Source organism: Manis javanica, chromosome 17, assembly GCF_040802235.1.
Source record: "Manis javanica isolate MJ-LG chromosome 17, MJ_LKY, whole genome shotgun sequence".
Lineage (NCBI taxonomy): Eukaryota > Metazoa > Chordata > Mammalia > Pholidota > Manidae > Manis > Manis javanica.
Window position 1 is genome coordinate 5,218,106 of NC_133172.1, and position 58,845 is coordinate 5,276,950.

The 58,845-nt window shown below is 57.0% G+C and overlaps 7 protein-coding genes and 1 long non-coding RNA gene across 12 annotated transcripts; 7 read left to right on the forward strand and 1 right to left on the reverse strand.

Annotated features, from left to right (window-relative positions):
* The first annotated feature begins 1,070 nt into the window (after positions 1 to 1,070).
* On the forward strand, positions 1,071 to 2,055 carry LOC118973817 (uncharacterized). The gene is made up of 2 exons (XR_005063327.2): positions 1,071 to 1,213; positions 1,298 to 2,055. It is a non-coding gene; the product is annotated as an uncharacterized lncRNA (long non-coding RNA).
* A 990-nt stretch (positions 2,056 to 3,045) lies between these two features.
* On the forward strand, positions 3,046 to 5,637 carry C17H19orf84 (chromosome 17 C19orf84 homolog). The gene is made up of 2 exons (XM_017680743.3): positions 3,046 to 4,146; positions 4,733 to 5,637. The coding sequence occupies exons 1-2, from the start codon at positions 4,112 to 4,114 to the stop codon at positions 5,256 to 5,258; spliced, it is 561 nt and encodes a 186-aa protein (XP_017536232.3). The 5' UTR covers positions 3,046 to 4,111; the 3' UTR covers positions 5,259 to 5,637.
* A 405-nt stretch (positions 5,638 to 6,042) lies between these two features.
* Positions 6,043 to 10,852, forward strand: LIM2 (lens intrinsic membrane protein 2). The gene is made up of 5 exons (XM_037025671.2): positions 6,043 to 6,166; positions 6,840 to 7,020; positions 8,964 to 9,113; positions 10,185 to 10,319; positions 10,515 to 10,852. Exons 2-5 carry the CDS (start codon positions 6,846 to 6,848, stop codon positions 10,574 to 10,576), a joined length of 522 nt encoding a protein of 173 aa, XP_036881566.1. The 5' UTR covers positions 6,043 to 6,166; positions 6,840 to 6,845; the 3' UTR covers positions 10,577 to 10,852.
* Positions 10,853 to 14,594: 3,742 nt separating this feature from the next.
* Positions 14,595 to 15,785, forward strand: NKG7 (natural killer cell granule protein 7). Its single transcript, XM_017642145.3, has 4 exons — positions 14,595 to 14,983; positions 15,087 to 15,233; positions 15,316 to 15,450; positions 15,529 to 15,785. Exons 1-4 carry the CDS (start codon positions 14,827 to 14,829, stop codon positions 15,585 to 15,587), a joined length of 498 nt encoding a protein of 165 aa, XP_017497634.1. The 5' UTR covers positions 14,595 to 14,826; the 3' UTR covers positions 15,588 to 15,785.
* Positions 15,786 to 17,304: 1,519 nt separating this feature from the next.
* CLDND2 (claudin domain containing 2) lies at positions 17,305 to 18,818 on the forward strand (the record flags this gene model as incomplete). The annotated part of the gene is given in 5 exon segments (XM_073225868.1): positions 17,305 to 17,473; positions 17,712 to 17,791; positions 17,922 to 18,102; positions 18,356 to 18,377; positions 18,379 to 18,818. Coding segments are annotated over 5 exon segments (654 nt in total), but the record flags the coding sequence as incomplete, so codon positions are not given.
* Positions 18,819 to 19,116: 298 nt separating this feature from the next.
* ETFB (electron transfer flavoprotein subunit beta) lies at positions 19,117 to 31,888 on the forward strand. Of its 2 annotated transcripts, XM_037025650.2 has the most exons (7): positions 19,161 to 19,272; positions 20,343 to 20,446; positions 26,722 to 26,880; positions 27,039 to 27,197; positions 28,790 to 28,852; positions 30,667 to 30,825; positions 31,676 to 31,888. In XM_037025650.2, the coding sequence occupies exons 2-7, from the start codon at positions 20,441 to 20,443 to the stop codon at positions 31,844 to 31,846; spliced, it is 717 nt and encodes a 238-aa protein (XP_036881545.2). In that variant the 5' UTR covers positions 19,161 to 19,272; positions 20,343 to 20,440; the 3' UTR covers positions 31,847 to 31,888. The 2 variants fall into 2 exon arrangements, with proteins under 2 accessions (XP_017497636.3, XP_036881545.2); XM_017642147.3 differs by lacking the exon at positions 20,343 to 20,446 and having other exon boundaries at positions 19,117 to 19,272.
* A 2,248-nt stretch (positions 31,889 to 34,136) lies between these two features.
* On the forward strand, positions 34,137 to 41,740 carry VSIG10L (V-set and immunoglobulin domain containing 10 like). Of its 4 annotated transcripts, XM_037025643.2 has the most exons (11): positions 34,139 to 34,352; positions 34,482 to 34,615; positions 34,695 to 35,498; positions 35,913 to 36,206; positions 36,338 to 36,622; positions 37,370 to 37,624; positions 38,081 to 38,359; positions 38,683 to 39,024; positions 39,580 to 39,693; positions 39,928 to 40,079; positions 40,560 to 41,740. In XM_037025643.2, exons 3-11 carry the CDS (start codon positions 35,069 to 35,071, stop codon positions 40,629 to 40,631), a joined length of 2,223 nt encoding a protein of 740 aa, XP_036881538.2. In that variant the 5' UTR covers positions 34,139 to 34,352; positions 34,482 to 34,615; positions 34,695 to 35,068; the 3' UTR covers positions 40,632 to 41,740. The 4 variants fall into 4 exon arrangements, with proteins under 4 accessions (XP_036881542.2, XP_073082415.1, XP_036881543.2 ...); XM_037025647.2 differs by lacking the exon at positions 39,928 to 40,079 and having other exon boundaries at positions 34,137 to 34,352; XM_037025648.2 differs by lacking the exon at positions 38,683 to 39,024 and having other exon boundaries at positions 34,138 to 34,352.
* Positions 41,741 to 44,464: 2,724 nt separating this feature from the next.
* Positions 44,465 to 57,475, reverse strand: IGLON5 (IgLON family member 5). The gene is made up of 8 exons (XM_037025649.2): positions 57,340 to 57,475; positions 49,843 to 49,921; positions 49,298 to 49,530; positions 47,929 to 48,048; positions 46,782 to 46,916; positions 46,493 to 46,613; positions 45,843 to 45,997; positions 44,465 to 44,606 (listed from the first exon to the last, which is right to left on the reverse strand). Exons 1-8 carry the CDS (start codon positions 57,416 to 57,418, stop codon positions 44,518 to 44,520), a joined length of 1,011 nt encoding a protein of 336 aa, XP_036881544.2. The 5' UTR covers positions 57,419 to 57,475; the 3' UTR covers positions 44,465 to 44,517.
* Between the last annotated feature and the right edge of the window lie 1,370 nt (positions 57,476 to 58,845).

Consider the following 58,845-nt stretch of genomic DNA (forward strand, 5'->3'; position numbering starts at 1 on the left):
GGAGCGGACAGGACATAAGTAACAGGAAGTGTGGAAATCCTGATCATGCGCGCTGGGGACCACCCCTGAGAGTCTGCAGGATTCCTGGGCTCCACCGAAGGGACTGGAGTCTAGAAATAAGGGGTGGTTAGGAAGGAGGCGTAACTCCTGAATCAGGGTCTAAAGGTGACCCTGAGCCTGGAAGGGGCTGGAAGGGAGCAGTGAGATGAGCGCCTCTAGAGGTCGGGGGGTTCTCCAAGGGAGAGAGCAAGGATGCCCTAGACCTGGGGGATGGGGGAGGATTACGGGTCGGGTGGCAGCGAGAGAGGAGTCCTCCAGGCCAGGAGGTCCTGACGCCCACCCTGCACTTGGAAGGGCTCTCAAGTTGGAGAGGTTGAAGGAGTGGGTAAGGCTCAAGGAACCACAGGGACACCAGAGTATCCGACGGTCTCCTGGATGGGGTCGGAAGCGGGGTCCGAGGCAGGTGGGGCGCAGTGAGGGAAGTGGCTGGTCCTACGGCGGGATGGGGCGACGGCGCTCCCTGGTGGGCCAAGGAGACCCCTGCACGGGATTCCCCCTCAGTCCGGGGTTCCCTCTCCCCTCCAAGTTTCTCTTGGCATCTCCAGACCTGGGCTGGGTCTTCCCCGACTCGGAGGTTGCCACCTTGCCCGAGTGCAGCGACTACCACCAAGAGAAGCGGCATTATCAGGCACAGTTCAACTGTCAGTTACAGCGAAGGCAGACAAGAACAGCCAATCAGAAGGCGAGAGTAAGGCTCGAGCTCAGAAACGTAGCCAATCAAAGAGTGAGTGTGCTTGCCCGCGGATCAACGGCCGCAGGGAGGGGCTTCGGAAGAAAGCTAGCTCACCCGCCAATCAGAGCCGAAGACGTCTCGCGCAGCACAGCGAACAGCTGTGGGCGGGCTAAACCAATTGCCGACAGACATCCCCCGCGAATCGGAAGCTTCGCTTCCCCAGACGCAGAAGTTGATTGGTCACGTTTCAGAAGTCGCCTGTCAATTTCGGTGGGTAAACAGTAGTTCCGAGACACAAAATTCCGCCTCCCTCCGCCCTTGAAAGAGCCAGGTATTTGGCAAGTGGTTGTCGGACACTGATAGAAGAAGTAGGAGAAACAGTAACAGAACAAAGCCAGAAGCAATCCCGTTGCGCTGGAATTGAGCATTAGGCTCTGTCTCGCGAAGAAACGGAGACTCAAAAAGCTTAAGCAGCTTGCTGTAGGTCACAGCGCTTGTAAGTAGCGGGTGGGCACTCGAACCCTCATTTCCGCGCCCCATCTCGTCGTAAACTTGTCTTTTCAGGGTGCGACGCAACCGGATGGATGAGATCGGATGCTAATCATAGTCCCCAGGAAGGGAAAGCTCCACGCGTTCCTCCCGATGCAAATCATTCGATTACAGCTACCGGGCCTTTGCTCACGCCGTTTCCCCCACATCAAATACCCACTCACCCTAGACCAAGCCAAAGACCACCTCCAGAAAACCTCCCCGACTTCACCCTCCACCCATTTGCCCCCCAGGCAGCGTTTTTCCCGCTTGGGGCTCTCACTGTGTCCCCTTGTGTCCCCGCTCTGATCATCCTGTATCATTCCTGTTCAAGTGTCCATTTCTGTTTCTGTCCCCCACCCTTCAAGACTGACAGCCCTTTGAGGGACGGTGCGTCGTCCCGCAGAGGGCCTGGATTCGAGAGATCTCAGAAAGGGAAAGCTCCTATCTGGGAATTCTCATTCTTAAAGTGGGATGATGTGAACTTCTGTAGAAAATTCATATTCAGAGTAGCTGCTAAGGCTGAAAACTTTGTATAATCCTGGGTTCCCTGTTCCCAATCCTAGCAGGCCTGCATCAGGTCCTGATGGTTCTTCCTCCAACACACGCCGTAAACCCCCATCCACATGTTCTCATCCCCACTACCCCACCCTCTTGGAAGATAGCAGCCTCCTCCCTGGGCTTTCTGCTTCCACTCTCGGTTTTCACTGCAATCCATTCTCCATACTGCAGATACAGTGCTCACCTTATATTTTTTTCTTTGCTTAAAACAACAATAAACACTTATTATCTGAGAGTTTCTGTAGTTCATGAATTTGGGAGTGGCTTAATTGTATAGTTTTGGCTCAGGGTCTCGTGATCCTGTACAAGATGTGGGCTGGGGCTGCAGCACTTACTGAAGGCTTGACTGAGGCTGAGAACCCGCCTCCAGGATGGCTCACTCAGAGGTTGGCAAGCGGGTGCTTGTTGTTGGGAGCCTTAGTTACTTTCCACGTGAACTCGCCATAGGACCTCTTCATGACATGGTAGGTGGCAATTTTTTCATTTCCTTCTGGACTTTCCCCTTTGTTTCCTTCAACTCATGTGCCACTTTTTCAACCAGGACCATAACGATCTTCTGTGCATTAGGATTCAGCTGAAACACTCCACATTTCTGTGTTGACCAGGAACTATGCAAAGGTGTGCGTTACCATGGGCGCGGCCACCTGCCGCCGTCGGACATGGTGCTTTTCTTAAAAATCAAGTGATGTCACATCTCTGCTTACAAGTATTCAAAGTCATCTCAATGTTCTAAAACTAAAAAACAGCGACAAAAAAATCCAAAGTCTTCACTGACCTACAAGGTACTATGCAATCTGGCTGCAACTACCTGGGTCTCCATGAAAAGCACAGACTCAGGAGCCAGGCTGCCACAGTTCGAATCCCAGCTGTTCACTCACTAGCTCCCTGATCTTGAGTAACTTACTTAGCCTCTCCTATCAGCTGTGAAATGAGGATTAAGTAAGTTAGAATTATTAATTAAAATAGACCTCTGTTGTATCAAATAACTGACTAGTATTTCTCAAAACCATCAAGAGTGGGAAAAGCAGAGAGCCTGAGAAGCTGCCACAGACCAGAGGTGACTTATGGAGATGTGCTGGCTGAGAGGTATCCTGCATTGGGTTCTGGAACAAGAAAAAGAAGACATTTGTGTAAAAAGTAGCAAAATCCAAAGATAATCTGGAGTTTCCTTAATGGTCACGTTGGCTTCTTAGTTGATAAATGTCCCTAGACCATGTAAGAAGATTAGGGAAAGTTAGGTACAAAGTTTATGGGACTTTCTGTAAATATAAAAGTATCCCAAAACTAAAAATAATATTTTAAAAAACAGACCTCTCTCCCTCCTCCTAGCTAATTCCTTCCCAGTCCCTCCAACACTGCTTGTTCCGTGCAGAGACCTTTGCATCTGCTTTTCCCTCTGCCAGGAAGACACACCTCGCTGTCTTCTGGCATCTTCCCACGGCAGTCTTCCCTACCCATCTCATGTAAAATAATTCCCTGCCCCTTGTTCACATCTTCTCAGAACTTGGAAATGTACTGTTTGTGTCTTGTTTGTGTATGGCAGCATGTGAGTTTTGTAAGAGAAGGGGCTGCATGGATTTTGTCCCGGGCTATACCCTCAGTGCCCAGCCTGGGGCCTGGCATACAGTAGGCACTGAATATATAGTTCTTAAACGAATGGATGGGAGATGACTTTGGTTCTCAATAAAATACCGCCATGGCTACCAGCAATGGTAAGTACCTCTTTTGCTGAGCGTACGTGCAGCCCAGATTCTGTTTAACTCCTTGACACAGGTGATATCTTCTACACCTCACAGGAACCTGGAAGGGGATATTCACTCTATTTCTCAGATGGAGAAGCAAGCATGGAGACTAGAAGGACTTAAGGTCACAAAACAAGTCAGACGCAGAGCCCAGGGTGGAATCCAGCGCCTAAGACTTCTACTTTCCTCTGCTCTGGGGAGTGTCCAGATGTCCAGATTTCCCTGTCTAAATGTCCCTTTAGTCCTAAAGAACACCATCAGGCTCCCCAAGGACAAAGGCCAGGGACACCGATGGAGAGGGAGGAGGGGGCTGGGGTCCTGAACTCCCAGGTCTGGGGAGGAGGGGCCTGTGCCCTAGGAAACGTGGGCCGAGGCATTAGACCCCCTACGCCGGCCCAGCGCTCTTTCCTGCGCCCCCGCGCGTCCCGCTCGCCCCGCAGGCCACGCTCCGCTCCTGACCAAGCCCCGCCCACTTTCTACACCGTCGGCTTGGGACCCAGAGAAATAGAGGCGAAGGTGCTAGAAGAGACTAGAGACCTCTGCGGAGATGGAGCAGCAAAAGAAAGAGACTGGGCCCCAAGGGTGAGAGACGCAAGGCCCCCTGGAGGGGCCCGAGGCCCAGAGAGGGGAGGGGACCCCGAGAGAGTGTCAGAAAGCATCGCCACATCGTGGAGGATCTTGCTGACAGAGTTGCGTCAGATACTTAGAAATCGGGTCAGAGCTAGAAACAGGTACTCATGGGACACAGAAATTTCCAGAATCAACCAGGAGAATCGAAAGTATTTTATTGAGGATGTATTATTTCTCCATAGGGTTGGAGAAATAAGTATAAACCAGACTCAGACCTCTAATACACACCTTTGGTACCACCAAAATTTTTCATACCATCTTTTGGTATGAAAAATTAAGGTTCAGAATGGGAGTGATTGGCCCGAGACGCACGGTGATGAGGCAGCCTGGAGTCAGGGCTGCCTTCTGTGGGGAGAGGAGGAGAAGCAGAGGGCAGGGGGTGGCGGCGAGGGGGATAAGCAGCCGGGGATGAGGAGAGGCAGGAATGAGGATGGAGAGAAGTGACCCCCGAGCCGTGCAGAAGCAGCCGGACTGCAATGGGAAGGAGGCGGAGATGGTGAGGCCTTCCGACCTCTGACCTGTCCTCTTGTCATTTTAGAAACAACCCGTCCCTGCCACCACCTGGGACAGAGCCGTGTCCCCCTGCACCTTTCTCAGCGCTGCCGCCTTTTCCCCTGGGCACCCCAGATCCCGCCCACCTGGGGCTTCCGGAAAGCGTGGCCTCTATCACGGTTCCCATCCGTCTGGACGCCCTCTCCTACCTCCTGCACAGCGCCCTGATGGGGGCCTACAGCTTTCAGCAGTCCATGCCCTCCTGCCCCTGCACCTCCCAGGCATGCGGCACCCAGCCAGGCATGGCCAAGAGACCATCCAGGGGACGCGGGGGCTGGGATGTCCCACGCCGGCCAGGCCGAGGCCAGGGCCAGTGGCGATGGGGACCCGGGAGGGCTGAGCAGCCAGAGAGGGGATGGGTGGGGGGCTCTGGGGCTGGCCCCAAGACCCCACCAACGACGCCGCCGTCGACTCCAGCACTGCATGCCCAGGATGGGAAAAAGGAACCCAGAGGTCAAGAGCCACCCCGGGATGTGCCACCTGCTGGGGAGGACTGGGAGGCAGAGTACTAGGGCCCAGGGTGACCGCAGCACTTCAAGAGATACCCCAAGAACCATCCTGCGCCCACCCCTCTTCCCCCAAACCAGGGCCTCAGAACAAGCCCCGCACCTCATACCCCAGCCCAAACCCATTCCCAACACCATCCCAGTCCCAAAGACAGCAACAGCCCAGCCCCGCCTCCAGCCCCACTCCTAACCCCAGAGCCATGGCCACCTGCCTCTGCAACCCCAGTCCCGTCCCCACTCCTGATGCCGGATTCCCAGTCTTCATCCTTGGCCTGCCCCCCACCCCACCCTCTTTCCCAGCTTCCTCATTCCCCTCTGCCTGCCTCGGGCCAACCCAATCCTCACCCTTACCTTCCTCCCAGACACACCCCCACCTTCAGCCCCAACCCCACCTCATCCTCAGCCTCCTTCCTGTCCCAGCCCCGGCTGTGGCCCCACCACCCAGAGCCTCACTGGACCAGCATATCCAGACACCCGCAGCCTGCCAGCTTGCGTCCTGCCCTTGGGGATGGGGAGGCCTGGCTGAGCAATAAATGGATGACTGTCACTTTGTGTGTGCTTGTCCCTGTGACTCTGCATGTGTGCAAACGCAGCTCAGGCTCACGGTGGGCGCTGTGAGCAGGGCCTGTGAGGGGTGCAGGCATTGTCGGGAGGCTCGCAGACCAGACGGGGGCTGGTGGGGCCGGCGGCAGCGCGCAGGGAACGCTTGGATCTCTGCTCAGCGAATTCCATTTGGGGCCTCTGCTACCACTGCATTTCTGCCTGCTGGAAGCTGCTGGGCCGCAGAGCCATTGTGCGGGGAGGCTTAAGGGATTTGGAGGACCCGAGGAGCAGAGACCAGCGACCTGGCTCTGCTCAGTCTGCATAGAGGGACCGAGGCAGACGGAGGGCGCAGGACAGGCTCTGCCACTCAGGTAGGACCAGCATCAGTCGCCCCCCTCCCCACGACCTTGGGATCCAGCCCTCCAGCTCCTTCTTCCAGGGACCTCGTGGGGCCCCAGCTCCATTCCCCTCTCACGTAGGACCCAAGGGTCCAGGCCCCAAGGCCTCTGCTTCCCCAACGACTTGGTCTCCCTCTTCCTGGCTTAGGATCTGAAGTCCAGGCCCCCAGCTTCCTTCTCCCCTAGGACCCAGGAATGCATAGCCCCAGGCCCTCCTCTCTCATCCTAGGAGTCCAGACCCCTAGTTCCTCTTCCTCTATGACCAGGGAGTCTGGGCCCCCAGCCCCTGCCTTTCCCAGGACCCAGGAATCCAGGCCCCCAGCCTCTTCCTCTGCCAGGACCCAGGAGTCCAGGCCCCAGCCCCTTCCTCTGCCAGGACCCAGGAGTCCAGGCTCCCAGCCCCTTCCTTTCTCAGGACCCAGGAGTCCAGGCCCCAAGCCCCTTCCTTTCCCAGGACCCAGGAGTCCAGGCTCCCAGCCCCTTCCTTTCCCAGGCCCCAGGAGTCCAGGCCCCCAGCCCCTTCCTCTGCCAGGACCCAGGAGTCCAGGCCCCAGCCCCTTCCTTTCCCAGGACCCAGGAGTCCAGGTCCCAGCCCCTTCCTCTGCCTGGATCCAGCTCCTGACCCCATCTCTTCCCTTCCCCACAGATCGCCATGTACAGCTTCCTGGGTGGTGGCCTCTTCTGTGCCTGGGTGGGGACCATCCTCCTGGTAGTGGCCACAGCGACAGACCACTGGATGCAATACCGGCTGTCGGGGACCTTCGCCCACCAGGGCCTCTGGCGGTATTGCCTGGGCAGCAAGTGCTACCTGCAGACAGAGAGCATTGGTGAGGCTCCGAGGCGGGGTCTGGGCTGTGCCTGGGGTCAGAGCCCCCCACAGGGCAGTACTTCACAGACCAAAGGCACCTGTTTTGCAGATGTGTCTCAGAGAGGGAAGGGGACCACCAAAAGTCACTCTGTGGAAGGAGCAGATTTGAGATTTCAGTATTTTTTTCTAGTACAATTGCAAGACATACTGACTTAGAGGTTGAATAGAGAGGTGATGTCTCTCAGCACCAAACAGATGTTAGTTATAGCAGCTGGGGCTGAGATTGTCAAAGTAGCAGTTTCTAGAATATCTACTACATATTAAGAGCTATGCTAGGTACCCAGGGATATAGAAGCAGCACAAACTCTAAATTTCACAAATACTGCCTGAGGTATTTTTTAATACAAAGTGTCAGGCCGTGTAATATACATGTATATATATGTATAGATTACAATATATGTTGTAAAAATGGGGATAAAAATAATGCAGCATAGGACTCTTGCAACCTATATTGTAATATATATGTGTGTATAATATATTAAATATGTCATAAATCTCTCTGTATCTCTCTGTGTATACATACATATGGAGAGATACATAGAGATATATAATATATTACATAATGTATATTCTACAGTATGCGTTATGTAATATATTATTAAATTAATAATAAATGATACATTACAGATTGTATATGTACCCAATCATAGCAGCAGGAATGGTAACCAGGGTAACAACAACTGGCGTTTATTGCGTGCCTTACGTGGATTAGCTCCCTTCAGCCTCCCAACAGCAGTCAGAGGGTGGCTCCAGGTGCCTGTGACTCAGAACATGAAGTTCCACCTCAAAGAGTCAAACATTCCTTTGAAGGGGGTCTGGGAAGAGAAGCCAACTCTCATGGGAGATGCCACCTGCCCCAACTCACTGGGCCTATCCTGAGACAGAGGCTGCAGGATACCCCTTTACAGAAAGGGTAAACAAAGGCAGGCAGAAGTGGAAAGGGGCTCTGGGCCACTAGCTGCAGGGCCCAGTCCGCCTGACTCCGCACATCCCTTTCATTTCCGGCCACGTCATGCATCACGCTTCTACCACTTCTGCTTCAGGCTGGACACCCCCAAGGGACAGTTCTGAGTCCCCTTTGCATCTTGTTTTTGCTGAGGATGGAGAAGAGAGGGGTGTGTGAACAAAGTTTGCAAGTTCTTATGACATCCAAACCTCAGTCCTCAGGGGCACCCTGCACCCTCTTAGGCATCTGTCCAAACAGCTGGCTTGAGCTCAGCAGTTGCAATTCGCTCACCAAAATGAGAAATTAGAGCAGGAATCCTGACTTGCTTCCCAAGGACAAACCCAGCTGTGGACTGCATAGTGTTTTTAAAGTTCTTGCCAGTATCAAAAAGTTTGATTTGATGTAAAAACCTGGACTTGCAGCTCCTTGCAGCAAAATCCAGTTTTGCTCATCCCTCTGCCCACCAGGTCCATGGGTGTGAGCGGCAGCTGTCCCCTTCAAACAGGGTGCAGCGGTCAGGGTCCTTTCAGGAGCCAGAAACCACACAGTTAGTGGGGAATCAGCATTCTTTCATTCATTCGTTCATCCAGCAAGCATTTTTTCAGGCCTGTGTGCAAACCAAACCTATGCTGGGCCTTTGGTGATGTGGCACCAGGCCAGGCCTGTCCTCAGGAAGCAATCAGGCTGCAGGGGGAGACAGAGTCACAACCCAGAGCAGGGGCTGGGGATGATGCCTGAGGTGGGAAGGGCTGTTTCCTAGAGGAGGAGAATTGGAAGCTGGGCTTTGGAGGATAAATAGGAGTTTGCCAGGTGCAAAGGGAGGGGTTTGCCAAGAGGTGAAGGAGGAGCTGTGTCAGGAATTTGGAGGGAGGCAAGGCTATCCTGCCCCCAGAGGTGGAAGCATTCACCACTGAGGGCAGGGGAGGCCCGGGAGTGACCGCGGGGTGCCACCACAGCCTACTGGAACGCCACCCGGGCCTTCATGATCCTGTCCTCCTTGTGCGCCACCTCGGGCATCATTGTGGGCATCCTGGCCTTCGCTCAGCAGCCCACCTTCTCCAGACTCTCCCGGCCCTTCTCTGCGGGAATCATGTTTTTCACCTCCAGTGAGTGGACTCCCAATCCTTTCCCCACTCCCACCCCAATTCCCTGTCCAGCTCCAACCCCAACCCATCCCTACCCTAACACCAACCCCAAGACCACGTCTAATTCCAGCCTATTCTGACAGCAGGGTGTGCGGCCATTCAACTCATATCAGCAGTCAGAGTTGGCTCAGAACCCCCCACACCCATGTAGGGGCACGGCTTCCAGCAAGACTGCCCCTAGTTCCCTTGCTCGTGGGGTCCTGGGACCACCTGCACTTTTGACCCACTGACTACAGACTCAGGGGTTCCCAGGACCCACTCAGATTGAAAAATGAGCTAGAACAACTCATGGACCTTAGGCCAGCAGGACATTTACAATTATTATAATTGTATATTATATACAATTTCTATAAAAGACACAACCCAGCATGAGCCAGATGGGGAGGTGCATAGGGTGAGCCTGAGATGGTCCTGAGTGCAGAGCTTCTGCACCCCTTCCCGGTGGCATGTCCCCCGCCCAGCACAGCCCTGTGCTCACTGACCAGGAAGCTCTAGCGCGTTTCCACAGCCAAAGCTTCTATCGGGGTTCCATCACAAGGCATGACTGAGCGCATCATTGGCCGCATGCTAGAACTCCATCTCCAGCCCCCATCCCTCCTGCACCCCAGAGGCTGGGCTCAGTGCCCCAGTTCGTCCCTTCCCTCCCTTCCCACGGTTGGTCTTGCTGGGGACCAGCCCCCATCCCAGTCATTGCAGCTCATCAGTATAAATTCAGGTGTGACCGAAAAGGTTCTAGAAGAAAAAGCCTCGCCTCTTACTCAGAAAATTCCAAGAATTTATCTCCGTCTGGGAACCAGAGACAAAGACCAGTCCAGTCAAATTCTTTATTGCACAGTGCAACCCTGCCCACGCCCACCCCTACCTCCTGCCCACGCCCACCTCCACCCCCTACTCAATCATTTCTCCCTGAACTCCACCCCACCTCACCCCTCCCCTCCCCCATCTCACTCCTGCAACCATCTCCAAGCCCACCCCCATCCTGTCCCCACCCCCACCCCCACCCCCACTCCCACCCCCTGCTTCTCTCCCCAGCCTTTTTCGTCCTGTTGGCCTTGGCCATTTACACCGGAGTCACCGTCAGCTTCCTGGGCCGCCGCTTCGGGGACTGGCGCTTTTCCTGGTCCTACATCCTGGGCTGGGTGGCCCTGCTTATGACCTTCTTTGCAGGTACGGGGAGGGGGGGCTTGGGGGCGGGAAGGTCAGTGTCTGTGCTGGAGTGGCCTCAGAGGGCATCCGCCCCAGGCCTCCAGCCCGGGGCCAGGAGCCAGGCTCCAGGCCTGGTGGACCCCAGGGGTGGGCGTCTCGGGGTGGGGACGGGGACTGGGGCTTGGGGTCTCAGTTGCGATCTTTTTCCTGGAACAGGCATTTTCTACATGTGTGCCTACCGGATGCACGAGTGTCGGCGCTTGTCTGCTCCCCGCTGAGCCCAAATGTGCAGCAGCTGCATCTGGAAGTTAAAATGGGGCCACAAAGAGGAGGGGAGGGTCTGGGAGCCTGAAATCCTGCTTCCTGGGGGGTGGGAGGGGGCTCAGTCCTGGACTCTCCGTGGGGACCCCTCACTCCTGTGTCCCGAAGGGAAGGAGGAAGACAGGCTGGTGGGAAGCCACTGAGGAGACCCAAGGCCCATGCACAGGGTGTTAGAGAAATGCTGTCTCCACTAGAGCAACGGTGTGGAGTCTAATAAACCTGACGTGAAAGTACTGACTGTGTCCCTGGAGGGCTGGGGCCCAGCGCGTCCCAGTGCTAGGGGTGGGGTGGCCCTGTGTGCCCACAGCCCAACCCTCTCAGTTTCTGTAGGGATGGGACAGAGCTAAGTCCCAGTCCCCACCCAGGGGCTGACCACCGTTCAGCTCCTGGGAAACGAATGTGTGGGTGCTGTTCTGATATTTGTTTTTTTTCTCGACACCACCAAGTAATGAACACAACTGTGACACCATCCCCTGGAGGTGGCATCATATCCCACAGGTGAAGGGCTCAGTCCTATAGGACTGTCCCACCCGCCTCAGACACCAACCACAAGCCCAGCTTCTCACCTGAGCTATAGATGGTTTCATGACCCCCACCCCAGGTCTGACTACTTTGCTAGAGCAACTCGCAGAGCTCAGAGGCGTTTTACTTACCAGATCCCTGGTTTATTATACCAGGGCATAGCTCAGGAACAGCTGGACCAGGGACGGGGAGAGGGCACGGGCCTCCAGGCCCTCTGAGTTGGCCACTTGACGAGTCTCCATCAGTTCACCACCACCCTGAAAGCTCTCCAAACTGTCATCTGGGTGTTTATGGAGGCTTCATTATAATTGATGAAGTTATTGGCCATTGGAAATTGAATCCACCTCCAGCCCCTCTTTCTTCCCCAGAGGCCAGGGGAATGGGTTGAAAATTCCAGCCCGCTGCTCACCCAGTGGGCTTCCCCGACAACAAGCCCCCACCTTCAGGTGCTGTCCGAGAGCCACCTCATTAACATAACAAATACACCTTTGCTTCCGTCATTACTTAGGAAATTCCAAGAGTTTTAGGACCCCTGCCTGCCAGGAACCTGATCAAAGGTCAAATATATATTTATTATAAATCCCAGTTTTGTGGTAAGGTAGTAGAATAAATGAACAGGTCTGAGAAAACACCACCTCCCTGAACACTCACCCCACCTCCAGTGGGGGCTGGGCCCCACCAGCTAGAAACTCCAGGACTTTGACCAGCACCTTCTTCCTGCGCTTGCCTTTTGACCACAACTCGTGATCTTGACCTTCTCTTCATTCACTAAGTCAATAAACATGCCAACTGCCATGAGGTTTTCTGATGCCAGCTTAAGATAATACTGTTCAGCAAGGCAGAGTCTAACAATAAGAATATTTACTATAGCTTATGCTAATAACTGTTATTTTAATAGAGGCTTACTCATCAGAAGTAATGCATATTGGGGCAGCCTCAAATAACATAACGTCGTATTTATAGCAGCTTCCTCTAATGTGACAGTTGAGGCCTATTTAAGTAGAAATATTTACTGAGGCTTATTCTTCTACGATGGTAATCATCTTCCAGAGTCCTTCTTTAGCAATAATAATGAAATTGTACTCACAGCTTCAGACTCATGTCTCCAATGACTTAACATTTCCACCTGCCAGGAAGGAATCTCTAAACTCACATAGCTAACAATGAGTTCCTGCTCCACACCTGCTCCTCCCACTGTCTCCCCATCTTACTGAACGATAGCACCATTTTTATTCAGCTGCTCAGCCAAAAATGTTAGGATTATCCTTGGCTGCTTTCTTTGGTTCCATCCCACATCTGATTCATCAGCGAGTTGTGCCGGCTCTTGCCTTTCGAATGTGTCCAGAATTTGATTCCCTCTTGCTCTCCCACAGTCACCACCCTGGTCCCAGCCAACATCGTGTCCCCTGACCAGCTCTGTCTCTGCCCATATACCTCCCTGCCCCCTGCAGTCCTTCCTCTGCACTGGGGGTGGTTCAGATCACTCCACCCTAAGCCCTCTGCTCCAGGCCCCCCAGTGGCTCCCATCTCAGACAGAAAGCATAAGTCTATCAAGGTTGAACAAGGTGCCATGTGTTCAGGATCCCACTAACTCTCTGATTTATTCCTCCCTCCCTCACTTGAGTTCAGGGGTCCCCAAGGCCACCTCGGGTTCAGTGTTTGCTGGAAGGACTCAAAAAACTCAGGAAGCTGGTGTACTCGTGGCTACAGCCTATTACAGGGAAATTTTTTTATACAGATTAAGATCAGCAAAGAGAAGGAGCTCAGGGACCCAGGAAAGACCAGAAGCAGCATCCACTGCCCTTCCCCCAGCCACAGTGTGTGACCATATGCACAGAGTATTGCTGGCCAGGGAAGCTCACCTAAGCCTGGTGTCGAGGTGTTTTATGGTGCAGGGTCCAGGTTGGTTGCGCAGGCATGGAGAAATCACGTGGCTGACCTAAGCCGTTCACTCTCTAGCCCCCCAGGGGTCGTGCTGATACCACATGGCCCCCACCACAAACCATGCTGATGCTCTAAACTGTTTTGCATGGCTCAAGGCCCCCAGACAAAGGAGACACTCTTGTCAGGCAAGGCATGCCGAGGACTTTGAGGTTTGGTCCCAAGAGTCAGGTGACGTCAACCCATCTATGGTGGGGGTTGATGCTCCGCTTCTCATCCACCCTGCTCCGGCCCCATGGGCCCCTGGGCTGGTCCGGGCATGAGCTCACCTCCGCCTGGACCTCGCTTCCCAAGTAGGTCTTTGCTTCAGAGTGACCTTTTCAGTGAGATGTCCCTGGACTCCTATGTAAAATCACAACACACTCCCTCTCTCCCTGCTCTGTTGTTACCTCTCCATGGCATGTTTCACAAACGTTATTACCCATTTTTCTTCAATAGCACGTTGTCTGTCTCCCCATCTGGAATGTGGGTGCCCCTGAGGCAGAAATGTGTGCATGTTTTTGCTCACTTCTAGATCTTCAGTGCTTATAAAACAGCATCTGGCGCATGATAAGAACTCAAAATATTTTTAAAAAAATAAAATATATTTATTCAGGCCGATTGATGATGGTACTTATCGACTTCCTTAGGAGATTGTGTACTGGGGTGTCTTCTGATAGTTATTGAGATTCAGGTCCTCTTCCTGACAGAGGCCCTCTTCTGGCCATTCCCAGACTCACAGAGGTCAGGTGTGCCAGGGCCGTCTACCTGGGCTGCAGCGCCTTCACTTGGTACCTGCTCACAGGTGAGACATTGCCCAGGACCTGATGCTGGTGTGGGAGGAGGTGGCTCATGCCTGGAGGGCTGGGGGCTTCTGTGCCGCCATCCTGTGCCCACCCTGGGCACCCTGTTCCTGGGGAGGAAGCTCGCCGCACTGGAGGCCCCGCTCAAAGCAGAACTGTCTGTGTCCTGGTCTCATCTCGGAGCAGGCTACATCCACTTGACACAGAGGAGGATGTGGGCATGACTCCCCCGCCACAAACTCTCAGAACTGTGACTCTTCACTGTTTGCCTGCTCCGGGCATAGGGTCCAAGCAGGGATCCAGGAGTCTGAGCCTCCCACTCGCCCCTTCCTCCCTCAGGCCCTGGCGCCCAGGCCTCCAGCGCCTTCCTTTGGTGGGGGCCTCAGAGTTGGGCCCCCTGCTCCCAGAGAGGAAGGCTGCAGAAGCCACAAGAAAGCATGACGCATCCCCCAACTGTCCCCTCTGGCCACATCCCCTCCCCCCTTGAGTTCACACCCTGGCCTCATTCATCACCTCCTACTTCTGGGCACCCCTTACCTCTTCCAGGAAGCCCCTCCTGATGTTGAGGGCTCCAACACTGAGACGAACAGAATCAAAGCAGAGAGGCAAGTCCCAAACCACCGCCCAACCCCCTGACGATGTGGCCCACGCCCCACACCCACCCGCTGCCAGGGGGGCCCAACCTACGGAAGGGGACGGTGCTATTGGTGCGACCAGGAAGCAGGATGTGTGACAATAGGCGGCTACTGGAAACGGGGTGAAACCAAGACAGTCTGGTGGCAGGAGCACCGCCCCCTGACCGCTGCGGCCCCCTGGCCGCTGCTGTTGCTGGCTGGCTTCCCTTGCTTGAGCGCAGAGGACCCAGGAGTCAGGGTGCGCAGGCTCCCTCTCTCTGAGACACTCAGGGTCTGGATCACCTACCTCTTCATCCCTCAGGACCCAGACACCCAGCTGTCACCTCCATGGAGCCCTATCGGTCCCTGGCCCTGGTCTCTGGCTCCCTGGGCCTGGCGTCCATCCTGGTTGCTCTGAGCACAGATTACTGGTTCATGGCGGTGGGCCCCAAGTTTTCATCTCATTCGGGCCTCTGGCCATCAGGTCACCAGGACTCAGTAGCAGGTGAGGGGTGGCGGTCTCTCTGGGCAGGGCTGGGCGGGGGTGGGGGCAGGGGTTCAGATAGATGGCCAGAGGGGATGGACACCGAGGTCTCATCTCGGAGCAGGCTACATCCACTTGACACAGAGCTTCAGCATCCTGGCCGCCCTGTGGGGCCTGGTGTCCGTGGCCTTCCTGGTGCTGTCCTGTATCCCCTCGCTGTCCTCCCCGGGTCGCGGTCCCCTCGTCTCTGCCTTCACAGCCTTTGCTGCAGGTAAGGACTCCGGGTTGCACTTGGGCATCAGGGACTAGTGCGTTCCTGCAGAGGATCTGAGCAACTCTTTCCTCGTCCCCAGCCCTCTCTGCAATGGTGGCCATGGCGGTCTACACCAGTGAGAGGTGGAACCAGCCTCCAAAAGCCCAGATCCAGTCCTTCTTCTCCTGGTCCTTCTACCTGGGCTGGGGTTCAGCTCTCCTCCTGCTCTGCACAGGTGACAGACGGGGGGGTGCAACTGGGGCTCTGAGGGAGCAGGGTGGGGGCAAATGCTAAGCTCTCTCTGCCACCACAGGTGGCCTGAGTCTGGGCGCTCACTATGGTGCCCCCCGGCCTGGCTATGACACCTTGTGAGCCGAAGTGACAACAGCCGATGGAGCACTATTCTCTGGAGGTATCATCAGGAGCCACGGGAACACCCAGCGTTTCCCCCAGCCTTCCCCCCAGCCTTCCCCCCAGCCTTCCCCCCAGCCTTCCCCCCAGCCTTCCTGCCCAGCCCTTCTGCAAACCCTCCATTTGCTTCTCCATCCATTCAACAAAAATTGGCCAGGATCTGGTTATTCCGAGATTAATTCAGCCATGACTTAACCTATGCAACGGGACATCAGCCCCATTGCAAGCGACACTGGGCACCCAGGGAGGAGTCAGAGACCCCAGTGCCCCCAGGGTGCTGATGCCCCGAGCGGGGACCCATGTGGGGTCAGACCTGGGCTCTGCCAGGCTGCCAGCATGGTGGGGGAGGCTGTTCATACAGGCCAGATGGCAGGGAGGGCATGGGAGAAAGACTGGCTGGTGGGGTAGTGGTGAGCTCCCTGGGGGGTGTTTGGGGACTTCTCGAAGGTCTGTGGAAGGTGACTCTGTGGCAAGCACCCCCAGTGCTCCTGGGAATGAGAAAAAAGCTTTGGGGTGGGCCCCCCTCTGGGGCATTCAGGGAGGCCAGAGGGAGAGGGCAGCTTGGCAATGCAATCAGTGGGACATGAGTCAGGATAAGACCTGACTGGGGCCAGGGCATGTTATGGGAAATATGGAAAGAGCCAGAAAGATTCAAGGGGCAGCACGAACCAGGATCAGGAGTCAAGGGCTTTCTGGGCTGAGGGGCAAGAAGGGGCAGGAAGATTGCCCTGGGGTCTAGCCTCATCAGCTGGACAGGGAAGGGGGATCATCCGGTTTGCTGGGAAATCCTGAGCTCAGGTGGGATGTAGCTGAGGGTCAGGGGTCCGGGAGGCATTCAGGTGCAGGTGGGGACTCTGGTCTTGGGAGAGAAACCCGGCTGGAGATGGAGTTTTGGTTGCTATCAGAGCGTCAGTGGCCCGTGGGCGCTGTGGGGGGAGGAAGCTCACTTGGTAAGGGGCAGGGTGGAGCTTCTCCCGGATGGAGCAGGTGCTTGCATGGGGATCTGGGGGATAAACTCGGGGCCAGGGACCGGGAGAGCTTATAGGGTCAAGGGGAGAGAACTTCCTAGAAGGACATGGTCTACCATGTTGTGGCCCTCAGGCTGCCCCGAGCCTGCCCTACCATCTGACTCTGAGCTGTCCCTTTGCTGGAAGAGCTACCTCTATGTGTGTGTGTGTATGGGTGGTCATCTCTTTAAATGCCTGCTGGGTGAGGGGTTCTAGAACTCCTGCTGCCTCACAGAGACCCAGTTTCCCTTCCCCCACTCCTCTGGACTCTTGTCTAAGAAGCTGGGAGCTGAGGGTGAGTCACATGGGTGGTTGTGTGCGTGGGGATGGGAGAGAGCACTAGACAGGCCACTGGGGGATGGAGGTCTCTGGAAGACAGTGACGGTGGGGGGCTGCCTGAGCAGTGACTCATGGGGGAAAGTCTTGGTGTCCCCCGTAGGAGCACAGAGTGTAGGGAGGTCCTGGGGAGGGGCTGAAGCACTGGGGGATCTGAGGAGGGGATCTCTAGGTCCCCAGAAGTATGGGCCCCAGGCAGGGGTGCTGGGGCAGCAGTATTTAATATGGAGGGGCATGGGGAGGGATCTCAGGGACCTGAAGGAGCCGGAGGGGCCTGGGGGAAGGAAGGCGTGTTGGCCAATCCTGCCCCTGTGGCCTGGCAGCAGCCTCCTTGACATGGGGCAAAGCGGAGCCTTCAGAGCAGGGGCACCTTGCTGGGCTTCTTGACCAACATCCTCACGGATCTCTCCACTGCCACCAACTACTGGATCCGCTACACGGGGGGCCACAGGGGCCTGTGGCAGGAGTGCAATGGCGGCATCTGCTCCAACATCCCCTGCCAGTGTGAGCCCTGCCGCCCAGAGGGACGGGCAGCCCCCGGCACCGACCACGGTCCCCTTCGCCTCGCCCCTTCCCCTCCAGTCTCAGATGGGTCACTGAGGCCACCAAAACCCCCATTTTGGAACGTGCGTAACTTCCAAGTCCCCCCACAAGCCGCGGACTATGCTTCAGCCCCATGCCGGCGGTGGGCGTGGTGCCCGAGGCGGCGCGGGCGCGGCCTGACGCGGCCCTCCGTCCCCAGCCAGGCTGGCGGTGACCGGCGCGAGCATGGTGCCGGCAGCGGGCTTTAGCGTCGTGGGCTTGGTGATGGCGCTGAGGATTCTGTACCACGAGCGCTATCTTCTATCTACAGAGGCCCAGGGGTCGCGGTGAGGCGGTGGGAAGGGAGCCGAGGTTGGGGGGCGGGGGGACTGGGGACACCGGAGGGGCGGGGCCTGGAGGAGGGGCGGGGCCCTGTGGGCGGGGCGGGGCGGGGCGGGGCGGGGCAGCAGGCTCCCTCCAACCCCGTGGGCCAGGCCTCCTGCTGCTGATCGCCCTAACTGCCTACACCGTGAAGAACGCGTGTAAAAACGACGTCTTCTCCTGGCCCTACCTTTTGGGGTGTCTGGCTTTACCCTTCTCTGTTCTCGCGGGTAACCTGGACAGCGGGAAGAGTGTTGGAGGAAACTGCCCAGAGGGCCCCCTCGCCCCGCCCCGCCCCGCCCGGCCCCAGCCACCTTCCAGGAAACCCACTGTGATCTCTTACGGGCTCCCCAAGCACTCCACTCCTGACTCCTGCAGATTCGGCCGAGACGCCCTTGGAGCCGCAGCCCCAGTCCCCAGGCCCTCCGGGTCATCTACCCCGTGACCCACCTCCTCCACCCGCCCTCCGCTCTCCTCCGCCAGGCTTCTGCTTTCTGCTGGCGGACGATCTTGCAGAGCACGGATGCCATCAGCGGATTTCCCGTGTGCTTGGGACCGCAGCCGGCCTGGGGCAAAATAAAGGAACGGCTTCTACCCCCGCGGCTCCGCGTGCCTTTCTGGGGGAGGTGTGAATACGGGAGCAGGAACACGAAGAGGACACGGGGGTCCATCGAGGCACAGGGAGGACATAAGGACGTGAACCTATAAGGAACGTGGCAACGTGGGGAACAGGGACCGTGGAGAAGCGAACGTGGACTGGACCAGGGACATGGATTTGGAAGGGAACGGAACACGGATATTGGGATCGGGAGGGGCCCTGGGCCACGAGAGGAGCGGATGTAGGGATATGGACAGAGAATGGAGCTCAGGGAACGTGGAGGCAGGGGTCGGTCACAGAGGGACGAGGAACGCGGCTTGAAATAGGGGAGACGCGGACACTGGGGTATTCGGCGTGGGGGCACTGGGTGGGCGTGAACGTGGGAACAGCGATCTGGAGAGGCGAGGAAGAGCGGAGGGCCTGGAGAGGGGGCAAATGCGTCGGGGAGTTTAGGGGCGCTTCCCTTGCCCATACGACCTTTCCCCTACTTCCCCGCCACACCCCCTTCACAAAGCCCTGCTCCTTCCCCTTCGGTCCCGCCTGTCTCCCCGGGATTCGTTCCCCATTGGCTCGGATCCGCTTGCCACACCTCCCTCCTCCGACCTCCCGATTGGTCCTCTCTGAGGCACCGCGTGGTTGACTGGCTGGCAGCGCGGGGCGCATGCGTTGGGAAGGGCGGAGGCGGGCCGTTCGGACCGAGAGGCAGAGCGTGCTGGCTGTGCCGGCAGGTGCCTGCGGCAGGAAGATGGCGGAGTTGCGCGCGCTCGTGGCTGTCAAGAGGGTCATCGACTTCGCCGTGAAGGTGACCGGGACCCCCTCCCACCTCCCTGGGCCCTTTGGCCGTGTGCTTCTGGGGCCACGAGCACGCAAATGTCTGGGTGTCTTTTCGTACCTCCGATTTCTGCCGCTCTTACCCCAAACGTCAGTCACACCTGAGGGCAAAGTTCAAGGGCCGTCTCTGGTATCAGATCCCTCTTCACTCGAACCTGACCCTTCTGGGGTCACGACCCCGTTCCCTTTCCCCCAGTTCTCGACTCACTGTCTTGATAATTGTGTGCAGGGCGAGTTATGGTCTCTATTTCTTACCTGCTGGAGGTGTCACGGTCCCTGTTTAACATATGGAGAAATTGAGGCACAGAGGGGTCACTAGGAAGGGTCGGAGTCGAGATTCCTCTCTCTGGTCTCTACGACCTCCTACCCCAACTAGTGCTTTGCACACAAGCCAGGCTTGCTCCCACTCGGTTGCATTGCATACTCGGGTGACTATTACAGGTCAGGCAGGGTGCTGTAAGGGAGGTCAGACGAGGGGCTGTGGGAACCTACAAGCCACGATCATCGCACGTAGCCACAGGGTGAGCGAAGAGACTAGCTAGGGAGGGAGGGAGAAGCTTTTGCTAGAGATGAAAGCCAGTCTGACTGAGTTGTGAAATGAAATGGCTTACATTCTCCATGCTAAGGGGTCGTGGCGGGGTTGGGGGGCAACGTCTCTGAGGGCCTGGCTAGTCCAGACAGAAGTGAATCATCAGACACAGTCCCTCGGGCCAGGTTCTCAATCCTTGGCCTAAATCAGACTGAAGGTGGTGACTGCCCATCCATGTCTGTCCCTGCCTGGGAGCCCACCTCCGTGACCCCAGCATTGTCCCACACTGGGCCTCACGTGCTAGAGGCCTTGGGGTGGATGAAACCTGGGCCCCTTCCGGCCTGGGAAGTAGGCTGGGGACGGGGCCCGGGAACCAGATCCGGGCACGGAAACTTCAGTGACCCTGACTAAATGTGAGTGAACAGCTCACCTTTAGTTAGTACTGTTACCACTAGGCAGCGTCTGAGTCCTTGACAGAGACCGACCCATTCAGTCCTTTCAATATCCTCTAGATATTACTAATCCCATTGGACGGGTGAGGAGACTGAGGCCCGTGGAGTTTCTGTTACTTGCCAGACCATCCAGCTAGGTAGCGGCAGTCCGGATTGTAATGCAGGCAAGTCCCGCTCCCATCTCTGTGTCTACACTCCACAGCCACTCAGCCCTGGCAACATAAGGCAGGGTGCTGCCTCCAGCCTTTTTGAGACACGCTGCTCTTGGGGTTCTGGGACCAAACTCTCCTGGTCTCCTCCCTGGTCTGACTGTTCCTTTGGGCTCCTTAGCCCACTAGGCCCCCTCTGCTCCAGAGCTGGTCTCCTCGGCCTGAGATGTGGGGGGCTGGAACTGTCCCTCTTACTGGGCAGGCCCACATTTGACTCAGCTCTGGGTCCCAGCGCTGCCCAGCACAGGGCCCGGCACGTGGGTGTGTGTTGAATAACAACCTGGGAAGTGCGAATCAGCTGCTGCACTTTTCCAGAATGTTGGTGCTGCCTGCCCCCACCTCCCCACGGGGCCCACTGCATCCTGTCTTGCTGCAAATGTGTCTGTTAATGGCCCTTTCTGAAGAAGTAAATGATTCAGACACTGCCAACTATCTGCTCACCGGGCCAGAGACTGGGCACCCTCTCCCTTCCCCTGGCTCCCGGTAGCCTGTCGCTTCTCAGCCACAGCCCTCCCGCCCTCTCTGTCAGCCCATTCCCTCCTCCGTCCTCACGGCCCCAGCAGTTCAGGCCTCATCTTCTCCACCCGGACCCCAGCTCCCCAGCTCGCAGGCTTTCCCTCCAGCCCTTCGCTCCAGCCTCAGGGCTCTTGCTACACCTGGAGCTTCCCCTGCACTTCCCCTGCTCATTGCTCCTGTGGCTTCCCAGCACCCTCCGGGCAAAGTCCCAGCCCCTCAGCCTGGCCTTCGAGATCCTTCATGGTGTGGCCCAGGCCCTGTCCTGCCACCACAGCCCTGTCTCTCTAGCAAGCTTTGTGCTTGCACAGCTCCTGGCCTGCTCATACATTCCTGACAAACTGGGCTCCTTCTTGCCTTGGGCCTTTGCCACTGCCTGTTCACCCTTCCTGTCCCACCTGCCACCCTGGGGCTTATCCCTCCCTTGTCTTGCCTAACTCTCACCTATTGATTGTATCAGTGATTCTGTGGCATCACCTCCTCCAGGAAGGCCCCCTGGGCTTCCTTGATGTGTTCATTGGGCTCTCCTGCAGCCCCTGGGTTTGCCCTTCTCAGGCCTCCCCACACTGGATTGGGATCCTCTGTTTACCCAGATGTCAGCTCCCAACCCCAGATGGGCAGCTTCTGTCGGGGAGTGCTGGGTCTGACCCACTGTGTTCTCAGCATCGCTCCCTGAACTCCATTCAGTCTTTGCTCACACGTCACGTCACCTTCTCTGTGAGGCCCTCCCTGGACACTAACTTAAACTCACAGCCTCCATAGTCTCTGTCCCCTTCCTTGCTATAATTTCCCCAAACTCTTACCACTTCACAATCCTCGATATAATGTACCGACTTACTGCTTCAGTTCCTGTCTCCCTTCCAGATTTGAGCCCCAGGGTGGGAACGGGAGGCTGTGATGGCGTCACTGCTGTCCGAGACCATGGGTACACTCTAAGAGGGATTCTGAGTGTGGACTCTGCTGCCTGGGTCTGCTTCCTGCTGTGTGCCCCTGGGGGAGCTGCTTAACCACTCTGAGCCTAGTTTTTTGTCCTTTGTACAATGGGGATAATTAATGTGCCTCCTTTACTAGGTGATAGTGCAGATGAAATAAGTTCTTAGGACATGCCTGGCACACGATAGGTGTTGGCTGGCACCCAGTGAATATCGTTATTAGTAATAGTACTGGAAGTTCGTTTATTCACAACACAGCGAGCCTGTGATTGTATGTGTGGGGTATTAATAGGCATTTGGTAACCCAGTGGCACTCGGTGCCGGCCAGGGATATATTTTCCATGAGGCTGAGGAAGTTTAACCTTCAGGGTTTCCTTCAAGGCCTGGGGAGAAGCTGGATCAATTTTGTATTCATGACTTGGTATTCAGTTTCTGAGAGGAACCTCCCAAGGATGGGCCCGTGAAGCCGCAGAAAGCCCGTTGGGTCTCTGGGCCTAACCCTGACCAGCCATGCCTTCCCTCTGTCCTGGGAGCACAGGGCCCTTTGCCTTCCCCTGGGCCCCCTGCAGTCACCCACAGTCTCTGAAGGAGGGGTCTCAGAGTGCTGACTCCCACCTCAGGGACCTGCCGCCGGCCTCACTCCCTCGCCGCCATCTCCACTCTGCCTTGCCTATGCTACTCACTCTGTGTCCTGGTCACTCTCTGCCCTGCCCGGAGCCCTGGCACGTGCCCAGTGACTTGCTTGATGGAAAAGACTAGAGGAAAAGAACCAAAGAGGAGCCCTTGAGCTGTGTCTGGGGTTCAGGAAGGGCCGTCAGAAATCACTTTATGAAAATGTGCTAGGATATAATGGGCAGCAAGTAAGATGATGGGCCCTCCTACCTCTGAGGGCAAACAGCATCCTGGAGAATCTCACGGTCCCCCAAACAGACTTGGAGTTAGACTGTGGTCTTGCCACTCACTCGCTCGCTGTGTGACCCTGGGCAAGGCCTCTCTGTGCCTCAGTTGCCCCATCTGCAAAATGAGGATGGTAGCGGCGATAACCAACCTGCTAGGCTCTGGATGGTTAAATGAGTTAATACATAGAAAGCCCTGGGAGCGTTGCCTGTCCGCATCGTGACTGTTTCTGGTGAAGGCTGGAATGTTGCATCTCCAAGAGAAAGCTGGGAAGTTTAACACTGAGTCATCTCCCCCCTGGATTTATAAAACATTAAAAAAAAAGTCACTGATTTTCCAGCCTAACATTGCTTCCTAACTTATGTGATTTAACTAAGCAGTGTTAGAGAAGCTTGAAATCAACTCAAGCTTCAAAGGTCTGCCAGGGAGATGAGCTGGCATGTTTCCTTGGTGTGGACGCCCCTTCTAGGCGGGTGTCAGGAGCCCTGCCCGGGCAGGAGCAGGCCTGAGGCACCTCACTGACGCCAGCACAGGATTTACTTTTAGTGAGGGGGGGTTCCTTTCCTGTTCAAAGGGGAAGCTCCGATCTTGGATTTTGTTTTTTTAATGAAACAGAGGCCTTTCACGTTTGAGTTTCCAGGCTGTTTATATGTGTTCGAATGGACACGTGCATTACTCTTGAGGTCAAGTGTTCAAGTTTTCACCCAGGAGGTTTTACTGGGCACCTACAATGTACCAGGCACCATTCTAGTGCCCTGGGGAGGCAGTCACAGACAAAATGAACATAAATCCCTGTCCCCAGGGAATTGACTTTCTGGTAGGGGGAAGATAGACAATAAATCTAAGAAAGTACAGTGTATCATAGGTTGGGAGGTGGGGGGCAGCTCAGCGTGATGGGGAGAAACACAGAGTAAGAGGGGCTGGCTGGGAGGGATGCGGTTTCAGTAAGATGGCAAAGGAAAGCGGAATTGGGTGAGGGGTTTGAGGCAGGGGTCGAGTCTGGGAAATTCCGGGGAATATGTGCACATGCTTAGGAAACATGGACTCACAGTATTTGCTCCACTTGTATTTCTGTAAGTTGGTTCAGTTCTGCAGTTTCAGTCTTATATTTGGCTAAAATGACTTTTTAAAAATGAAATGACAGTGACAGAAAATGACAGTTGTTGTTTTTCTCCTCCTCCTCCCCCCTTTAATGTCACCAGTTCACGAGGCACAGCCAGATCGGGAAGGCCCTGCTCAAATCCCAAATTCCTGCCTCTGATTCTGCCCTGCTGACGGGAGGGTCAGCCTCATCCACCAGCCCCAGAGAGAGGGGTGCAGGGGAAGAGTAAAAGAGAGGGTCCTCATGTCCCCAGCTGGGCCAGGCTGCCACGTGGGCCTGCTCTGGCCAAGCCCTTGGTGGCAGCCACACGGGAGAAGAGAAAAAGAGCAGGGCCAGGGCCAGATGGTACGGGCGCCCAGGCACGGTGCTCTGGGCATCTCTCACGGGCCTCTCAGGGCAGCTTCCTCCCCGGCCTGTACTGCTGTGGCTGCCGGGAACCTGAGAGTCCCGCATGGCTCTTCCCTCTTGCCGCCCCTAGCTCCCCGTCAGCGCCATGTCAGTGCCACCTCCACAGGCCATTCACCTCTCCACCTCTGCTGCACCCGCCCTCTGGGCCACTGTCATGCTTTCTTTCAATGACTAACCACTGCCCAGCTGTCTCCCAACTTCCGCCCTTGCCAGTTTTCTAGTTTTCTCAGCCAGACAGCCGAGCACCCTTATGAAAACTTCATGTGGGCCACTTACCTCTTTACCCACTGTTCTCAGATTGAGACCCAGTTCTCCATCATGGCCTGCTGGGCCCTGTGCAGTCGTGTGAGTGTCCTGAGGCTGCTCTGATGGGTAACCACAGACTTAGTAGCTATAAACAGCACAGATGTGTTCTCTTAGCAGTTCCGAGGTTAGCCGTCTGGGGTGAGTCTCCTGAGCTATGATGCCATTGTCACAGGGCTGACTCCTTCTGGAGGCGCGAGGGGAGAATCCGTGTCCGTGCCTTTTCCAGCTTCCAGAGGCACCTGTATTCCTTGGCTCATGGCCCTTCCTCCATCCTCAGAGCAACAGATAGCATTTTCCAGTCTCTCTCTGACCTTGACAATAACTCCCTCACCATACATCACTTATAAAGACCCTTGTGATTATGTTGGGCCCACCCAGGCGACCCAGGATGAACTCCCTCTCTCAGTTCTTAACTTAGTCACATTTGCAAAGTCCCTTTAGCCATTAAGGTGACATTCATAGTCCCAGGGATGAGGGTGAGGACATCTTGAAGATCCATTTTTGTGTTCTTCATGACAACCCAGACTGGACTGGCTGTACGCTGCTCCCCTGGCCACACTGGCCTCCATAGACTCCTCAAACCTCAGGGCCTTTGCACATGCTCTAACTGACCCCCCACCCCCACCCCACCCCAAACCCTCAACACTTCTGCTCACACTTCACCTACTCAACAGGAGTTCATCCTTCAGGTCTCAGCTCAAGTGCCACTGCCTCAGGGAAGCCCTCCTGATAGCATCCAATGTCACACTAGGCTCCCATCATTCTCTCTCAGAGCTCCCCAACTTCTCCTTCAGGAATCGTGAGGTGCTGTATCAAGGACTTGAGCACTTGGGGCACCGCTGCCTGGCCATGTGGCCTTAGGCCAGCTCCTTCAATTTGGAGCCTCAGTTTCCTCATCTGCCCATGGGGGACAGTGACAGCACCTCCCTCATCAGGCTGTCTCCAGGATTAATAAATTGGGATAATTGCTTAGCACAGGGCTCCTGCAGGATACTCCTTCAGTGCCCAGTGGCAATAATAATACTCTCTTTTGCTACCAAGAGGATTGTGACAGGCCCTGATCCAGGGAACCTGTGAATGTTAGCTCGTGTGGAAGCACGGTCTCTGAAGATGTGGCTGAGTTAAGGATCTTGAGATGGGGCGATGATCCTGGCTTACCTGGGTGGGCCCTAAACGCCATCTGAAGAGTCCTCACGAGACAGAGGCAGAGGGAGATCCACACGCACAGACAAGGCCATGTGAGAGGAAAACGAAGATACAGGAACAGCACACCTGTACTGTGACCTGCCGGCACCTTGATTTCAGCCCAAGGAAACTGAGTGGACTTCTGGCCTCCGGAACTGTGAGGCACTAAGCCACGGAGGCAGAGGTGCTTTGGCACATCAGCCCCAGGAAGCAAAGAGGGAGATGGGAGTGGTCACGCCCCACCCCTGCAGGCCTCTCTCCCCTGCCCCAGGCTGTACCTGCAGAACCCAGCTCAGGGCCAGGCGCACAGTAGGTGCTCAGGAAAGACACACTGTGGGAGGAAAGGAATGAGTGGGGGTTGCTTGTTTGGAAGAGGTAGGCTTTGATCATATAATTTTCAAACTGGGTCACGACAGTCATGCAATCCCAATGGAGGGCTGGCATTTAAAAAACAAGAATAGAAAACGTTAGGGGTGGTGTATACAATGGGAGAAGGTATTGTTCACCAGCCCTCACATTGCAGTGGTATGTATATTTACATGTAAATATATGCTATGTATTTATAATACACTTGGTATCGTACAATGTATTTCTCTTTGTGTTAAAGATTTGGGAAACATTCTTTCAGGCTCAGGGGTGCTGACAGAATAGGATGAGCTTGTCAAATGTCCCTCGTGCTCAGCCAGTGTCTGAGTGAGAGAAGGAGAGGGTGACCCTCCATCCACCCGTGAATTCTAACCCCACCGTCACTGGAGCTGTGGGACCCTGGGCAAGGCCCTGCCCCATTCCGGGCCCCTTTGTCCCTGTCCAGCCTGTGTGAGGGGTGATACCACGGCCCTCGCCTTCTCTCCTTCCGCCCCCTGACCCTGCCCATTTCTGGCTGGCAGATCCGGGTGAAGCCGGACAGGACGGGTGTGGTCACAGACGGTGTGAAGCACTCCATGAACCCCTTCTGTGAGATAGCCGTGGAGGAGGCTGTGCGGCTCAAGGAGAAGAAGCTGGTGAAGGAGATCATTGCTGTCAGCTGTGGGCCGGCCCAGTGCCAGGTGCTCGGGGTCCCGATGGGGGCTGCTGGGGCCCTGAGTCCCACGTCTGGGGAAGGGGGCCAAGGACCTGGACTCCTGGGTCTAGGGGAGGGACTGGGACCAGGCTCCTGGGTCCCCCTGGGCCAGAACCCAAGTCAAGCCCCTTCTGTCCTTGGCAGGAGACCATCCGCACGGCTCTGGCCATGGGTGCGGACAGAGGCATTCACGTGGACGTGCCAGCTGCAGAGGCAGATCGCCTGGGTCCCCTGCAGGTGGCCCGGGTCCTGGCCAAGCTGGCAGAGAAGGAGAAGGTGGACCTGGTGCTACTGGGCAAGCAGGTAGATGTGCCCAGTCCCTGCCACGGAGTGGGAGGCCATGAGCCAAGGCTGCAAGGGACCCAGGCCTGGGGCAGAGGTAGGGATGGGGCCAGGGTCTGTCCTGGAGACACAGAGGGGAAAACAGGTCAGAAGAGGTAAAGAGCCCAGGGGGCCATCAGGGACAGGACAGAGGCCTGGGCTTGAACAAAGGCCTGGGGCTTTGGAGGGTGCTGGGGAGCCATGGGAGGTCTGTGAGCACCCCAGGTGCAGAGAGACCCCATGAGGAATGGACTGGATGGGGCGAGACTGGAGGCCAGGAGTGGGGAGCAGGGGGGCTAACAGAGGGAGCTGGAGTGAGGGTGCAGCTACAGCACTGGCTGTCCCAGGCACCCAGCCGGGCGGCTATGCGTTCGGCTCCACTGTTCCTTCCGGAGACCCAGGGGCACCCTTCCTCTGGGTGGCCTTCCACCCCATGCCATTTGAGGACAGGGCAGAGGAGAGTCATTGGAAGAGCCACAGACAGAGAGGGAAGGTGAGAGATCAAGAGGCAGGGGCTTCGGGGTGGAAGGTGGGGAAGAAGGTCAGGGAGTAAGAGGGGCAGATCAGCCCCCGGGGAGAGCGCAGGCTGATGGGTCCAGGTAGGTCACTCAGTGTGTCGCCTGACTCAAACAGTAGAAAACAGACATGACAAACAGCAGGGGAGTCAGAGTATGAATCAGGACACTGAGGCAGAGGGCCTAACCAGAGAGCCACGGCGGGGGTGCTCTGGGACCAGGCCTCACACCAGTTCTCTAGGTCAGGGATGCCGGCAGCATGGCCTGTTGGAGCCCCCTGCATTTGCTGACAGGTCCCAGACTCTGATATCCTGCCTGCCCTGGTTGTCAGGGACAATTCCTGGACTAAGGGCCTCCACCTGGGGAGGTGCCAGTTGAACCAGTCAGGACACTCTTTGTTTTAGGTGGCAAAATTTCCACTGAAATGGGCTTAAGCCAAAAAGCAGTTATTTTATCTCATGTAAGTGAGCTTCAGGCACAGTGTGATCCAGGGACATGCATGAGCTCTGCTTCTCTGTCGTGGCTTCGCTCTCTGCATCTCCAGGCTCACATCCCACCAGCCTAGCGACCGCCAGCAGAAAAAAAAAGACCCTTTCCTATGGGATCCAGCAAAGCTCCCAGGACTCTTCAGTGGTCCAGCTTGAGTCATGTGCCCATCTCCAAACCAGTCACTGGGGTCCAGGGAGAGAACATTCTCATGGGCGCAGAGCCTGTTCATATAGTTGTCCAGTGTGGCCAGCCCAGGGCCTGGCTCACAGAAGGCCTCTGTGATGATTTATACACTGGGAAAGACTTGGCATCAGGCATTGCCAGTTTCCTCATGGGACCCTGGACAAGTGACTGTCTCCAGGCCCAGGTGAGAGGATGGGACCATTCTAGACTAGGAGTCAGCATACCATGACCTGTGGCCACTGCTGATTTTGTAAATAAAGTTTTATTGGAATGCCACAGTGACATTTACTATCTGGCCCATTACAGAAAACATTTGCCAACCCTCCACCTTCCCCAGCCAGACAAAGGCCTGAATGGTACATTACATAGTCTCTCTTTCCCATTCAGGCCATCGATGATGACTGTAACCAGACAGGGCAGATGACAGCCGGATTTCTGGACTGGCCGCAGGTGAGGCTGGAGTTGGGAGCACTGGCAGGGGGCCAGGCCTGGGGGCTCAGAACACAGCCACACTGTCCCTGCCCTCTGGAGGGAGACAGGTGCACAGTGGGACAGCTATTCCAGTAGGCCGGAGGGAGGTGCACCCAGTCAGGACACCAGGTCTTGTCTGGGCCTCTGTGTGCCGCATCCTCACCAGCCCTGCTGCTCAGCCACCACACAAACTCATCCCTGCCTCAGGGCCTTTGTACTTGCTGTTCCCTCAGCCAGGAATGCAGTTCCCTCAGATTGCCTCATGGCTTTCTTGCTTCCCTCCTTCAGGCCTCTGCTCAGGTACTACATCTTCAGAGAGGCCTTCCTTGCCCACCCTGTATGAAATACTCACGCCCCTCCCAAATTCCAGGTCCCACTGGGTCACAGTCAATTAAAAATGCAAGCCACATGGGTAATTTAAAAATAGCCACATTAAACAACTAAAAAGAAACAGGCAGAATTCATTTTAATAGTACTTCTATTATTAAATGGATCTAAAATAGTATTATTCAACATGTAATCAATATTTTAAAAATTGAGCTATTTTACCTTCTTTTTTCTTTTTGTACAAAGTCTTCAAAATCCAATGTATATTTTATATCTACAACACACCTCAATTCATATGCTTACTTTCCATCAGAAAAACTTAGATTCCTGAAATTCACAGTTGCAAAAGTAGATTCACATGCCTGAGTTGTTCCAAACGGACTTAAAAGTTTCCCGGTATCTACCCTGAGTATCATCTTTGAACAGCTTTGTTGAGGTATAATGACCTACAATACACTACATGTATTTAAAGGGTACCATTTGGTAAACTTTGCCACACATATACACCCATGAAGCCATTACTACAATCATGATAATGTATTTTACTTACTGTTTTTTTTTTAACTTACTGGTTTTTAAGTTTAAATTAAATGGAATGAAAAATTCCATCCCTCGATTCACTAGCCACATTCCATGTGCTCAGAAGCCACACGTTAGCGGCTGGCGTGCGTTTGCCTGGTTTCTGGCGGTCTTCCTACCGGGGCCTTGCTGGTCACATTCACCGTGCAGTCCCAGAGCTCGGCCCTCGGGCCCTCACATGAGACTGGGAATGGTGGAACATGTCACCTAAGACTTGAAGGTTTATCCAGTGAGGGACTGGAGAGAATAGGATGGGTGGGCAAAGGGCGTAGACATGTCAGGAGGTGGACTGGGACAGAGGGGCAGAGGGGCCTTGGCCGGAGATGGGCACTGAGCCCAGACGATGGCGTCCCAGAGCACATTTCTGGGGTGAAGGTGAGCACAGAGGCTCTGTCATCGGCCCAGCAGAGGGGCCTCGGGGTTGTTCTTGGGGACAGAGTGATGGTCGTGAAGCTGGACGTGGAGCCTAGGGCCGTGCTGCCAGCTTTGGGATTCACCAGCACATTTTTGGCAGAGAGAACATTTCAAGCCTCTCTCTGCCTCCGTTTTCCTCATCTGTAAAGTGGGGATGACAGCATTTACTTTGGAGTTCCTATGAGGATCTCATGACTTAATACGTGTAGTTACCATTAAGGTCAATTGTAACAGGTAGGAACCTACATGGCAGGTTCAGATGTTAGGACTGTACCTCGCTCCCAGTGAAAGTAACGACACCCTTCCCTCAACTTTGATTTACTCCCTTTCTGGGGCTTCCCCCGTCTTTGAGCTCGGTGTCAGCAGGTCCCGTTCCTAAGCCTGTTGGCTCCTCCACGCGGGTGCTCAGCAGTGGCACGTGGGGGCCTGCCCTGACTTAACCTCCCTACACTCACTCCACTGTCCCTCCCCAGGGCACATTCGCCTCCCAGGTGACCCTGGAAGGGGACAAGGTGAAAGTGGAGCGGGAGATTGACGGGGGCCTGGAGACGCTGCGCCTGAAGCTGCCCGCGGTGGTGACCGCCGACCTGCGGCTCAACGAGCCCCGCTACGCCACGCTGCCCAACATCATGGTGAGCGCTTGGCACACGGGTCCTGCAGGGCTGGGAACTGGGGGTGCATCGCAGGCCCAGTGGCTCCCTGGTGGTCAGGTGGGAGGCAGAGGGCCCAAGGGGTTCCTCATCCCAAGAAAGGATCCCCTGGTCGTTCTGGCTAACGGGGGGTTTACTGAGTCATTTCTGCCCCAGAGGGAGGGTCTGGGGGCTGTTTGGGCCAACAGGAAGCCTTCATTCCAACCAATGGGAAAAGTTCATAGGGTAATTCTGACCAAAGGAGAAGGGTTTATTAGGTCGTCTTGGTTCACTGGGGGGATTCCCCTGATAATCTTTGTCAACAAGAGGGAATCATTTAGGTCATGGTGGGTAATTAGGAAAGGGTCATGGAGTCTCCTGGCTAACGGGAAGAGCTCACTATTTATGATGGCCTGTAGGATGGGCTCATAGGGAGAGTTCGGTATGTTATCTCAGCCAATAGGGAGGGTTCGGTGTGTCATTCCCAACCAATAGGACGGGTTCAGTGGGTCATCTCAGCCAATAGGCAGGTTCAGCGGGTCAACTTACCAGAAAGTCCATGGAGTGATTCTGCCAAAAGGCCGAGTTGCCAGCCCATTCCCGCCAGTGAGGGGCTTCCTGAGGCCACTGGCTGAAGGAGGGCTCCTGCAATAGGAGGGCTTCCCAGGACGCCCTAGCCACCAGGAATTGTCCCGGTGTGGCCCTACAGGAGGCCGCCTGTGTCCTGGCCAGTGGTTAGGTCCAGAGGGTTCAGCCAGTGGGAGTGGCTCTGCAGATGTCACAGTTGTGGGAAGGCGGCTGCAGGATGGGCAGGGCCTTGGCAGCCCTGTGAACCATGGCTGCCCGTGTGCAGAAAGCCAAGAAGAAGAAGATCGAGGTGATCAAGCCCGGAGACCTGGGCGTGGACCTGACCTCTAAGCTCTCTGTGGTTACCGTGGAGGACCCGCCCCAGCGCACGGCTGGAGTCAAGGTGGAGACCACGGAAGACCTGGTGGCCAAACTGCGGAAGACGGGGCAGATTTGAGCCCATTGCCTGGAACTCAGCAATAAAACTATGCCTCTCCCAGCAACTGTCTCTGTTACCTCATTCCCCAGAGACCTGTTCTTTGATTCATTCAACAGACATTTACTTAAGCCTCTTGTGTGTTGGGCCCTGTACCAGGGACTCAGGTGAATCACATCCAGTCCCTGCCCTCAAGAAGCTTCCATGTTGAAGTGGGGTGGGCTTAGGCAAAGGCAGTTGTGAGCTGTGTGCTGGAAGCCAGGTAGCCCTGGGCCCTTGGGAGCCCATGAAGGGCACCTGACCTGGCCCCTGGGGCCAGAGACTGCCAAGGGAGATGGCATCTAGGTTGAATCTTCAAAGACAAATATCAGTGAGGTGGCAGAGAAGATGACTTTCATCTGCCAAGTTCTTGCTGGGGACTGGGGGGTGCCAGGCCCCTGCTGAGAGTCAGAACACAGGAGGGTATGAGGCTGGAGCCTCTGGTTCTGGCCAGGGAGGCAGACAAGCAGCAAGCAGTCAAAATCCAGCGTGGGGATGATGAGCTGGGCCTGATTTTAAACCCTCCATTAACCACATGTGAGATTTGGAGAGTATTACATCCCGTCTCAGCTTCAGCTTCTCATATGGCTGATGGAAATAGTAAGAGCTTAGTGTAGTGGTTAAGAGTCTGGACCCGGGGGCCCTGGGTTCAGATCCCAGGCTGGCCAATCCCTGGTTCTGGGAGGACCTTTGGCAAGTTCCTTCTCTCCAAGCCTCAGTTTCCTCCTCCGGCAGGTGGACTTGGTAAGAATGCTGTGTGCTGATGGTCTGTTGTAGCATAACAGCCTGCCCCCACACCTGTGGCTCAAACCAACAATCACTTATTTTGCTCCTAAATTTGAAATTCCGGCCGGGCATGGCAAGGACAGCCTGCCTCTCCATGCAGCATCAGTTGGGTGGCTCACGTGGGGCCAGAGGATGGACGTCCAGGGTGGCTCAGTTTTGCAGGCTGGCTGGGGCTGCTGACCAGGGGTCATGGTTCCTCTTGATGGAACTGCTTGAGCTTCCTCACAGCATGGCAGCTGGGTTCCAAGAGGGAGTGCTCTGTGATACAGGAAGTGAAATCTGCCAATCTCTCAAGGTCTAGACGCTGAAACTGGCACGGGGTCACTTCCATGGCCTTCTCTTGGTCACACCTACTCTGATTGAAGGGGAGCAGACATGGACCCTATTCCTTAGGGAAAGTCCAATTTGCAGCCATATGTAAGCTATAAGGCCCACCCCGTGGGGTTCTGAAGGGCTAAATACTGTAGCACCCCAGAACTACACCTGACACAGAAAATGCTCTTTGTTTTATTGCTATTATTTTTATTAGTATGGCAAGGACCGGGAGCTGAGCAGAGGCCCAAAGCCCAGCATGGGATGGTAGGAGAAGCTTTTGGAGGGAGTGAGCAGTTGGACCATCCTGGGTTGAAGCCCAGCTCCTCCCTCTGGCTGTGCAAACACTGGCAGGTCCTTTGACCTTTCTGAGCCATAGTCCCCCGGCCTGTAAAATGACGATAACAACACCCAGCTCATAGGGTGTTTGGAAGGGTTCAGCCCGATAATGCCCAGGAAGCATTTTGCATGGTTCCTCATGCATGATAAGTGGTAATTATTATGGTTTTAATAAGGTGAGACCTGAAGGACAAGTTGTGGTTTTGCCAGGTTGCAAGCAGGCAGGGAGTGAGCGAGAGCATTTCAGGCAGAGAAAACTGCGCCTGCAAAGGCTGGGAGGGGAGATGGGGCACGAGGATGGCACGGGATTCAAAGAGTAAGTGGAGGGGGAGAAGGGGTGAGTCTAGGCCACTCGGTTCTCAAAGTTCTCTTGGATGTCTCCTGAGGGCAATGGGGAGCCATCGAGGGCTGCGAGCAGGGCAGGGGCAGCTCTGAACATAGACCCAGGGGCCACATGGGGATCCACGGACTGGAGGGGACAAGGCTGGAGGGAGGCCACGTGAGGGGTATGGGGAGGATGGGCCTCTGCTGGGGATGGACTGGAAGGGACGGGGCAGAGAGATTCAGGGGCAGGAGGGGGTGGGATTCAGAGAGGACAGCAGTGAAGGGGAAGGAGTGGGGGACACGGCTCCCAGCCTCTGCCCAGATGGTGGAACCCAGGAGTGCCGGCTCAGAGGGAAGACACTGAGTTTTGTGGGATGCGGAGCCCTGGGGCCATGGAGGTGCAGCTCTGAGATTCCGGAGAGATGACTGGGTGGGTGATTGCCACTTGATACTTGGTCCTAAGGGCAATAGGGGACCATGGGACAGTTTAGAGCAGAGGAAGAGCAAGTTCAGACACAGGTATCTGAGGCTGCAGGCAGCACAGAGTGTACCCAAGGCCAGGAGGCTGGGGAAGAGGGAGCCTGAACTGAGCCCAAGGCTGTCAGAGGTAGGGCTCTTTTGTAAGGTCACCTCACCTTCCTCCAGGAAGCCTTTCTGGCTTTGACCCCCACAGATTTGCTACCACTTTTCCAGCTGGGACTCACCTCTTACCATCTTCCCCCTGGAGGTGAGGAGGCAGGGTCTGATGGCACCAGCTGATGACCAGTGGGGTGGGATGGGGTGGGCAGCTCCACCACCAGATCAGGGTGGGGAATCCTGGCACCTCCCACCAGGTCTGGCTCCCTTCCCTGCCCAGGAAGCTACCAGTCCTGTCGAACTTGTCGGACCCAGGAGGCACAGGTGCAGGTCCTGGGTCTTTCTCCAGAGTTCTGACGGGTGCGGCCAGCACCATGGACACCTCATGGGCTCTGCGGCTCTTCCTGCTCATGGGTGAGTCCCCGGCTCAGCCCTTTCCCAGCTGTCCTCCTCCTCAGCAGCCCCCAACAGCCTCCCCTCCTCTCTTCTGCAGCCTCCGGAGTAGGGGTCCTCGCCCTCACAACCTCTTCTGGAGTTCAGCGAACCAATTTCTCTTTGGACTCAGGGAGCTCTTCCCAGGGCCCGGGTTCAAAAGTTCCCTCCACCAAACCCCCGAGCTGAAAATTTCTGGATCAGTCTTCAGGTTCCAAAGCCTCTGCCGATATTCCTCATTCCAAATGGATACCTGAGGCCCTGAATTTGATCGACGTGCCTGGGTCCTTCTGGTCAAATGTTTCTGCTGGTAGCCCAAAGTTGAGCCTGGATCCCAACTTCTCTGAAATCCCTGGCTCCAAAGACCTGAAGCCTTCCTTCTCAGCGAAGACCCCAGCTGTAAACATTTCAGCTCAAGTCCCTGAGAAAGCACCTATGGAGGACGCAGGTTCGACATTCTCCTCCCAGGACCTGGATCTTGAATTCTCTGCCAAGACCCCTGAATCCGAAGTTCCTGCCAAAGCCCACCCAGCGGAAAGCTTCCTGCAGCAGGTGGGGGGACCTCTCTCGGTGCTTGTTGGGACCACCATCCAGCTCCCCCTAGTTCCAGTCCCCAGACCTGGTCCCCCTGTTCCTCTGGTTGTTTGGCGACGAGGATCCAAGGTGCTGGCAGCCGGGGGCCTGGGGCCAGGGGCCCCTCTGATCAGTCTGGACCCTGCTCACCACGACCGCCTACGATTTGACCAGGCCCGAGGGGGTCTGGAACTCTCCTCCGCCCAGCTGGAGGATGCTGGGGTCTACACAGCTGAAGTCATCCGGGCCGGGGGCTCCCGGCAGATTCGGGAGTTCACCGTGGCTGTGTATGGTAAGTGGTCCCTGAGGTCTGGAGGGCCGGGGCCGAGGCTGCACTCTCAGACCTTTGGGCAGGTCACTCACTGCACTTCTGAGTGTTTCCTTCCCAGAGGAAGCGGTTTCTGGGCAGAGGAGACACGACTTCTAGGCTGGAGGGATGGAGAGGAGGAGATGAAGGCCAAGACGGGGGTTCATGAGGGAAGTTGGATCTGGGGATCAAGACTCCTGGGGGCCCGGATTCCTGAGTCCCTGAGAGGAGAGAGCTGGGGACTCGGACTCAGGCGTCTTGGAGGAGGAAGACTGGGGCTGAGGAGACCACAACTAGGCCCTCAAGTCCTGGGTGTAAGGCGTGGAGGGAACCAGGGCCTGGAGTCCTGGACGTAACAGACAAGGGGGCTGGATCCTGAGCCTGTTCCCCCTCTCCCAGAGCCCCTGCCCCAGTTGTTGGTGCAGCCCGAGGCCCCGGAGGTAGAGGAGGGGGCGGCCGAGCTCCGGCTGCGCTGCACTGGGTGGGGTCCTGGTCGCGGGGAGCTGAGCTGGAGCCGGGACGGACGCATCCTGGAGGGAGCGGACCCCGAGGGAGCGGAGCCGCCCCGGATCCGCGCAGAGGGCGACCAGCTGCTCATCGCGCGCCCTGTGCGCAGCGACCACGCCCGGTACGCTTGCCGCGTCCGCAGTCCCTTCGGCCACACGGAGGCCGCGGCCGACGTCAGTGTCCTCTGTGAGTAGGGGCTTGCCACCGCTCGGGCCCGGTCCTGGGGAGGAGGCCCCTGGAGGTCCAGTCTCCGGAGGTCCTGCAGGGGTCCTGGGTGACCTCGACTCCGGCAGTTCCGACTCCCTTCCTCCACCCAGACGGCCCGGATGCGCCGGTCATCACGGTGTCCTCGGACCGCGACGCCGTCCCCGCCCTCTACGTCACTGCGGGCAGCAGCGTGACGCTGCGCTGCACCGCCGCCTCGCGGCCGCCCGCCGACATTACGTGGAGCTTGGCCGACCCGGCCGAGGCCGCGGTTCCCGCCGGCCCGCGCCTCTTGCTGCCCGCGGTCGGGACGGGCCACGCCGGCGCCTATGCCTGCCTAGCCTCGAACCCGCGCACCGGCCTCCGCCGCCGCTCGCTATTCAACCTCACAGTGGCAGGTGACCGCTGTCGGTGTGGGACGGAGGGGCGGGACACCCAGAGAGGGCGTGGCAATTGGGCGTGGCCAACAAGGAGCAGATTCCCCGCGAGACGGGCGGGCCATCCTGAAGGAGGCGTGGCCAGCAAAGAGGGGTGCCGATTCCGCGTGAAAGGGGCGGGATGCCCAGGATTGGGGGCGGAGCCAACAAGGACCAGAGGAATTTGCACGTTGGAGCAAAAATGGCCAGGAGAGGTGATGGGGCCAGCGCTGGGAGGGCAGAGATTCCTGGGCAAGGAGCAATCTCCACACATTAAGCAGCGGAGTTAAATGGCGAAGGGTGGGAGCCAGAAAGGGAAGGGACTAAGATGCTTGGGCCAGTAAGAGGGACCACGAGCAAAGAAACAAGTCAGCAGGGGAAAGGGGGCGGGGTCACAATGGAAAGGACGGGGTCATTACAGTAAGGGGGCGGGGTCCACCAGGGAGGGCAAAGAAGTCTGTCTAAAGGGGCCGAGTAACCCGGCAGAAGGGGTGGAGCTAGAAAGGAAGGGGCGGAGTTACGCTTAGCAACGGGGCGCAGTCAGTGGGGCGGCGGCTGCTCACTACGTCCGGGAGCTGCTGGGAAAGGTAGCAAGGTCAGCAAGAGAATGGGGAGAGGTCAGCGCCTACGGGGCGGAGCCAAGGTGAAGAAGGGGTGAAGTGAACGCGCTGGGAAGGGGGTCTAGAGGGGAGAGAGGCTGACCCCTTGGTCTCTCCCTCCGCTCCACAGATCTGCCCCCCGGGTCCCCGCAGTGCTCAGTCGAAGGCGGTCCCGGGGACCGTAGCCTCCGCTTCCGCTGCTCGTGGCCGGGTGGGGTCCCGGCAGCCTCCCTGCAGTTCCAGGGGCTCCCCGAAGGCGTCCGCGCGGAGCCGATGACCTCTGCGCTCCTGGTGGCTGTCCCCGCCCATCCCCGGCTCAGCGGCGTCCCCGTCACCTGCCTTGCTCGCCACCTGGTGACCACGCGCACTTGCACAGTCACCCCGGGTGAGACCGGGTTCTCTTCTGTTTCTCGGGAAGGAGGGGCTATTTCTTAGCCACATTAGGACACGAAAAAGGGGGGACTTACTAAGTCCAGGAAAAGGGATTTCCTTTGTCTTTAACCCTAGAGAACGGCGGAGGTTTTCCCTATACCTCCAGCAGAGGCAGGGGCAAAATTTCTTTCCTGGCCCCAGGAAGAGGGCTGACACCTTCCCACGTGTTTAGAGCAACACGTGATTGAGAATGAGTTTCCCAGCCAGGAACCTAGCCTATAGCATATACTGAGTCCTTTTTAAGGACGTGAAATGAAGGGGGTGGGGGGGTGAGTGAGTGAGCAGTGCTTTCTTTGGTGGCTAAGGTGCTGAGCTGTCACTGCTGTTTGATTCTATAAACGGTACAGGCTTTGTCTTTTCATCCAGGCTAAGGTCTTGACTTTCTTGATTGGTTTTCTTGCACCTGCAGAGACTCCTCGAGAGGTGCTCCTGCATCCGATGGTGGAGGAGACACGGTCAGGGGAGACAGAGGTGGCACTGCAGGCTTCTGGCTGTCCCCCACCTTCTCGAGCATCCTGGGCTCGGGAAGGGAGGCCCCTGGCCCCAGGAGGTGGGGGGCGCCTGCAGCTCAGCCAGGATGGCAAGAGGCTCCTCATTGGCAACTTCAGCCTGGACTGGGACCTGGGAAATTACTCTGTGCTGTGCGGTGGGGCGCTGGGTGCTGGAGGTGACCAGATCACCCTCATTGGTGAGTCTGTCTTTTCCCACAGCTCGGGATCCCAGGCCCTCAGCCCCTCCTCCCTCAGACCCAGGAGTCTGCATCCCCCCTCCTCCCTAAAACAGGGAGAAATCCTGCTCCCCACGCCCCTCTGCCTCCAGAACCTAGGACTCCCAACACTAGACCCTAGTTCCTTCAGCCCTAGGAGTCCCAAACCAACCCCCTCCTCCGTCAGACCTAGGAGCCCAGGCCCCCTGTTCCCTTCCTTTCATAGGCCCAGAAGTCTGTGTCTCCAGACCCTGTGCCCCAGGACCTGAGTGGAGGCCCACAACCCCTTTCCCTCACCCCTCTAGGACCCTCAAATCCAGCCCTCCACTTTGACCCCCACCCCTCCCCAGGACCTTCCATCTCCTCATGGAGGCTGCAGAGAACCCGGGATGCAGCAGTACTGACTTGGGATGTGGACCGCGGGGCCCTGATCAGTGCTTTTGAGATCCAAGCACAGCTAGAGGGCCCTGACCTGGGCAGAGCCTCCACCTACAAGGACTGGGTTTCCCTGCTGGTCCTGGGGCCTCAGGAACGGTCAGCTGTGGTGCCCCTCCCTCCTCAGAATCCTGGGACCTGGGCCTTGCGTATCCTGCCCACCCTGGGGGGCCAACCAGGGACCCCATCACAAAGCCGGGTCTACCAGGCTGGTGAGTTGGGGCTGTCAGAGTCTCCTGGGATGCCTGCCTCCATCTGTTTCCTTGGACCCTCCTTGGATGGCTTTCCTGGGGCTGCAGTAACAAAGTACCATGAACTCAGTGGCTTGAAAGAACAGAAGTGTTTTTACTCACAGCCCTTGAGTCCGAAGTCTGAAATCAAGGTGTGGGCAGGGCCTTTCCCCCTCCCAGAGGGGTGGTCACAATCCTTGCTTTGCATCTTCTAGCTTCTGATGGTTGCCATCAATCCTTGGCATTCCTTGGCCTTGTGGCTGGGTTAGGACCCGTGCTAATGATCTCATGTTGACTTGATTGCTTGAATTGCTTTTCCCCCAAAAAGCTCTGTTGGCACCCCAAACCTCAGTACCTATGAATACAACCTTATTTGGAAAGAGGCTGTGTAGATTATCTTGACCACATCTGCAACCTTAAATGAACGCTGAGGGTGCTGGGCTCCCAGACTCCTGGAAGGGTTGGAGTGGGTAGTCAGGAAACTTGGGTCCAGCCCTGGCTCCTGATCCCTTAGCCCCCTTCTCTTGTCTTTTCCAGGCCCCACCCTGGGTCCAACGGCCATAGCTGGCATTGTTCTGGGCTCCCTGCTGGGCCTGGTGCTCCTGGCAGTGCTTCTCCTCCTGTGCATCTGCTTCCTGTGCCGCTTTAGGGGTAAGTTAGGGGCAGTCGGTGTGTGTGTATTGGAGGGAGGGGGGCACTGTCTCTAGAAAGACCTGGCCGAACCCATCAGTGCAGTCGCAGGTATTCCATCCTGCTTTTCTGCTTCCATGTCAGCCAATCAGAGTAAGCCTCCACCTTTCAGCCCAGTCTCCCTCGCCATTGGCTGGGTTGGCATGTTAGACCAGCCAATCACGCAGTTCTATTTCTCTTTCTTCTCTCTCCCAGGTGAGACTCTTAAGAAAAAGAAGCACCCCCAGACCTTGACCTCTGTGGTCCCCCTACCAGAAAAGATGAAGAGTGTGACCCCAGTGCAGACCCCAGAGCCTCTACCTGTCAAAGTTTCACTGGAGGATCCTAGCCCAGCCAGGGTCCACCTAGTGAGTGTGGTTGCCCCAATGTCCCTCTGAAATGGGGGCAGAACTTTTTGTATTTTAGGGAGAGGAGATGGCCTGAATTCTCTTCCTCCAGCTTTACTTGGTTTACCAAATTGGTAACATATTTTCCTTTTTTTAATATATAAAAATTGGACAGGACTCCCCATCTAATTTTTAGTTCTATTAGAAGAGTAAAAGTCCAATTTCTCCCCAAAGGAGGGAAAGAAAACTCCTTTATTCTTTTCCATAAAAATTGATAAAAACGTCCATTTTCTCTGAGTGGGATGGAATGTCTTCTTCCCTATAAGAGTTCAGTTGTGGACTGTCTCATCTCTTCGAAGGATGGCTAGACACTTTCTTCCCCTTGTAAATAGAGGGAACACAGCTAATTTCTGAATGGTGAGCCAGGGCTAGAAAAAGGTGAGTTATGTCACATCCAGGGTAGCCCCTGAGGTTGTCCCCCATCCTCTTCTCTCTCCCCAGGTGGTCAGCCCCAGTCCAGCCATCTGGCCAGGTGGGGGCCAGAAGACTGTTCGGGCAGCCACGCAGGTGTGACCAGGGTTAGTAGTCTGCTCTGCACAGGACTTTGGGGGCAGGACTTCCTGTTTCACCCCTGCAGAGGGCAGGTCCTTCCTGTCGTGCTGTGACTGAAGGCGGGACCCCAAGAGTGGGACTTCCCATCTCCCTCTCTCAGCACAGAAGACGCTACCTGTATTTGTACCTGAGGAGATGGGCCTCGGGGCTGGAAGAGACTCCTGCTGACTTAAAAGTGTGGTTTGTGCAACCTCCAGGCAGGCAAGATGTGTGGGGAGGCTGTGCTCTGGGCAGGCAGGACTCGCTTTGTGGCTGTGAGCCAAGCAGGGCCTCAGCCTCATTCTCTGAAAAGGTTCCATCTTCACTTGGCTTCCTCCAGGCCGCACCCATCCAGCTCCCACAGCCTTCATCTTAGATCAGATCACGTCCCACTTCTCTTTAAACCCTTCAGTGGCTCCCATTACCCTTCAGTTATGACAGAGCTCCTCAGTGTGGCCTTCAGAGCCTTGTGGTTTGGCCTCTACTGGCCTCTCTGGCCTCTCCTTCCAGTACTTTGCCTCCTCTATCAAGTACCTCAAGGCTTCCTCTCCACCAAACTTATTTTGCCTCCAGACCTTGCCCCTAGGGTTGACTGTCTGGAGCCCCGCAAGTGTAAGTGTAACTGCAATATAGTGATTAATAAGAAATACATATTTGGTCCTCATCCCCGATTCCTGAAAATGCTTCAGAGCCAGAAAGGTGAAATGGGTGTCTTGTTATTAAAAGGATGACTTTCAGATCCCACCGAAGGGTGGGGGCTGGTTGCCTGGAGGACCAACCACGTGATTGGAGGATTTTCAGTGCCCCCTGCCCATGGGCTAAGGAGAGGGTTGAATCAGCCAATGGCCAGTGTAATGTTATCAGTCATGACTGTGTAATGCCATAAAGACCCAAGAGGAAGGTATTTTGGTCCTTTTGTTTGTGGAGAGCTTCCATGCTAGGGGACCCAGAACGCCTCCACGGTCCGCGGAGCCGGGCCCCAAGCTCCCCGAGGACATAGCTCCTTTGTTAAAGACTTCACCCTATATACCTCTTCATCACCTGCTGTCCATTTGTATCCTCTAGTGTCCTTTAATAAACTGGTAAACGTGTTTCCCTGAGTTCTGCGGGCTGCCCTAGCAAATTAATCAAAGCTCAGGAAGAGGTTGTGGGAACCTCCAACTAGCCCACTGGTCAGGACCACGGGGCTTGGGACTGGCGTCTGAAGCTGGAGGTGAGTGGGGTCAGTCTTGCAGACTGAACCCTAAACCTGTGGGATCTGATGCTATTTCCTGGCAGAAAATGTCAGAATTGAGTTGAATTCCTGGACACCCTACTGGTGTCCAAGAATTGTCTGGTGTTGGGGGTGGGGGGGTGGGACGCCCCACGCACTGGAAACGGGTCCAGGAAGGCTAACCTGCCTCCACCACGCGTTAGGTCCTGGAAGCCCTGAACCTCCCGCTCTACTCCCTGTATGTAAGCACGTCATGACTTGTCGCCTCTGACTCCCTCTCTGAGAGCTTCGTGAAGGCACAGACCATGTCATCATCCCCAGCAGTTAGCCCAGAGCCTGCCGCACAGCAGGCAGGAAGAACGGGTGACTGATCAACGGTGCCAGTGAAAGGCTGGGCCTTCTGCTGCTCTGCCCACCAGGACGTCTGTCTTAGCTGGATTTCTCACTGGAAACAAGGGAGTGAATCACGAAGATTCCTTTGGCTGCAAGTAGCAAATGCTGACAATATGGAGGTGGGTGGTTTCAGGGTAGCTCAGCAATTTAATGACCCTGTCGGGGATCTGGGCACTTTGCACTCTTCTGCTCTGCCACCCTCAGTGGGTTGACATATTGTCTCATGTAGCAAGGTGGCTGCTGCAGCTCCAGTTACCACATCTTCACACAACTGTATCTGAAGATAAAAGGAACGGAGCAGGGTTCTCTTCCCACACCCTCCCCTTGACCAACCTTATGAGTGAGAAAAAACTTCCCTAGACGCCTAACAGCAAGCTTCCCTCCTTTCACTTCGCCAAATATCTCAGCCTGCATCACAGGAGATGGGTGTGACAGCATAGAAAAGAAAGGAAACAAATATCTAAGCATAAGTAACTGGCACCCAACTCAGGGAACGGAAGGCTGTGAGGTATCTGGTTAAGGACTGGGGTGAAAGGGGCCTTGGGAAATAGAGACATTGGATCTGACCAATCACAGTGGGAAATTGGTTGTTCCGAGTGGCTTGTGCCAACCGGGCCACCATTGCCAATGGGTCAATTCCAAATCTACCAAAGAGAAAGGAGAGGGTGATGCTCAGGAGGCACCACCAATGACCACGACCCTTTGCCCTCCTCTCACCCAAATCCTTAATGACGTTGACACCTGCAGGCAGAGACTTTGGAAAAAGGTGTTTATTGGTGTGGTGGTCTCAACACTCCCCATGAATGGGAACACACGGCCCCCAGGGCCCCCGCCCCCCTCCCTTGCATCCCTCCCTCACCCCTCCCCGTGCCCGGACCCTGGGAATGGAAGACAATGTGGGATGGGGCCCACGCCCCCGTCTGAGGTACAGTCACTGCCCCTTGCCCCCCCCTGCCCCTGCTCTGCCCTCGTCCCCCAAGCTCTGGGTGGTGTGGTTCGGGGTGGGTGTTTATCAAGGGTCCCCTGGAGTTGGAGCTGGCGACTTGGCATCTTGGTCTGGGCTGGGGACGTCTGTGATGCCTCTCTCCCCCGCTTTGTGTGATGTGGTGCGCCAGGGTAGGGTATCCCTACAGTCAGAGCTGAGGTCACAGCCTCTCAGCGCCCTCTCCTGACAACAGTTGCCCACCCTGGGGGAACCACAACTGGTCCCTGGCCACAGGACAGCTGGAGCCAGGGGGCTATTGCTGGTCACAGTCGCTGGTGTGTGTGTGTGTGTGAGTGTGTGTGAGGGCGGTCAGGTCAGCCTTTGGGTGGCACAGTTGGTGGAGAGGCCAGGGAGTGGTAGACCAGCACCCCCACACCTGGGGGCCGGCCGCAGGGGCGCTGAGCGCAGCTGGCTGGCGCGGCAGGTGGTGAGGGGGCGGGTAGGACAAAGCACTGAGACGGACAGGTGACCACAGGCACCAGCCTGACAGCTGGATGGAAGCACCGATTGGCCCAGGAGGGGGCCAGAAAGTCCAGGATCGGGGGACGGGGAAAGTGGGAAGGTCTCAGGCCGCTGAGCCGGCGATGGGGCCTCCGGCTACAGACAGCTGGGGATGCACAGCGGGGGCGCTCAGAGCCAAGACGGAGACCCCCATCTGCTCACAGAGGTTAGATGACAGCTTGACAGGTGAGCATGCAGCCCCGCCCCACTCGCAACTGCCCAGGAGACGCCCTTTTGAGAGGAGGGAGGGGTGGTGTACGTGCATGTTTTGGGGAAGCAGGGAGCCTGGAAAACCTCTCCTCGCAGCTTCTACCACGAGGCCCCCATACCTACCTCCAGCCAGAGGTGAGAGGCGGCAGGCTTGGGGGCAGTGGGGATGGGGATGGGGGTGTCCGGGGAGGGAAGGCTGCTGAGCCCCCCTTCCCCACCCACACGCACACCCACACACACCCACGCAGGCTCACACTCACACACACCACTACACACACGCCATCCGGTTGACAGCCTGAGCTAAGAGAGGGGTGTGGGGTGGCCAGGGGTGGGTCACAATCGGAAACGTGAACGGTGGCGAGAATGGCTGTAGAAAGATGCATAATTTTGCGTTATCCCTCACAGTGATGGGTTCTCTAAAGATCCTCCTCTTCCTCCTCCTCTCTTCTTCCGCAGGGGCCGAGAGCTCTTCTGCCCCCCGGAGACCCGCGGCGCCTGCCGCCCGTCTTCCTCCTGCTCTCAGCCTCGGGCCCCACCCCGGGGCGGCCATCTGCACTGGGCTCTCCCTACATCCTCCACCACAGCCAGCCCAGGGCGGAGAGGAGGGTCAGCGGCCCCGGGGGCCTGGGGGCCGAGTTCTCCAGGGATCCTGGGCCTGGGGAAAGAAAGAGCGTCACCCCACGTATGCCCCCCGGGTGCCTTGTCTCTGCAAGTGTGACCCCGAGTCTCTCTTGAGCCTCCCTCTCTAGGGGCCCTCTGGGGCGGTGCGCCTGCTCCTCCGCCTGTTTTAGCACCTGCTGAGCATGCGTCTCTCTGCCACTCAGTCTCTCATATTTCCCTTTCCCAGGCCATTGCCACCTCCTTTTCAGTCTTAACCTGGGGCTCTCAATGTCTGTCCTTGTGTCGTACACTTTCTATATACCCAGCATTCCCACTAAGCATCTTCTAGCACGCACCCCAAAGGGCGCTCCTGACGTTCCTCCCCGAGACCGGCTGCCGCTCGCCCCCTCCCCGGGCCCCACCGATACGTCCCTGTTCCAGTGCTCCAGCACTGCATCCCCGTCCATCCAGCTGCTCAGGTCACAACTAGGAATCCCCTGGACTCCGCTACCCCCTTCCCTCCACCTCCCAGAACATCTCCGGCACAGAGACTGTGCCGCCCCCACGGTTCCCGGCCTGGGTCACCGCAGCTGTCCCCTCTCTCGTCTCCCTGCCTCCTCTTGCGCCCCCTACAGTCCGGTCCGTTCCTCAAATAGCAGTCAAGGTGACTGGAGGCGGCAACCGCGTCATTCCCCAGCTATTAACCTCAAGGGGCCTCATCCTGCAGTAGAATAAATACAAAATCCACCCCATGGCCCACGAGACTCCGGGTGTCTCTTCCTTTTTAACCTTAGGTTCCACGTGATCACTCTGCTCAGGTTATGCTTGGCCTCCTTGCCGTGCCTGTGTACGTACTGTTTCCTCTGCCTGCAGACCTTGGCAGTCCGGCTTCCTTCGTACTATTCGGCTCTCAGTTCAAGTTACCGCCTCCAGAAAGCTTTCTCTGATGAGCTTGTCTAATGCTTTCATCCCCAATCCCATTATTTTCCCCAAACTACTTTTTGCTTATTTATGTGTGTATGTGTTTGCATTTTATTTATGCTTTTCTACGACTGCGAGACCGTAAGCTCCGCGAGTCCCTAGACCTTGTCTCTGGTGCGCTGCTGTGTCCCCGATACTTAGTGGGCGCTCAGTGAATGCATCGATATCCATTGAAGGGATCGGTTTCAAGCTCAGTCCCCGTGCTGGAGTCTCAGCTTTCGGGGTCAACCAGGGGCACGGCTCCGGCGGCTCCACTGCCCCGCCTCCGCCCCGCCCCTCGACCTAGGCCCCGCCCCTCCCCTGGACGCACGCAGGAGCCGCATGGAGGCGCTGGACGCTCCCAGTCGGTTGGCGGCGCGACACGTGTAGTTGCCGTAATGCCGGGCGCTCACGTTGGCGAAGAGAAGCATCGAGCGGGTGCGCTCCGTCTGCACCTTCAGGCCCTCGGCCGTGCCGCTGATAAGCCTGCCGGGGACCCAGGTCAGGACCCTTTGGGGCGCAGAGCCCAACCCCGACTCTCAGGCTCCCGGATTTCCCGCATCCTGCCCCTTACCCCAGAGACCCCTAGCCTCGGGTTCTAGCACCCCACGATTCCCGGGCCACTCCCACTGACGCCCCTCTCCAGGCACTCCTGCCCCCAGCCACTGGACTCTGCCAGCGTGTGCCTCCACTCTAGGCGCTCCCAGACCTGCTGGACTCCAGCTGCAGTGGGTTCCCTAAGGCTCCCCCGCCAGATCCTCAGCATCGACCCCCGACCTCGGGACTTTCTCCCTGAATGGCCCGAGAAGACCGGCTCCACATTTATCATCGTGGCAGTAAATCCCACAGTTTCGCTGCGGCCCAGAGGACCCCATCACCTAGGGGCTGGATCCCCCAGTTCTTGGGGCCTAGGACTTTACTACAGGCCTCCCCACTCCAGTCCGAGGGACCAAGGACGCCCCGCCCAGGTGCTGTCCTCACAGTCTGTCATCCTTGTACCACTGGAAGTCCGCGGGGGGCACAGCCATGGCTTCGCAGCGCAGGAGGGCGGCCCGGCCCAGGGCGGTGCGGGCGCTGGTCACGTCCGTGATGGTCGGAGGATCTGGGAGGGCGAGTCAGCGAGTTCTCCTAGCCAGGTGGAGACTAAGGGGTCTGCCTCCAGTCCCCTGCCTCGCACCCTCCCCGGACTCCAGTGACACCCTTCCTCCCCGAGGACCCAGGGCCCGCCACCCCCTTTCGTGCCAGTGCCGGGGGTGATGTGGGGTCTCACAGTTGACTGTGACCAGCACGCGGCGGCTGTCGGGCGCCGAGTTAACCCCGTTGTGAGTCACGCACTCATATTCCCCAGCCTGGCCCCGCTGGATGTCTGAAATCTCAAGGATCTCGCCCTCGGAGGTGAAGCCGTCTGTGGGGGGAGGGTGGGAAGGGGGCGGGGCCGGACACAAACACTTAACACGGGACAACACGGGCACAACACGGACACACATCAGCGGGGCGGCACCGCAGGGCCTGGAGTGCCGGGTCAGTGGGAGCCAGGAGGGGCTTGCAGGGGGCGTGGTGGGGATGACCTGGGATCTCCTGCTAGGGGTGGGGCCGGAAGTGAAGACCTGGGGCTTAGCAACTAGAGCCCAGTGGGGAGGGTCCAGCATCTGTGACCCAGTCACTGGGTTCTGGGGTCTCAGGGGAATCTACTGATTGGCACCACTGGTCTCCAAAGACCCAGGGAGTGAGGATCTAGGGATCTGGGAAGTGGTGAGAGACCCAGGTCAAGGGGCGTGGGAAATGTCAGCACAGGGATGTCATGTTCAGGCGCCTTGGCACTGTGCTTGGGGATAGCCTCGGGCACTGATTCAGCTTGATTACCAGGACCACCTGGGGGGCTTGCTGAAACAGACTGTGTGGGGGGTTCTGATTCATCAGGTCTGGGGTGGGCCCAAGAATGTGCATTTCTGAAAAGTTGCCAGATGATGGTGATGCTGCTGGTCCGGAGACCACACTCTGAGAACCGCTGGGCTAGAGGAGCAGAGATGTAATGGTGTGACCAGGAGATGGGGATGTGGGCGGGGCCACTGGCTGGAGCCTGGCCTCCGGTTAGTGGTAGGGATTCTGAGCCCAGAGCATCCTGAGCTGGTGGGAAAAGACTGGGGAGACGGCATGGGGATGGGGGGCAAGCTAGGGTCTAGCAGGTGATTTGGAGGAAGTGGTCCAGGCCTAGGATGGCAAGTGGTCAAGGCTCTAAGGCTCTGGGGTTGGCCAATGAAATAACAGGATCAGGGTGGGATGGGGAAATCAAGGCATCACAAGAATTACGGAGATCAGGAGTGAGGGAAAGGGGAACCCTAGGGTTCTGGTGAGGGATATGGGGAATCGAGGGTCCCAGCTTGAGGAGTGGGGAAGGAGCCAGGGGTGGTCCTCACCTCGGAGTTGCCTCCAGGTGACCGTGGGCTCTGGCCGCCCCACCGCCAGGCAGAGCAGGTTCACACTGGCTCCCTCGTTCACGGTCACAGGTGAGGAGATGTTCACAATGCGGGCGGGGACTGCAGGCCAGGGAGTTGGGAGGTCAGCGAGAGGCTTGAGGGGACTCCCAGGATCCAGGAGTCCTGGCCCCGGGCCCCCATCTTCCCCAGACCCAGGAGTCTAGGTCCCCTGCCCACCGTCCAGAACCCAGAAGTCTGGCTGACATGCCCTCTCCCTCTTTGTGTAAGACTTCCCTTGTGTTTCTCTCTTTATCCTAACTTGGTCTCTCTACCGTCTGGTCTGAATTCCTCCCTCCCCATCTCTATTTTTATTTAGTTACTGTTATTCTCTTAAAAAGTTAATTTATTTAACAAATGCTCATAGGGTGCTTAAGGTGTGTTAAACCCTGTTCTAAGTGTTTTAAAACAATTACCTCATTAAGCCCGCACTAGCATCCGCCCTCTGTATCCTCCAATTCTAACACCTGTGGGTGTTTTGTCCCCTATTTAATTGGCACGGTGTTGTTTTCTTTTCTAGCAGAGCATAAAATAGAGGTACCCTTCCAGGTGACACTTTCTTGGATTTGATGCAGGACAGGGTCGTCCCCGCTTGCTCAGGTCCCTCAGCTGGTGGGTGGTGGTGCTGAGGTTGGAACCCAGGCAGCCTGGCTCCCGCGTCTGGCTTGTCAGGGCCCCGCTGGGCTGTCTGCCTGTCTCTCCCCGGGCTCCCTGCCCTCCAGACCATTTCTGATGCCCCGTGAGGCAGCCTGTGGAGCACTGTCTCCTCCGGCCCTGTCTGTGGATTTCTCCAGTCCGTCCTCCCACTCGGAATTCAGGAGCACCCAGCCACAGGGACTTGCTTCTGCACAGTGACTCATTTTATCCCCCGGCCCCTGCACGTGCTGTTCCTTTTCTGGTACCAGCTCAGTGCCCAGCTGCAGCTCTCAGCTCAGACATTATGTCTGGGAGCGCCTCTCCTTGGAAAGTCACCTCCAGAGGAGCAGGGACAGCCTGCTAGTCTCCTCCTCTACCCCCGGGGCCTAGAGCAGTGCCTGCATATGGTAAGGAGGGCCACAAAGGAACACGGTCCTCCTCTGAGCAGCCCCCACCCCTGCAGGTCTCCTGCCTGTCGCACTGAAGAGTCACTGTCTGTGTGGCTGTCCTCTGTCTGTCTGGCTGAAATCCGTGAGGGCAGGTGTGTGTCAGCCTTCCACACAGATGTATTGCCAGAACTGGTGGGGGGAGGCGGGCACTTGGCGGGTACACCAGAGGCCCCTCTCCCCTGCTCCCTGCACTTCCTCCACACCCAGGGCCTGGGGAGGGGGCTCACCATGGACGATGAGGTAGACCTGAGTGGTGTACGGCTGGTGGCGGGTCTGGAAGGAGCAGGTGTAGAGGCCCTCATCACCAAGCCCCACCTGGGTGATGAGGATGGAGAACTCCTCGGGCGTATTGATGAGCAGCCGTACCCGCGGGTCGCTGGTCCAGCGGTCGTTGCCCGCATACAGGATGTTGGAGCGGTTCAGCCAGGCCACGCGGGTCACGTGCTCATCAATGAAGCAGCTGTTGGGGAGGGCGAGGAGAGGTTGGTTCTCTTCCTGGCTCCAGCCTGGCCCTCCAGGTTCTCCCATCACAGGGGCTTGCAGGTGGGGGACAGGAAGGCCCACTACGTCTCCAGTTCCCACCGCAGCCCGGTGAGGCAGAGGATACTGTGCCCACTTCACAGATTGGTAAACTGAGCCTCAGAGGAGAAAAGTTGTGAGCCCAAGTGCACAGCAAAATGGTAGCTGATGGTTATTGAATGACTGCTGTGTGCCAGAGACTGGAAAAGAGGTGTCTGGAACACTCAAGGGACAGGGACCCAGGGAGGGGTACCTGAGGGTGGCGTTGTCGCCTTCGCACACTGTGTAGTTGTCCGCAGGAGAGCTGAACTCCAGGCTCTGGGACAGCAGCCCTGGGGAGGCGAGGGCAGACTCAGCTCGGCAGGGCCGGTGCTAGAGACGCTGGGCCCTCATGGCAGGGACTGTGCATGCATGCGCCTTGTAGACACAGAGATTTCCCGCATCTGGCAGCACACGCATTCATCGGCGTTTCCAGAGACACATGTGGCAGACATGCTTGGAGCCAACACATGCAGCACGTACCTTCCCACAGTCTTGCACTGACTTAGACTGGGACACACATACCCACACACCTCCAGAGACACTGAGACAACACCCCAGTCACAGCGCACAGACACACACACACACATACATAGTCACAGATACTGTGTACAGAGACACTACATACATATGCACAGATTCACAATCACATAGATGCACATGCAGATACACATATACATGTGTATACACATGTACAGATACACATGCACAGAGACACACACACACAGGTCTATACCTGTGTCCACAGAGGCATACATACTGTGTACAGACACATGTATAGGTTCAAGAGAACACAGATACATATACATATACAGATATACAGATATACATATGCAATAAACACAGATGCGAACATACATGTACACAGATGTACATGTACATGGTACACATGCCTATTCATAGGCTCATGGATACATGCATATACACACAAATATATGTACATATGCAACAAACACAGGTGTGCAGATACACGTGTGTACACACATTAATTCAAAAATACACTGGAGGTCATACATACAAGGCCAGCTAGCTGCACGCATGCTCAACACTTGCATATGTGTTTGTAGACATACAGACATACTGATACAAACCCATGCACACACAGATGCATACGTGTGTCCACGCAGACACATGTCTATTAGATGCACAAATACACCCTCAGGCATGGGGCACGCCACACTCAAACCTTCGCAGGCACACGAGTCTGCACAGATGCACCCGTGTGCCGGGACTCACGGCGCTACTCTTGCAGGCGCCTGCCCACGCCTGCCCGCACACTCCAGTGCAGCTGGCAGGCCCCATCACCCGGCAGAGCCCCCACCCCCACCCATTCATCTCTCTGTGGACCGTGGCCAGCAGGCTGGACCAGCGCCAGGGAGTGGGGGCTGGGCGTGCGGAGGCAGCGGATGGAGACGGCACCAGTTGGGGAGAGGAAGCGCTGCATGACCTTGGATGCCTAGAGAGGGCGGTTCTGCACAGGGCTGCTTGCCCCCCACCCAGGGATGAGGAGCTAATTAATCTAATGAATTAATTGTTCGTGCCGCCCCAATGACTCCCGGGGGCCCTCTTCATTAGCAGCCGGGCAGAGCCAGTGCAGTGGGATTTGCAGGCCCCGGCGATTGAGGCTGGGCCCTGCAGCCCCTCACCCTGGGCTCTAAGGAGGCCTGGACGGAGGGAAGCCTTCCCTGAGCAGTGCAGAGCAGAGGATGTGTGCATAGCTCCAGTAACAGCAGGAGATGGCCCTGGGATGAACACAGTCACCACAGCCCTGGAGAGATGCACAGAGCCAGCACCAGGCCGAGAAACAGTCCCACACTAGGTCACATGAACGGTGATGAGCCCTGCTCAGAGGGACAGGTGCACACTCACTCATGGTGACACGGTCAGCCCGAGACACACACCCAGCAGGTCAGGAATGGCAGCTCTCCCCATGGGCATGCCTAGTGTCAGATCAGCCCCAGAGGGGTGGCCCCAGGCCCAACAGCCATTGCACACTGAGCCGCCCCATCTTCTACAACTGGATCCACATGGATACTGACACCAACAGCCCCATACACGCAGGTGCAAAGTCTACACTCAGTTACAGCCCTACCCAGAGGGCCATCACACACACACACACACACACACATGCAACCACATGCCCTGGCCTAGCTGGTCACAGAGGCACTACCAGCCGAGAGCCAGGCTCATCCCCAACCCCTGGGGAGAGTCAGGCACAAGCTTCAGCTCCTCTGTCACAGCCTCCCATACAAAGGGGCCGTCCTGGGCCAAGAACAGGGCGCCTGCAGTCAGCTGTCACTTGCAGTCAGATCACACACGGCCATCCCTGCTCAGACCCTCCCCCGCACAGGATCTGCCGTACTCCTGGCCACACACATGCTGGACCAGGGCTTCCCCGCCGCCTGCACTCAAAGCCGGACGATTCCTCGCTGGTGGGCCATCCTGTACACTGTAGGGTGCTCAGCAGCACCCCTAGCCACCACCCATTAGATGCCAATAGCTCCCCCAACCCACACTGGTTACAGCCCAAAATGCCTCCAGACACTGTTGGATGTCCCCCAGGGGGCAAAACCCACCCCCATCCGTGACAGCCACTGTCCAAGGTTAAGGGAGGGGGGAACCCCAGCCTGTGAGTGAAGAGGGAGCTGTCCAAGGTGTCACCCAAAGCTACAGGGAGCCCAGGGCTCAGCCCCAAGCTCCAACCAGGTGCCACCCACGGGAGCTGGGCCCGGACCCCAGGGTCCCACAGAGGCAGGTAGGGCCTTGCTCTTGGGTCTGGCAGGCAGACATACAGACAGATACACATTCCCTGCCAGAGGGAATCTTCCCAACACTCAGGCAGGCCTCTGTGCCTCCTATGGCTCTGCGCTGTCCCCAGGACCCCCAGGCCCTGGTGCCACTCTGCCACCTCATCCCCCTGCTGTGTGCGTGGCCCAGCTCCACAATCCCCATTTTCCTCCCCATCCCTCTGGCCCATCGTTTCCTTCGAGATGCTTCTCCTCCTCTAGGGACTCGGCATAGTGCCTCTCCTAGGAGAGACGGCCCCCCACCAGCCCATATGCTCCAGCCTGCTCCCAGGCCTGCTGCCCCAGGGAAGGGCTCGGCGTAGACCATCTGGGCCCCCAACATGCCCAGCTCAGGGCCTGACCAAGGGCGTCCCAGAGACAAGTGATGAAGGAATCCGTATCTCAAGTGGGTCTCTGATTCCTGCTCTGTGTGCCTGTGAAGCTGGATGTCATGGGTCTGCAAATCTAATACACAATTCCGACTCCGAAATCAGGATCCCCCTGTGCTGTGTGACCTTGGGCAAGTCCCCCCCACCCCATCCAGGGCTTCAGTAAAGGTGGGTGGGGGTTAGGCTAGTCATCCTGCCACCCTCTCCATCCCTGGGTGCAGCTGCTCCCTCTGTCTTCGTCCTGATCACTGAGGATTGTGTCTGGTCTGCTTCTCTCCCCAGATGGGAGCCCCCACCTCAGGGCAGGGCCTGGGTCTGACCCACCTCCAGGGTTCCAGCATCCTAACTCAGGCCTCAAGAGATGTTTAATGTATAAACAAACAAGCGAGGGCACATGAGGTCCACTCTGTAGGAATTCTTCTGGGAAAACTCTGATTCAATTGTGGGAAGACCTCTGCTACTACCCCCTCCAAACCCTGGGTCTGGTCTGGTCTGTGTTCCCACAATGTCTGGAACTGCCTTCATTAGCGCTCAGATCACACTGTGGTGACCATCTGTGTCTCTGTCTTCCCTATCAAACTGGAAGTTTCTTGAGGGCAGAGCCTGGGACTGACTCAGGTCTGTGTCCCCAGCATCTCCCAGCACAGGGGCCTGGTCCAGGAAGGACTTGGAAATAATTTGTTGAATGAGTGTATGTAAATGCATGCCTACAGGCTTCTCCAACTCTTGAACTCCTACTCAATCTTCAAGACCCAAACTCAAATGTTTCTCCTCTAGGAAGACCTCCCTGACTGTTCAGGGCAGAGGGACTCCACTCTCTCTACTGGCTACCAGCCCTCTGGCTCAGCGGGGACAGTGTCCAGGCGTGTCCCCACCACCTGACCAAGAGTTCCCCAGTTTGAGGGCCTGACTCTTGGCAGTGTCTCCCAGAGCTGGCCTCAGCTTGGAGCAGGAAAATGTTTGTAGACGAATGGATGGTCTTTGGAGACTGGATAAGAAAGCCCTGAGGAGCCTGGGCTGGGAGATCAAATGTCTGCCCCACCATTTCCTGGCTGGGTGACCCCAGGCCAGTCTGAGTCTCAGTTTCCCTGTCTGTAAAGAGGAGAAAAATTCTAGTTTTTACCCTCTGAAGTTTTCTGCGAAGGGATTCCAGGAGATCATGCAAGCAAAATGTCTAGCTCAGCGCTTAGAGTGCAGAAACGCCCAAGAAATGCTAGCTGTTCCTAACAGCACCTTCTTTTTTAAGAAACATCTATTGCTATCCCTGGTTTGGGGTCAGCCCCTGCGGGAGGGGTGGGGGGAGGGCAGGGTCTGGTTGCAGGTTGCTCTATGCCCAGCGCCTGCTTGAGCTGGCTCACGTACAGATGCCCCGCCAGCATCTGCTCTGAAGCCACCAACCTGGCATGACTAGGCTGCTAGAGCAGACTGGGGTGGTCTAGTGACTCAGTTTCCCCACCTGGGAACCCGGATGATCATGTGCCTCCCTCATCTGCTTGTTGGGGGAGGGAGAAAAGAGGTCACCCAAGCAGCAGGTCCAATACAGTGGCTGCTAGTTAAACGCTTGCAAACAGCTGTACCTGTGCCCTGGCGGGGTGATTATGCGGCAGGCACCAGCCTTCTGGGGGTCCAGTGGCGCCTGGAGGCACCCTGTGGGGCTCTGCCAGACCCTATCTGTTTGGTAAGTCAAGAGATGAAGGTCACAGGCAGGTGAGCCTCCTCCACTTGAGAAGGGGATTTTTAACGAGCCAGGTGAACTTGAGTTTGAGATAAGAACCTCTCGCTGCTCCTTGAAGGAAGCTGGGTGAAACTGGGACTCTCCAGTGGGGGAATGATTGGATTCCGCAGTCCCAGAACCCCCAGATGGGGAACCTGAGGCCTGGGGCCCGGGAGCATGTGAGCTTGTGGCGGTTACTCAGGGAGCCCGTGCAGAAGTGCTCACCACCAGTGCCTAGAACAGAGGCTTTGCACTCGGTAAATATTTGTTAAATGAACCCAGGAGGCAGGGCCCACAGTCCAGATAACCCGGGTGCCCAGAGGCCCGTGGAGGTTGGCCTGCATGTCTGGGTCACCCTGTCCCTGTAACAGCCTGGCCAGTGAGCAAAAGAAATGCCCTGCATCACTCACAGCTACCTTTGTTAAGCAAATGTATATGTGTGAGGGTGTTCGGTGGCCTAAGGAATTTAGAAAAAAAAGATAGAACAGTATCTGTGGATGCCTGGAAGGTAGGATTAAGTGGAAAAAAGGCCAGTTGCAGAGAAATGGGTTTGTTTTGTTTCTATCTTGGGAGAATCATCAACAAACCAATCCCTTACATAGGTTGCACTGTGCGTTTGGCTTAGTGTGAGCAAGGGAAAGCTGTGGAAGGGTGCGCTGGCCCAGGCTCTGAGTTTGGGGGAAGGTGGGGCCGGGACACATGGGATTTGCTCCTCTACGTGTTGAGAGTGGGTGGTTCACGAGCATGCATTCGCCCTGCAATTTGGAAAACACCAAATGAATCGAAGGGAGAGAGTTGAGGATGCAATTTTGTGTATCTGGCTGTGTGTGGGCTTTTTTCTGGGAAGGCCCCAGCTGTCAGTGGATGGGTGGGTGGCACTGTCTTTCTGTCCCTTCCTTGTGTCTCAGTTCCCGTCTGCCGCCATCCCCTCTTGCCCTCAGTTCTCAGATGGGGCACCCAAGGCCCAGAGGTGGGAAAGGACCTGACCACCTCCTGGCTCCGTGAAGCTCACCCCCACCCAGCAAGCGTGCACAGCAGTGACAGGCCGAAGAGTAAAAGCGAAAGTGGGAAGCTGTCATTAGAGGAAAGGGAAAGAGAGAGAGAAGGGGGAGGGGAAGCCGGGGGAGAGGAAGGAAGGGGGTCACCGAGGGCACCAGGAGTGGGGAAGGGAGGGGGAGGGGAAGGGAGAGACAAGGACAGAACCAGGAGGGAGATGAGACACGTCTGTGACAGGCTATGACTCAAATGTCCAGAAGTAAATGAGGACCAAGGCGCATGTGAGGGAGCTAGGAAGGGACAGAGAGACACGCGCGGTGTGACAATGGAAGGAGTTCCAGAGGCAGAGGGACAGGTGTGAAATTGTGCTGAGACCAGCAGGGACAGAGACAAGAGACCTAGGGACAGACCCATGGAATATCACCCAGAGCTGGGGAGCCTCCGGAAATGGCCAAGACACCAGGGACACCTAAAGAGACAAGGGACAGGGGCAGAGAGGCACAGACAGGCAGGCAGAAGTCAGACAGCGACTCAGACAGGTCGGGCGGGGGAGCGCTCAAGCCGTCTGCAGGGCTGCAGCCTGGCGGCGTCCTGCGCACACAGACAGGTGTCCTGCGTGCACCGGGGTGCGCCCGGTGGGGCTTGTGTGACTGTGGGTGTCTGCAGGTCGCGCTGGGGACTGGTGTTTACGTGACTGTGCCTGACCTGGTGTGTGTGGGCGGGAGGCCGAGAGCAGCTGCCTCAGTGAGACTGTTGGCGGCTCTACGTTGTCCCCGACTGTGTCCCTGCCTCTGTGAGCCTTGGCTGGGGCAGGGCCTGGGGCAACCCTCCAGGGGCAGTGAGTCAACCCTGTTCCCGCCCCTCCTCAGGGGGCAGCGCCCGTACCTCCCGGGGCCGCCAGCCTGCTGGAGAGACACAGGTCCAGCTAGCTACGCACCCTCTGCCCTCAAACTGCCCAGGTCACCCCGTGAAGCCCATTTAACATCCCCCACCTCCGTGAACCAGCCCTTCTACCCAGCTGAGATTAACCCTTTGACCCCACGTTAACCCTTTACTACCCTCTCAATTTGTGTCTTCAGTGCAGTCCTAGGGACCCAGATATTCTGCCAGAGCTTCTCACATCTGCATTCCCCAAACAGCCCCCCAACTTCCAGGGTCACCAGCACCATTCCCCTGCACAACTGCAACCCCCAAATGCCAACACTTTCTCCCAACCTAGGTTACCCAGCTGGGGACCTCCAGCTGCTTCCCGGCTGGGAGACCAGACCCCCTTCTTTTCCGGGCCCCAGGACGGAGGTCTGTAGGTACCCCTGCCGCCTCCCTTTACAGACCCTGGGAAGAAACCATCCCCCGCCACCTCTGCCCAGAAACGCCTACCCCAGCCCTCAGGCCAGGACCCCCTCGGGGACTCTCCTCCCGGAGATGAAGACCCTCTACGGAGCATCCTCCCCAGCCCCCCCTCCCCCGGCCCCAACTCAGTTCAGAGATCCTGCCCGGGGACCCTTACTTTACCGTCTGACACCCCTCCCTGATTCAGAGCCGCAGACTCCCGCCCCTAGATTGGCACCAGGTGTCCGCGACCCTCAGCCCGCCCGGAGAAGCCGACCTCCGCCCCTAGGCCCAGGCTCGGCCCCAGGACGCGGACCCCTGCGCGCAGGCAAGGATCCAGACTTCCAAAGACCAGGGGTTGCAGCCCTCGGCCCCGGGCCCAGACCTTGGCGTCCGGGGGCCTCCCATTCCCCGCCCGGGGAAGCAGCCCCCGTCCCTGATCCCCGCCCGGGACCCCGGCGTCCCGGCCCAGCCCCCCGCCCCCAGCGCTGCGGTACCTCGGCTGATGACGGCCAGGCCGGCCAGGGCGGCGGCGGCGAGAAGCCGGAGCCGGGCCCCGGGCGCAGGGGGGGGCATCGCGGCAGCGGCGGCGTGAAGGGGGAGGGGAAAGGGGGGGCCGGTCCGGGGCGCGCGAGGCCGGGGGGAGAGGGGAAGGGGGAGGGGGACCCCGCCTGCGGCTGCACCGGCCCGGGGGGCGGCGGGGGCGGGGGGAGGGGGCTGGGGGGGCGCGACGAGGCGGCCGGAGCTGCTGCAGACCCGGGGAGGGGGGCGGCGCTGACGGGCAGGAAGGCCGACCAATCAGGGGAGGCGGGGGGCCGGGGAGGCGGGGCCGAGGGGGGGTTGCTTGTTGGAAGGAGAGGCCTTTGTTACTGCGGCCCGGCCCCTACCCCCTCCCGCCTCGGGCGTCCCTACGTCTTCCCATCTCGGATCCCCAGAACGCTGGGTCTGGGACACTTTTCCCGGAGCGCACTTCCCTCCTGCTTCAGGTCTCAATCACCTCCCCTGACCCAGGTGCCGGGCCCCAGCCCCTCTGCCCCCAGACCCAGGAGTCCAGGGCCCCAGCCCCTCCCTCAGACCCAGGAGTCCAGGCCCCCTGCTCCCCCTCTTTCTCACCCAGGAGTCCAGGGCCACAGACTCCCCCTCAGACCAGGAGTCCACGCCCCCAGTTCCTTGCTCTTCCAGACCCTCCACCCCCAGACTCAGGACCCCAGGTCCCTGAGCCTCTAACTGTAGGACACGGTTCAGTTTTCTCCATCTACTTTCATGAATAACACTAACTTTTGGGGTGAAATTTATTTTCCCCCTCATCACCAGGATAATAGGGGGATGGGGAGGGACTGTGGGACCTGATCCTGGGAGTGGAGAGGAGATGGTAATTCAGGGCTTAGGTGCACTCGGGCACTTACTTGGCTGTGTGGCCTTGGAGAAGTCATTTCTCTTCCTAGACCTTCTGTGTCTTCCCCTGCAAGATGGAATCAGCTCTATTTCCAAGGTTATTGAGAAGATCTTGGGGAAGCTGCTGGCTCTGCCTAGCACCCCAATGACCTGTAGTCAATAGTTTTCTCCTGGCCCCACTATACACCCATTCACTAGATGCAGTCCCTTCTCCGGGCTCACCAGGCAAGGAGTCTCTGTACCCTGGGCCCCCTGTAGGCCACGGAGGTAAGAGGAGAACCATCTCCGAGTCTACCCCGTGTCTGGGGCAGTTGGAAACAGGAGCTTTTTGAAGTTACCCCACAAGGGCTGTTCTGCCTGAAAGGCATATTCATCTTCAGTTCCTGCCCCTCTCCTCACAGCCAAGCTGTCTGCAGGGGCAGTTGGCACTGCCTCCAAAGGAGATGTCTACTGTGTCCTCCTCTTCCGACTCCATCCTGAGCTGGGCTGCCACCACATCCCCCTGGCCGCTCTGACTACAGCAGCTGGCGGGTAGACCCGCTGATGCCACTGCCCTGCCTCAAACACTCAGCTCCAGCTGCTCTGGCCTCCTTTCTGTTCCTTGAGGA

Coding starts and splice junctions, on each gene's coding strand:
- C17H19orf84 (XM_017680743.3), top strand. CDS start 4,112: ATGGAGCAGCAAAAGAAAGAGACTGGGCCCCAAGG. Junction 4,147..4,732: donor AAAGAGACTGGGCCCCAAGG/GTGAGAGACGCA, acceptor TTGTCATTTTAG/AAACAACCCGTCCCTGCCAC.
- LIM2 (XM_037025671.2), top strand. CDS start 6,846: ATGTACAGCTTCCTGGGTGGTGGCCTCTTCTGTGCCTGGGTGGGGACC. Junction 9,114..10,184: donor AATCATGTTTTTCACCTCCA/GTGAGTGGACTC, acceptor TTCTCTCCCCAG/CCTTTTTCGTCCTGTTGGCC. Junction 10,320..10,514: donor GCTTATGACCTTCTTTGCAG/GTACGGGGAGGG, acceptor TTCCTGGAACAG/GCATTTTCTACATGTGTGCC.
- NKG7 (XM_017642145.3), top strand. CDS start 14,827: ATGGAGCCCTATCGGTCCCTGGCCCTGGTCTCTGGCTCCCTGGGCCTG. Junction 14,984..15,086: donor TCACCAGGACTCAGTAGCAG/GTGAGGGGTGGC, acceptor ATCTCGGAGCAG/GCTACATCCACTTGACACAG. Junction 15,234..15,315: donor CTTCACAGCCTTTGCTGCAG/GTAAGGACTCCG, acceptor CCTCGTCCCCAG/CCCTCTCTGCAATGGTGGCC.
- ETFB (XM_017642147.3), top strand. CDS start 19,132: ATGCGTTGGGAAGGGCGGAGGCGGGCCGTTCGGACCGAGAGGCAGAGC. Junction 26,881..27,038: donor GTGGGCCGGCCCAGTGCCAG/GTGCTCGGGGTC, acceptor TGTCCTTGGCAG/GAGACCATCCGCACGGCTCT. Junction 30,826..31,675: donor CCACGCTGCCCAACATCATG/GTGAGCGCTTGG, acceptor GCCCGTGTGCAG/AAAGCCAAGAAGAAGAAGAT.
- VSIG10L (XM_037025643.2), top strand. CDS start 35,069: ATGGAGGACGCAGGTTCGACATTCTCCTCCCAGGACCTGGATCTTGAA. Junction 36,207..36,337: donor GGCCGACGTCAGTGTCCTCT/GTGAGTAGGGGC, acceptor TCCTCCACCCAG/ACGGCCCGGATGCGCCGGTC. Junction 40,080..40,559: donor GCCCAGCCAGGGTCCACCTA/GTGAGTGTGGTT, acceptor CTCTCTCCCCAG/GTGGTCAGCCCCAGTCCAGC.
- IGLON5 (XM_037025649.2), bottom strand. CDS start 57,418: ATGCCCCCCCCTGCGCCCGGGGCCCGGCTCCGGCTTCTCGCCGCCGCC. Junction 48,049..49,297: donor GGTCTACCTCATCGTCCATG/GTGAGCCCCCTC, acceptor CCTGGCCTGCAG/TCCCCGCCCGCATTGTGAAC. Junction 46,917..47,928: donor CACCTGGAGGCAACTCCGAG/GTGAGGACCACC, acceptor CTCCCCCCACAG/ACGGCTTCACCTCCGAGGGC.